At 43.0% G+C, this 61,853-nt stretch overlaps 1 protein-coding gene across 3 annotated transcripts; it reads right to left on the bottom strand.

Moving 5' to 3' along the window:
* Positions 1-5,392: 5,392 nt before the first annotated feature.
* Positions 5,393-38,997, bottom strand: fnip1 (folliculin interacting protein 1). Of its 3 annotated transcripts, XM_042339851.1 has the most exons (18): positions 38,953-38,996; positions 33,209-33,335; positions 30,598-30,714; positions 28,407-28,507; positions 27,502-27,576; positions 26,661-26,749; positions 24,201-24,290; positions 21,587-21,658; positions 20,235-20,370; positions 19,143-19,344; positions 18,608-18,693; positions 16,431-16,577; positions 15,336-15,505; positions 11,805-13,023; positions 10,186-10,354; positions 8,727-8,927; positions 8,123-8,238; positions 5,393-7,578 (listed from the first exon to the last, which is right to left on the bottom strand). In XM_042339851.1, the coding sequence occupies exons 1-18, from the start codon at positions 38,961-38,963 to the stop codon at positions 7,500-7,502; spliced, it is 3,207 nt and encodes a 1,068-aa protein (XP_042195785.1). In that variant the 5' UTR covers positions 38,964-38,996; the 3' UTR covers positions 5,393-7,499. The 3 variants fall into 3 exon arrangements, with proteins under 3 accessions (XP_042195785.1, XP_042195787.1, XP_042195786.1); XM_042339853.1 differs by lacking the exon at positions 30,598-30,714 and having other exon boundaries at positions 38,953-38,997; XM_042339852.1 differs by lacking the exon at positions 24,201-24,290 and having other exon boundaries at positions 38,953-38,995.
* Positions 38,998-61,853: the final 22,856 nt, after the last annotated feature.

The raw sequence follows: 61,853 nt of genomic DNA on the forward strand, positions 1-61,853 counted from the left end.
GAGAGATGGGAGTGGGGGAAAAAAACTTTCTTCTCTCAAATTTTTTTAAAAAAAAACAACAACAAAAAAAAACTTTTTCCCCCCTCACTTCTGCCGTCTGTCGGGGGCTGTGCTGGTGCGGTGCGGCCAACCATGGGGGGGGGGGAGGGGGGGTGTTGTTAACCCCTCCCTCCACCCCACCCACTGGCTCTGCTCTGCCTTTTAAAAAACTTTGCTTTGATTTGCTTTGCTCAGTACCTTCCTGTTGCCTCCCCCCCCCACTCCGGGAGGGGGGGGGGGGGGGGGGGAGTGTGTGTTGAGGGACTCACTCACTCATTCACTCACTCACTCAATGCTCGTCGGTCAGTCACTCATTCACTCACTCAAGTCAGTCCCACGCATCTCGCGAGAGGTGTACAGCTGAAGGGGGGGGGGGGGGTACAGCTGAAGGGGGGGGGGGGGTACAGCTGGAGGGGGTGGGGGAGGGTACAGCTGGAGGGGGTGGGGGGGTACAGCTGAAGGGGGTGGGGGGGGTACAGCTGGAGGGGGTGGGGGGTACAGCTGAAGGGGGTGGGGGGGTACAGCTGGAGGGGTGTACAGGCTGAAGGGGGTGGGGGGGTACAGCTGGAGGGGGTGGGGGGGTGTACAGCTGAAGGGGGTGTACAGCTGAAGGGGGTGGGGGGGGTACAGCTGGAGGGGTGGGGGGGTGTACAGGCTGAAGGGGGTGGGGGGGGGTACAGCTGAAGAGGGTGTACAGGCTGATGGGGGTGGGGGGGGTGTACAGCTGAAAACAGGGGGGAGGTGTACAACAACAACAAGATTACATTTGTATAGCGCCTTTCGCATCGGGAGTGGGTCCTCTGAAGGATAGAGAGCCAATGGAGTCGGGCGAGAATGGGGGAGATGGGGTCACGGAGTTTGGTGCGGGAGAGGACACGGGCGGCAGAGTTCTGGATTATCTGCAGTGTGTGGAGGGAGGAGTTGGGAAGGCCGACACGCAGGGCGTTTGCATAGTCGAGCCTGGAGGCGATGAAGGCACGAACAAGAGTTTCAGCGCCTGAGGGGTAATTAGTGGTGGAGTCGGGCCATGTTACGGAGGTGAGGGAAGGCAGAGCAGGTCATGGCTTGAACGTGGGGGAGAAAAGACAGTTGAAGGTTGAACAAGACACCTCGGTTCCTGACCGGTTTGGTGAGTTGTAGTGTGCAACCATGGAGGTTGATGCCAGAGCCTGAAAAGGGGGTCTGTACAGGCTGAAAAGTGGTGGGGGGGGGTGTACATGCTGAAGGGGAGCGGTGCTGTACAGGCTGAAAGGTGGGGGGGGGACAAATTTGAATTCAAGTTACATTCATTAAATTCCAGGTTAGGAAACAAGTTTTTCGTCCCTCCCGTTGGGACTCAAACTGTGATGCAATGGAGGGGAAATAATAATAATCCTTGCGTTTGATACCGCGCCTTATCGCATCGTCGAGATGTCTCAAAGCGCTTCGCAGGAGTTTTGAACCAGGTTTTAATTTTTGTTCAAAAAGAGAGATTTTAATTCCGTGAAAACTGCCTCAGAATGGATTCAGAGTGATGTGCAGAAACAAGATTATGATAGATTGCGATCTATTTAAATATGCTCTTCTGCTCACCAGGAAGCTCACCATTCCAACCAGTGAGGGCTCAAACCCACAGAAAATAATAATCCTTGGATTTGATATAGTACCTTTTCACGTCGTTGAGACAGCTCAAAGCGCTTCACAGAATATACTGTAAAATGGATTGACTATTTTGTGGATGAAACGCGGCGGCCAAATGGAGAGAGTGACCACTTTTTTTTAGGGATTATTACCCTCAGAAAGCGACCCACCAATCAACTAAACAACTGGGTTCCTACTTAATGTTAACTAAACAGGTGTGTGGAGTAAGGAAACTTAGATAAGGTTTCACCCTGTCTGGGAATCAAACCCCCGGTCCTCTTATTTGCGAGGTGACGCACTAACCATTACTTGTATCATAGTGGTTACCGCCAAATGACCAACTAGTGACTATCATCTTTGGGGGCAAGGTAAGCGGGGTCTCCATGGAGCTGAACTGGCTCCAAGGTGACTTGTTTGGCAAAGGAATGTCAGAATCGAGTCAATCTCTGTAGCGATCTCGGTAATCTGGGTCCTGAACCAGGCAGATCCGCAGTACTCCAGGGCACTGCTGATAGCAAACCGGCCAGCCTAGCTCATCGGCAGGACTTCGAAGGACAGACTAATTGCCGCCTTACAACATGATTTACTGTAAAGTGTGTCTGCATATTTTGTAGATGAATGAAGCATCCCATTTGTGGATAGTAGTGTCCTGTAAACAGCCACAAAGTGAATGACCGATTTTATCCAGGGGATTGTTGGCTAGAGTACTGGAAGAAACTCCCTTCTCATTTTGAGTAGTGCCATGGGATCGTTAACATTCCCCGAGTTTCACATCTCATTCAAAGGATTGCATCTCTAACAATGCGCCACCCCCAGTTACCGCTTACCAGACTGGCAGCCTACGTTCCGAAGTGGGGCTTGAATCCACAACCTTCTGATTTAGAGGCTACCAACTGAGCCAGGCTTGACACTCTTCCTGAACTCCCTCACTTAGTGGGTAGAAAATACCAAGAAACTACAACAACAAGATTACATTTGTACAGTACAAGCTTCCTGGTGAGTAACACAGTTCTACGTGAATTGGATTTCGCAGAATTTTACATAGTGAAGCAACATCACATCCTCTGCATGCCTCCACAAGCTCCCTCAGTCCTTATCACAGAGATCAAGTGGTCATGGACTTCCTCATATCAGAAATATAGACAACATCCATTTGGCTTCCTCATCTTCCTCTCGTCTGTCCTCCAACCCTTCCCCATGTATCTTACATTCCCTGCGCTTTCTGATACTGTCCCTTTCCTTGCACTGATTATGCATTACTTTGCCCCTATTTCTCCCTCGTCCCTCACAACCATCAATACATATATGGAACTTACAATCCGCTGCCTTGACCCTCTTCCCACCCAGTTGTATCGTCTGCCTCAGTGGGACCGCACTCTCCTAGTTTGAGTCCTACTTGACATAATACACTGTAAAGTGAATTGACTGTATATTTTGTGGGCGAAAAGCATCAGCCAATTGCACACAGCAGTGTCCCACAAACAGTCGTGGATTGCGTGACCAAATTTATTTATTTGTTCTGATTGATTTTGAAGGGATTACCCCCAGAAAAGTGATCCGCCAGTCGACCAACAACCAGATTCCAATCTACTTCTAGGCAAACAGAGGGTGTGGAGTAAGGAAACTTGCCCAACATTTCTCCCAGCCTGGGAATCAAACCCAGGCGAGCGCTCTAACCACTAAGGTACATGACTCCATGTAGTGATAATAATAATAATCCTGCTTATCAAAAGTGATAGGCTGGGGCCAATAGAAAATTACTCGCACGTCTGTGGTAGGTGTCAGGATGGCGGTAGCAGCGCGGGGTGGGAAATGAGCTTCGCTCCTCGTGGAGGGCACTGTGCCCCATGTGAGTTTGTCGGTGTGTCTCTCTCTACGTGCATGAGTGGTGACTTCCTGGAGTCCCGCAGTCAGGACACTGGTGAGCAACGTTCAGTGGAGTTCTGTAACATATTGGTTGGTGCGCTCACCTCACAAACAAGAGGACATGGGTTCGATTCCTGGGAAGGCAGAAACCTAAGGAAAGTTTCCTTACTCCTCACATCTCTGTTTGCCTAGCAATAAGTAGGAATCTGGATGTTAGTCGATTGGCGGATCGCTTTCCAGGGGTAATAATCTCTTTAAAAAAATTTGGTCACTCAATCCAGAACGGTTTGTGGGACACAGCTGTGTGCAATTGGCTGTCTTAACTGAAGCACAGTCTCATGGCTACAACAGCCGTGTTGTACTCAGTTGCTTGCTTTTCTTCCAACCGACAGCTGTGTAAAATAAGGCTACACATATCTTCCTTCAGAACTGAGACAATTAAGTGGACTCTTAACAGCCCCCTTTAACTCTTAAATAATTCACACATTTGTATCAGCTCCCACTTGCAAGAAAAATATTATGAAGTTAGGGAAGGCAACAGGAACATTCAAATAAAACATTTACAGATAATAAAACTGGTTGAAAAGTACATAAGAATAGTTGGTCTGGAAAATGATGGGTCTGAAAATTTCCATTTTGAAACCTTGCCTTAACGTCACCAGCTAATTCAGTAGTTGTGTATTTTTTATGTGTTAATCATATAAAATCTGAGCTTTACATAACTTTACATAAGTCATATATGAGACCGCTCATGCAAGTTTGACAGAACTCCAACCTTGCATAAACCATATTAAATTACAGTCCCAACTGATGATAATAATCCTTGCATTTGATATATACCTCACCATGTCCTTGAGACATCTCAAAGTACTTCACAGAATATACTGTGAAGTGAATTGACTGTAAAGTTTGTGGGTGATACAAGTTATGTGAGGTTTACTGCAGGATGTTGTCAAGAAGACTGAAAGCGCTTCACAAGATTTTACCATCACATGTCTGAGTTCAAATAAAATGTCACCCTTAATGGAAAACAATCCAATAAAGAAGATATTAAACTTTTTAAAGAAAGGGCAGATGTAGCTGCCTGAAAGAAACACATCTGAGCAGTGGTCAGGCTGTATTTGCTGCGCATTACTTAAGAACGGTTGTTCTGGAAAATGATGAGTCGGAAAATTTCCATTTTGAAACCTTGCCTTAATGTCACCAACAGTTGAGAACACAGACTCTATCAGAACAGCCGAGGGGAGAGAGAGAGAGAGAGAGCTGGGCACTGTTGACCATAATAATTTGGGAGCAGGCATGGGAACTGGCACATTCTACCTCTTCCTAAAGCAGAATGCAGAAAGGTCAGTTTAAGTTGCTACACAGGACATATCTGACCCTCCGTTCTCCTCTCTTTCCCCGTCCCCTCAATTAAGCTCCAAAGATATAGCCATTACCTGGAATTGAATGATGAATGTTGAAGATGATGTAAGTTGCATATTTCACTCCTACATTTTCTGGGAATGCCTCGAAATTCATACATTCATACACACTGCTCCATGCGATTCAAGCAATGACAGTGTTGGGAATCCCCAATAACCTTTCAGCGTTTGGAATTACTCCAGATTTCTTGAACAGCTGTGCCATCTGTAAACATGTCCAAATAGTTGATGTATTCCACAGGTGTGGAGACATATTTCCCTTTCCTATTGATTTACATATCTCCTTTTTGGTCCATCTTGTTTTTCAACTTTCCTATCTCTTCCTGATAATAACTGCAACCAAGTTTATACTTATCTCCCCTCCAAATCTAGTTTAAGTGAAATGTAAACCATCTATCCTATAAATGTTTTGTCTACTTTTTTAAAAAAAGGTACAGATTCAGTACTTTTTACACATTTATTGCACAAACAAATCCTCTAAAAGTAACAAATAGGAAACAATATATAGTGCATACTTAAAAGAAAACATTTACAGAATATTCTGCTTTTATAGTTTAGCTAACAACTTTCATTGAGTCAATAAATTAAATATTGTAAAAGACAATTACAATGATGGCAACAGCAAATATAATATTTTATGTGTACAATGTAATAGAAGCCTAGCATTTATCATGTGTTGCAGTTATTCAGGAGAAAAATGATTTTACAACATTTTGAAAATGTAAGACTTCAAAACTGCACGAAGGAAAGTTGCAGATTTAAGAATATGCAATTGTATAAAATTACCTTTGTGTATAAACAAGGACAAGATACATTAACTTCCTCACCCAAAATTCTAAATCTCATTGAAGTTAGGTCCATTACGCACCATGTACATAGACGGAATTGCAGATGTGATGTACTTAACCAATCTTCTCATTGGTTATTAATTCCATCAAAGAACACCTATTACTACTTGTTCATACATAGTACGTAAAATACCTGTTTACCCAAAAATGGCATCATACACTTCCGGGTCTCACACACCACTACCTCAGCTCCTTTTTCAAAATCCCTGGTGAACGCTAAACCATCTTATCTCAGAGAAGGTCCAAGGCCATCACTGCTCCATTTACCAGAACGCTACTTCACGAGTAAGACGGGATGCATGCTTGCAATAGGGAATGTTATCCACACACCCATTTTCTTCCCTCCAAGTCACAATTTTTTTTCTCTAACGGGGGTAATTTCAATCCCCCACCTGAATACACAACCCAGTGAGCAATGTATCAGGATTTCCAACTGCAAACCGCTCCCAAAACAAAATCCTTCTAGAGATTAGAAACATTGGGAAAGATAAATAAGAATTTTTTTGTTGATTAATGAGTCAAATGTAGAAAAAAATACCAGTTAATTTACTGCAACGGTATGATTTTCAGTGATATTCTATAGGACATACAGTAATTCAAACAAAAATGGGCATTCTTTCAATATCTAACCTGCCCTCTTTCTCTGCAGGGCATCACTTCTTACACATTCATGGTTCAAATCAGGGATTCAGTACAATTGTGTGTGGGGACGGGGGTTAAGGGAGAGTAAATGTGACATGTTCCATCCTTTACTTAATGGTACAGAGTGTTGGCTAATGATACACAGCATATTTTACCATTCATCACGCTAAGCTGCATAATAAGTGTAAAATGACAGGATAAAAATAGGTAAAACCAAATCAATCTACAAATTACAAAACTTAGACATAGAGACAAGTAAAATACTGTACAGTATAGCCCTTGATGCAGTGTTGTTAACTGAGGTAGTGGAATATCCCAATTATATTTTTACCAATTTAAGATTAGAGATTGGAGTCAGATCAGCTAGAGAGAGACTCAAACAGATGACTGCATGTTTTCTGCAACTGTTGCCTTCCTGTACAATTTTATCTGCCAATGTTTGCTACACTTTTATTGCTTATATTACATAGTCTAAAGCAACAGCAGCCATACAATGATCCCACTTAAACAGGTCAACAATTAGCATTGTTCAATTTTTGTCAGTTACATCAATGTAATTCCTAAAACATTAAATACAATTAGTTTTTACAGTCGATTTATAATTGTAAAAGTACATGTACAAAACGATTATCTCTTTACACAAACTCCATTTGTAGAATACAAAATAATAAAAACATGTGGTAAATATATGTGCAGGTTCAGTAAGAACAAGGGAGGTTAGTCCGACTTCCCTGAAGTCAAAATTTCTACAAGTGTGATGCTCTGATTCCACATTGATCAGAAGGCAATTTTTGTAATTTCTTCCCATCATTTGAAATTGTTTGTTTAAAGACACTGTTCGTTTTCAAAAGGAACCTTCCAAATTCAACTCTCACATTGGATAAATAAATCGGTTTGATGTGACCAATTTCACAGATGCAGTAGTGAGAAAAGGCTATTTTCCCGGTCAAGCTAATCCTTTTTTTCTCCAGAATGGGTTTCCTTCTTGGTGCCATCTTCTAATATGTGCAAAAATTCTGTTGCAACTGTTTTTAATGCTGCCCTTTGGCAATGCAACGATTCAAAGCAATATTTGGGCTACATATGGAGAATGGGTGCTTGCTACAGCTGCCAGCAAAGGCAGGTCGCTGGATTCAATCCTGGAGGAAGGATAAAAATGTTAGTAGAATTCAGTAGAACAGGGTAGTTAAGTCTACTGTCGACAATTTAAAACTTACTGTAATAGAATTAGGAGGGAGAAAAAGTGAATGTGTTTATAATCAAATTCGAAGAATTCCAACAATTGTTTAATATTTCTGATTAAAGCTACTCAAAAATGAAGGGATGATGTTTTGAACTGCTTGTATTTGATAAAACGTGCAAATATTTTGAAGTTTTTTTTAAACTCACTGAAAAAATCTCAATTTTTTTACTCAGCTCTCAAGATTCAATAAACTAACTGTAAAATGAGGTTTATCAACACATTCTGTACTCTTGACAATTTTCCTCTGTTGAGAGGTAAAACTCAATGACAATGAGTGTACAAATCCTCCTCTTGATTACTTAGAAAGTCGGTATTTGGGGAGAACAAATGTGAATTCACAGATTACTGCTCTCTTCAGCAATATGCTGGCTCTCTGATACAGAGTTCCATCACAATGACATTCATTAGGTGGCTTCAATGCAAAAATCAGGAATGCTTACCCTAATACCATGCCCAGTTCCTTTACGTGCACTCTCATTTGGCCCTTCAGGTATTCTGACAACATCTTACTTTTGAAATACAGTTCCTGTAGCCGATCTTCAAGGTGCATTATACACTACAAAGAAAACATTTTTTAATCAAAGCTAATCCAGGGTCTTGTGGGTAAGAAAACATACAAAGCATTTTTCCCCATGTTCGAACGCAGCCGCCTGGTAAATCCACACGCATCGACGGATCAGGACAACATTTCCGCGATTCAATGCAGTTGGTAAGTGAGGGAGTGATGGAGGATAGGGGACCGGCATTGCTAGTCAGGAGATGATTAATGCACAGAAATTTCAATGGTTTTGATCGGAAACTGAAAGGATTCATTGAATATACGACTTGGGCGATTATACGATTTATAAACAAGACTTGTGCGAGTTTCACCCTAATTGCATTTTGTCCCCAGTGGGTAAGATTTCCTGCCCGCTTACTGAGATAGGATAGCAGATAAACATTCTACACTGCAATAGCTTACGTTTCAATTGGTGCAATTTACACAAGGAAGCTCAGGCACCAGAATCTATGTACAGGGGACCACTCCATCAGTGCTGTACTTACAAAGTTTGGGGAGAGATCGAGTTTGTAGAGCTGTAGAGTGGAATGAAGTAAGTTGGAAACTAAGCTGGATACCAGTACTTCTTTCCCCAGTCTGTTGCTTTCTGTGATGCGCCTTTGGCTGCTTGCAACTTGTACACTCCACTTATCCACATCTGCTATAATGCAGACAGCCTCTGCGATTGGCTCATCCAACACTGGATGCTGAAGAGAAAGAATAGTTAGAAAGATTGAATTTGGTATCTTTATAAATAATTTTAGTGAAGGCTATACATTTAGCGTTTAATGCATTTAGCACTTCTTTGGTTAGGAGCTCCACTTAAATAGTGTGTCACTCATAGGTCATGGAATGTAGGCTATTTTTATAATGACTTAAGATCCATTTGAAATGGTTTCCATCGAAGGATTTTCTGCATCGTTCTGAAAATATTGCTGGTTAATCAAGTCTCCTGCAGAGAATTGGGAGTTTGTTATTTTGGGGAGATGTAGTTTAGGGGAAGATGCTACGTGAATCTTAGCATAATAACTATTATATACAGTATTTTATACTGTATTGCTATTATATCATGAGAGACTGTGACTCTGTATGTGAGGGTGTTAAGCCCAATCGCTGTGCTATGAGGCAGAGACTGATATTAATATTGTACACACCTGCACCAACAGCAGGCCTGGGTCCTATATTCACCCACAGTGACCTCACATCAGACCAGTCTCAGGCCTCTAACACCAACATAGGTTTTATCAGAAACCTGTGCTCTTTAGCTGTCCTCACTTCTAATCAATCAATCAAAATTCAATCATTCAAGTGGGCTGCTGAGTGGTAGAGTTACTGTCTTAGCTATTATGCTGAGCAGAGATGAGACACTTTTCTGAATAGAGAGGGGATTGGAGCAGGTGACAACATGGGGCAGGAAGGAGTCAATAACATGTTACTCATGCATTCCTCTGCTTCGTACAGCTTGTAAAAATGGTGAGCAGAATGCTGTCCGTGATGTGGCACATGTTGCTCCAGGCACTCAGAGGAAACATTTTAATGACACTGTGGTTGTTAAAAATATCCCTCAGCATGCTGAATGCTGGATACTGAAGCACCACCATGCTGTGCCACAGAGAAGCAAGACAGGGTCATGATTGTTCATCATCCGTCAGATCCCAATCTCAGTTAACATTTCTGTGGATAGGAATGAAGGAAGGCCTGGCTGGCATTAACCCACAGCAACGGTTTAACCAACATGTAGGCCAAATAATTACATGATCAAGAATGATGATGTTGCAAAATCTATTTCCTTTGGATCCTTGTCTTGGGAAGTAAAGAGAATGGGATCACTGTATATAAATACAGTATATAATAGTTATTATGCTAACATTCACATAGCACCCTCCCCTCATCTACAATCTCACTTATTCCCACTCATTCGAGCATGTCAGAAAAATAATTTTAAAGTATAAAAATGGTGGTCACCTGTACAGCATGTGCTAAATCTGATACCAAACACTGCCTCAGCTTCTCATCATTGCAAGTTCCGTGCAGAACAAAGTCAGGCACATAGTACGGGCAGTAACCACCAAATAATGATCTCCCATAGTTAGAAATGCATGGTTTCTCGCAAGTTACTTCAACGATTTTTGACCTATGAAAAAAGCAGATACTGCATTTGAATTCAGTTAAAATGTTTGCATCTCCCTGAAATATGAGGATTTAAGTATATCTAAAACCAAGCATCAAAACATTCACGAGCGTGTTAGATCAATGATTTGTGAAATGGTGCCATACATGAAAATAGTTGCCTTAAGACACGGGTGGAATAATGGCTCATCAACAACAACAACAACAACAAGATTCCATTTATAAAGCGCCTTTCACGTCAGGAGGACGTCCCAAGGCGCTGCACAGTTGGGTCATGACCCGAGCAGGGGGGAAATGGTCAGGGTGAGGGGAGGGAAGGGAGGGAGCGAGGAGGGGGAAGAGAGTCGAGAGGGGAGCTGAAGGCATCTCTCAAACCTCAGTAACCAGCGTTAAGGATCCTAGTGACTGGAGTCATGTGAAAACAATGTTGTAACCAGAGTACAACTTACCAAGATTCACAAAAACTTGTGTTCCTAATTGGAGGTCAACCACAATGGTAATTTGTTTTTCTTTCCATAAGAGTACTTGATTGTTTTCTCCCTTCCGCCTGGTTCAATCGATTAAGTAATTCCAGGTTATGCAAAACTCTACTGCCCACATCCTCACTTGGAAACTCTTTAAGCCCATCACCTCACCTTTGCCTAAGGGCTCCACTGGCTTCCTGTCTCCCCGCAGACCAATGTCAAGGTCCTCCTTTTTAATCCCTTTAAGTCCTGCCACCTCTCCATTTCTCTGAGCTGCTCCTACCCCACTCCATTGCTTTCCGCACCTACCTCACCATTGCCCGCTTGCTGTGTGCCTGTGCCCTCTCTGTGCTACCATCCTTGGTCTAACTTTTAGCTGCTAGACCTGTAACCACTCTCTCTACCCCTTTCGACCCAGTCTCACTCCCTCTATCCAAGTCTCGCCTTAAAACTGACCTCTTCAACTGTGTCTAGGATCACCTATCCCTTCCCTCTTTTCCCCTGCTCAGGATCCAATCTAGTCATTGTAAAGTGTACCAAAATGTTATTCTACGTTAAGGGCGAGAGCTCTAGTTAGATCTACGTTGTTACTGTATCCTGGTTAAATGGATAAAACTCAGGGTTATGCGATTTCATGAATATCCCAATTCTAACCTAACTTCATCGCAATTCAAATAATGATCTGATCACAGAAATTTGCTCAAACATGGGCAAAAGAAAAAAGTAAACCTTTCCATAGTAGAGTAAAACATGTCTTCATGGACTCCATATATCACACAGGTTAAAGCTTATTTCAAGAGTTAAACACAACAAAAGTTTGATTGTCTGTGGGACATTGCTCTGCGTTACATTTGTCTACAAAATACGCAATCACTACACTTTATAATACAGTATATCTTGTGAAGCACTCAGACATCCTCCCAAAGTGAAAGATACATCAAATATAAGGATTATTTTATTGATTATAAACAAAAGTGAATTTATGCTTACCCAGGAAAAGGTAGCTCTTCCTGCTCCAGCCAGTCATCCTGCTCTGCACCATAGTAGCTGCTGTTATGTCGTGACAACTCATGACTTGCATCCTCAGTCTCACTGTCACCCAGGGCACTGTCCGAGCTCTCATTTCTTGGGATGTCCCACTCAACCCCAGATGGTACTTGTTGTTTATTGTCCGGAGTACACAACATTATTTCTGAAATATCTCGTTGCTCATTCTCTTTCTGATCTTTCCTAGGAAGGTAATCACTGGTCCTTGCTTCCATTAAGCAATCCTCTGTAAAACATTCATCAAGTAAGCTTGTACTTCCTTCACGTGAAGGATCCAATTTATAGAATTTATTGGACAGGTCAGGTAACAGATCCTTTTCGCTATTAGTTGTCTTTTGGTCCCGAGTCGCCACAGATACCTCGCCTTTCTGTATTCTATTTTTAAGCTCCCTAATACCTTTTTTAAATAATCCATCCACTTCATTTTTCTTGGCTTCTGTATCTGAATCAGGAGAAAGCGAATCACCTATCTGAAAAGTCACCTTTTGGAGTGAATTGGGACTTTGCTTCGGATGGCTCGCCCTACAGGGCAAGGAAGAGGGCAGCGGCTTATCTGGAGGCTGCTTCTCAGTTACAGGTTCTACCACCAAGCTTCGGTCTGCAGCAGCAGATCTAATGGGGACCACAGTTTCAATCTTGGTTTCTTGAAAGCAGCTGGTAATTTCTTTGCATTGCTTCATAGTGTCTTCTTCCATGCGGATTGTCCCCAAATTTGTCTTGCAGCCAATTTCGGTGTTCCTGTGAAGTTGGAGCAATCCACCACCGGAAATATTTACCTCTTCCTGTTTGACAACATGTTCCTTGACTCTGTGAAGTGGACATTTATTATCATGACAGACAGGGCCAATACTGTCTTGTGAACCAGAGGTTTGGTTTTGCAGAAAGGGAGAGATAAGGCTATTTTTATTCCTGTGGAGCGTAACCACCACATATTCAGACTCCTCCACCTCTCCTTTCTCCAGGGATGTAGTCATGACAGACTCGTTCATTTCAGTCTCATCTTCCCCATCACCTTCCACGACTAACTGAGTCTCTTGCAGCTCGGAACACCGGATGAAGTACGTGAGGAAATAAAGTAATCGCTGAACCAATTCCTGACGCTTGCCGATCACCACAGTCCGTGCTAACCTCACAGGAGAGCCGATCGCACCATGCAGGTCAACTGTCAAAAACAAAATTACAAAAGCATTTTAAACAATGAAAGTGTTTAGCGTAAGGGGATGGAAGGAAGTCTGTACTTGAACCTATTTCCATTTTTGGCACCTGGTGTCAACATCAAGAGCTCAGTGAGATGCTTGTCATGAATCACTTTTGTGTTGTGTGTGGAAAGAGATTGTTCTTACCTGGTTGTGAACTTTCTAGAATGTATGGATAGAACTATACAAGTTTGCATTTATACAGCGCCATCAAAACTCTTGATAGTTGTGGCTTGTCCCCAAGATAGGTGTGTGGGTGGGGGGGGGGGTGGGGGGGGGGGAAGTGACGAAAGACACAGTCAAAGAGGAAGGTCGTGAGACGGAGATTGAAAGAGGTGAGGAAACGAGTGAATCAGAAGGACTTCAAGATGGGAGAGCGGGGGCAGAGAGGCTGAAGGCCTGACCGTCGATGGAAGGGCATGGGATTGTACTAGCCTGGTTCGAGTCCTACTTAACAAAATGCCTTCACTTTGTCTCTTCAAACAGTTTCTCCTTCCATCCCACCAACCCGGTCACCTGTGGTGAACCCCAGGGCTCTAACCTTGGCCCCCTCCTCTACCAACTCTGTCTGCTCCCTCTTGTCAATGTAATCCGCAGACACGGGGTAACCTTCCACATGTATCTGGATGATTACTTCTCCACCTACAGCTGCGACTCCAGGTCCACTAATGTTCTGTCGGCTTGTCTGGCAGACATCACAGCCTGGATGAGCGCAAACTTCTTGCGACTAAATGTCGACAAGACGGAAGCCATACTCCTTGGCTCCCATCAATGTCTTCTGTCCTGCGGCTCTGACCTCAACCTCCCCGGCCTATCCCTCAGAATCAATGGGCTGGGGCCAAGTTGCTGAAAACCCACCTGCTGTTGTTGCATTGGAAAGAGTCGGGGAAGTGGAATAAGCCACTGCCAGCAGAGCGAAGGGAACAGCCGGGTTTGTGAAGGAGGTTGCAACATGTCAATAAGTACACTTTGGGTTTAATGAAAGTAAATCCTTAATATAACGCTTGTATTTAAAATTCACAATATTCCATTTCTTGAAACTTATTGTTATAAGACTCATTGTGGTGAACTGTTCTGTATTGTGTGGAGAACACAATGAACATTTGATGAATAGAACATAAGATTCAGAGACTCAATATCTTATTTAAACAAATAGGTAAAAACTGATCTCATGGTCAAAACACAGCAAATAGGTAGCCCACACAGAATACGAAATAAAGCAAATCTAACTGGAGCTTTAATTTCTCAAACAATTCAGGAAGTGACGAAACCACTCGAAAGGAGTTTCTGTTACCAGCTAGTCATCTAGTAAGACCTCGAACTCGTGCTCGTCAGCTGTCTCGATGACTAATTTATGACTGGGCAGGGATAAAGGAAGTAAACGGTCTCTCTCATGAGTTCACTCAAGGACTGGATCAAGTGAGATTGCTGAGTCTGCCACAAAGCGAATGCCAATGCCTGCTGCATCTACAATATTTTAAGACAAATGTTCAACAACAATGCCTTTGTGGATAGCCAGAGAATCATTCCATTTTGTTCCCAAATATCCTGCAAGGTGGGCTGGATAGAATCAGTGCCTTGCACTGGTTTGATTCCAGCAGACCTCCCAATGTGAATTTTGTGCGCTAATGCCTTGGGTTTTGCAAACCTGCAACTCTTCTCCAAATTGGGGCAGTTCAGGGGTCTGCTTGTGTGAGTTTCCAGTCACTGGAACTGGAGACTAAAGAAGACATAAGGGTTTGCTATTCATGTCAGATTAACCCTCAAAAAGTTCAAGCATTGCATGAATAGAGAGAAGTTCTGCTCCCTTATAACTTTTAAAGCATGAGACAGCCTGTCATCACCTTGCTACAGTGTGGGTTATGATTGTTTTATAAATCTGAAACACGTTTTAACAGGGATCATCTGTATTTCACCACAGCAACACAAAGGTTTCCAAGCCAACTATGAAAAACACTTTTGTGGAAATACCAGTTTTGTTGAAAGATATGAACTAATTGTTTATATAGCTCAAACACTGCTGAATTGTGCAATGTGATTAATTTTATATTCGACGTAATTTAACTGAATGCCAAGAATACTGTATCAAGAAACAAAAATCACTAGAGGGCAGCATTGCACAGCATGAACACTGCAAACTCACGACACCCTGATTAATGTCAACTATTTCACCGCGACATCTTGATCACTTACACTACTTCGAATAACTGCTCGAGTAATTTAACGTACGAACTCCTTCTTGCTTCATGTAGCTTCCTTTGCAATCATCTAGACTTACCCAGTTGTGCCCATAACGGGTTGTAAGGATTTGACTTTGACAGCATGTCCACACTTTGAGAGGAATGTTTTTCCAGGAAAATTTTGATCGGTGGCTGATCATTTGGCATAACCGTTGGGACCCAGGCCAGGTGATTTGTGAGCACAGCAGTAACGAGGGCTGGTAGGAATCTGGTGGAAATCGATAAAAACATTTCTGACCATTCAATTCGATCACGTTTGGCAATTCTACTTTTAACTTTGCAAGACAAGCTGAAAACATTTTCGAATTCATGCACTGCAATGAATAATTTAAAAAGTTGTCCAATTTCAGCTTAATGATAATAGTAGGAATCCTTGCATTTGATATAGCCCCTTATATCTTTGAGACGTCTCAAAGCGCTTCACAGAATATACTGTAAAGGGAATTGACTGTATATTTTGTGGGCGAAACGCGGCAGCCAGTTGCGCACAGCAGCGTCCCCACAAACAGTCGTTAAATATTAAACGCAGTCAATGCAGAACTGGAGCAATGGAATGCAGTTTTGATCCCCTTACCTAACTATTGATTTGGTGGTGGCAATCCATACAGAGGCGAGACAATTTATATCATGCTTTTTTATGTTGGGAGGGAGGCTCAAAGGGCTCACCCTGCTGGCAGATGGGAGAGGATGAGGCCAGGCAGGGGAAAGATGACTGAAAGCATGATTCAAAGAGCCATGTGTTGAAGCGGAAATGAGTGGAGTCTGGACACTCATTTCGTGGCAGTAAAGAACACTCAGTGGCTTTTGTGCACACTTGATAGCTCAGAACAGATCATTTGTTCATCTCTGCCTTTCTTACCCAAGAATCCAGAGAGGGGAAAATGGAATTCTTTTAAGTTACAAGTTCAGGTAAACTTGTGTAAATAAAAGTGTACAAAGGGAATTGAAGGTGCTTTAACTGTGTAATTAACCAATGAAAAACATCAGCTACTCCAGGATTCCCTTTTTCCTTCTGATCTACGTTCAATTAAAATGTTAAAATGAACTGCTTCTGGAAGAAATGGCATAAAAAACATGTTGTTTCTTCCCCCGATACACACATTTTCTTTCCCCCAATTGATTCAATACTCAACTGGTTCTTTGAAGCTTGCTCCATCAGAAAAGCAAACTCCTTCATGAAGCGTTGGCAAAGCAGTTTTTTTTCAGGGATTCCAGACATCATAGTCAGCCACACAGGTTCTGCTATCCTTGGCATTGTATAAAGATCACAGATCGATGTCCTAGTTTGGTTAAAAAATATTTTAAAAAAAGCACATTAATACAACTCATTATTCATAAATACAGATATACAAACTGCAGATCTGCTTTGCAGTCTTCACCTCCGCTATAACCTCTCTGAGATGCAACTCCATGTGAAGAACACAATATAAATGCAAACAGTTGCCGATAGTACCCTCCATAATATAGAAATTTCTCAAGAGTATACCTTTGTCATCAGCTAAGGTGAGCTGTTCTGGTTCTGGACAGTATCTAATATTGCTCAAGTGCACTGCATGTCAAAAGTATTGGTTTTCCTGAGAAGGCTATTATATTTCATAGCCAAGCAACAAACAACTTACTATTCTTGCAGCCTTGGCTTAAAGTGTAACTGATAGGGGTTTGCTTGACAGCCATCAGATTCCACTGGGCGTAAGCCAGTAGACATGCGACTGGGAGAGGAATGCTGAACTGGAAACCCGTAAGTTGCAAACCAAAACTTAAAAACTTGCATGACGTGATTCTCCGCAACCATGTGAAATTAAAAGCACGCAGAATAACACTGTAATAAGACAGCATGGTTTTGGGAAGTAAGAGTTTCTAAGGGATTTTTTGACTAGGATTATTTCTCTGCAATGACATCCATATTCCACAGGTCAGCAAAGGAGCCCACCACACTTTTTTTAAAAAAAACAGTGACGTACATACAAGTGTACCTCATGCAGACTTTGCAGAAATGTTTCCAGTTATAAAACTACAATGGCAATGCTATTAATAGATGGACGTGTTTGCAGAAGGGCTGGGAGTACTGTAAATTGTAACACACAAAATTTAAGACTGATGGGTGTGACCTCAGATTAGAAATCTCAAGACTGAAAGGCTTGCCCTCATTTGAAAGCACTATTTCCTTCAAGATAAATAAAAATAATTTGGTCACTGAATCCACGACTGTTTGTGGGACGCTGCTGTGCACAATCGGCTGCTGCGTTTCGCCCACAAAATGTACAGTCAATTCGCTTTACAGTATATTCTATGAAGCGCTTTGAGACGTCTCGAAGACTTGATAAGGCGCTATATTAAATGCAAGGATTATTATTATATACAAGTGCCCATTATTGCTATTCACTTGCATCTATGGTTTCTATGTTTCGGAGTGAAAATTCTCCACTGTCCAGCACCTCAGTACGTCCTGATGTGAAAGGCGATATATAAATGCTGCTGCTGTTGGGTCAGTTCTAGCTATGAACATTAAAAACAAAACATGGACATCCCTCACTGTCGTTGACATTGTTATGACAGCACAGCACCCCCATGGAATCTTCAATTGAGCTCAACTGTCCATCATTAGAAACTGACTAGAGAGCAACGGCATTTCAGTGAGCAGACGAGCTGCGCAGTAACATAGGATCAGCGTATGGCATAAGTGAGAGTGGAACTCTCTCAATGATCAAATTTTCTCAATGGGTAAAATGCTGCAATTTAGAGGCCTATAAATAATCAAATAATCTCAAGTATGAAGGGCAGCAGAAGCAACACGAGGTGAGGACAACTCAAATAAACAGGATACGAGGGGAAATCGAGGTCATTTTCGGTCAAGGGACTGAACAGGTGCCAGAGTGAAATCCACACCGAGAGCAGTATATACTGGCACATTAGCAGTTGAATTCTGGGCTGATTTTAGAAACATCCTGATTTTTGTGGTCCATTTTAAAAAAAATGTACTTTGCAACCACAATATATCTACAGCATTTCAGTTTCAGAAACTATTATCCAGTCATAAGTAATACCAGGACTGGACTATAGAGAACTGGTCAAGATGAGAGTTTGATGGATTTATGAAGCAAAGACACAACTACTTTTGACATAACAAAAAGTCTTGAATGAAATATTTGACATTACAAACATACCTTGAAATTTAGCATTGCAACCAACACCCAATGGTTAATTGCAGAATAATCCGAGCACAAGTGGAAATCACATGAGGCTTTCTTAGCATTCAAAAACGGAAGGCTTAAAACACCACATAAAAACATAGCAAACACGGAATATTTACCTGAATTCATTTAAAGCATCTACAATTCTATTGTAACCCAGAACACGTTGGCTGGTCTCAGAAATTCTGTTCCTCATTTTCATAGCCTATCAGAAAAACACATATTCATTACTAATTGGTTTCAGTAGAATTACCTCTTTGCACATTACATTCAAGAATGGATGTATCAAAGTGATGCATTAATCTGGAGCTCTGAGCTCCCGTTTACCACAAATCCATCATTTTAACACTGCTTGATCCTAGATTTCACAAATGAGTCAGATCTGTTGAATTCTGAGTAGCTCAGAACAATAGAGGAGATCTGTTTGGACACGCACACTACAATTTATCTTGAGACCTTGCGGGACAAGACAAAGAAGGGTATTTTGGTCGTCGCCGCCTCTTCGAAGACAGTAAGAGTAAATTATATTGTAAGTAAGGATATAAAGGAGGTTACACAACCACTGAAAAATGGCATTTAGTCAAAGAAGGATGATTCAAAAACAAGTAGCACCACTTCCTTCCCAAATAACTAAAAAGGAGGAAGTTTCAGTACCTGCTCAATAGCAAACTTCAGTCTGTTCACATGACTCTCAAAGAGGGGAAAGTGGGCAAAAAAGAACTCGTGAAACTTATTGCTCTCTTCCTCATTCTGCGAAAGTGAGAATATAATACCGATAGCAATCTTCTTTTTTCGAACGATGGATGGATTTGAACTGCAGCTTTCAGTTGACATGTTAAAACTCTCCTCAACAGACCTAAAAGTGCACAAACATTTTTTTTTGAAAGCAATACATTTGACATGGTTTAATAAAAATATATATTTGATCAAATTACTCCAAGTTTAACGGGCAAGGTAAAGTCCGATTATTACTATATTGTTATAAAAATCTGCATTTTAGGTAGCCTTATCACAAAATATCTTCAAGCTCTTCAACAGGCTGCTGTAGAGTGTCGAGACTGGCTTTCAGGCAAATGTGGCAGCCAATTGAAGCGCAGCAATGTCCCGCAAACAGCCATGAAGTTTTTGACCAATTTTCAAATCCCTTCTCGAATCATAGTACCATTTAATCTCATCCAAAGAATGGCACCTCCAACAATATAGCTCACGCCCAACGCTGCACTGGAGTGTCAGTCTCGACTATTTGCAGGTGGCACAATAAATTGCATCGACGGGAGCAGGAAGTTACACAGGGATTTAGAACGGATTAAGTGAGTGAGCTTACGGAATGGAATTTAATGTAAACACTCCAGGGCTTGGGGTAGGTACGGGTGGTGGGAGGGGGGGGTGGTAAAGATGGCCAAAAACACTGTCAAAGAGGAAGGTCTTGAAGGGGACTAGGGGAGTAGAGAGCTGAAGGGGTTCTGGAATGAAATTCCAGAGCATGAGGGCAGTTTCAGTTCTCATTCAAAGGAAAGGGCCACCAACATTGCAGCGCACCATTGAAGTCTTAGCCGAGATGATACAATTCCAAGTCCTGATGTGAGGCTTGAACCCAGGGCCAAGACTGCTACAAACTAATCACAAGCCAATCCATACCTCTCAGTGTTCCTTCTCAGCAATGATATTGCTTATCCGCCTGTACAGTTACACATCAACCTCTTATTAAAAAAGGTCCTTTTTTTGTTAATATTAGAAAAGACTCACCATCGTGGGAAGACTCCATTTTCCAGGCTGGTGTTCTGACTGCGCCTCCATCTCCGGTGGTAACTGCTCGCACAGCTACTGGGAAGGGAAGAGCTTGGCGAAGGGAAAGGTGTAACAAGCAGGCTGCTCAGGGAGGCTGGAGACATGATTCAAAGAGATCGGTGACTTGTCTGACATGCTCTTGCTTAGGAACAGGACTACAAAGACCCCCACTGAGGGCTGATTTAATTCCAATATCAGTTTGGATCCAGCTCAGTCTCAAGGAGAACCAACCCCCACCCTCCCCACCACCCCACGGAAGAATGATCACTAATTGGTTATTTGACATAAATAATAATCATCCTCGCATTTGATACAACATCTTCGAGACGTCTCAAAGCACTTCACAGAATATACTGTAAAGTGCATTGACTGTATATTTTGTGGGTGAAACGCGGCAGCCAATTGTGCACAGCAGCGTCCCCACAAACAGTCGTGGATTGAGTGACCAAATTATTACTATTTTTTTTTATTTCTTTTTTCTGACAAATCCAGACTTGAACCCACACTGGGTGGATGTCAGGTACCAAGAGATTCCTGGTGAGCAGCATAGCTCAAAATGAAACGAGTGAGAGCTTTGGCACCATTCTTCTGCCCACAAATCAGACACACGTTCTGACTTATCGAGCGATGGTTCCACCAGGTGCAGAGCTTCAGGGGGAGCAGCTTCTCGTCTCTCTGCGTACCAATCGAGGTGAATATCAAGTCCTGCGCCTACGAGCGTGTCTTTGCAACACTCCAGCAGTCATCCCATGCCTCAGAGTTTCCTCATTAGCTATTTGATGAACATCTGCTTTCAGTGTCGTGGAAGGACCTACACAGGGGCAGTTTGTGACATGCTCGCCGCCTTGATTGCTCTAAACCAGGGTGGTCCAACCTTTTGGATGCCGAGGGCCGGATGCCCTATTTGAGGACCATCTGTGAGCTGCATAAAGCAATATTTTTTTGTGTTTCCCTTACAGAAGCATAACAGCAGTTACACAGCGCTTTTTTCAAGTCGGAAGGGCGTCTCAAAGGGACAGATGGGGTGGGAGACATGAAGCAAGCTGGTATTTGCTGGGCAAAGTAAATGGCCGGGTTCGGAGATAGCAGAGGTAGGATGGGGAGTGGGGAGGGGAAAGAACAACAAATTACATTTGTATATAGTGCCTTTCACGTCAGGAGGACGTCCCAAGTTGCTGGAAGGATGTAGAGGAGTTTCTCAATGGGGAAAGAGGGAGCATTCTGTGAGGAAACTGCATGGCACAAATTACCCGGCGCCCGATGTTAACCGGTGTCTGGCTTAAGCGGCTTCCACTGTAATAGTAAATCACCTGAACGGGTTATTCCACTGTCTCGGTCTTCATCAGGTCCTCTGCTGGGCATGTCCATTGGGGTGCTGTGAACTGAACGTGTTAAGTATCAGTATCTCTTCTCGAATGCCTGCAACATGGTAACTAGTGGCAGAACAACATATCCATGCATTGAACAGACCTGATAAACTTTACAGCTACCCTGTAACCAAACTTCCAGGATTATCACCTCAGCCAAATGCCCTGCCAACAAAAATTCAACCATGATTTGACATCCATCAGAATCAGAATTCCTTTTGATTTGAGACAAACAATGAGGCGTCAAGGTATTTCCAATTTTTAAACTGGCAATTTGATGTGTAGGAACTTTTCTGTGGAAGCAGTTTATAGAGGATGATTTGAGTGGACATTTTGTCAGTGTTGGCAGTTGAAAAGCTTTTCAATTTAGATACCCCACTTTTAAATTTGCAAGTAAGGTTTCAGCGTAGAACACTTGAGAGATATCACCACCAGTGTTCCAAAACCAAGCCGTTACAACAACAACAACTTGCGTTTATATAATGTCCTTCACGCTGGATGGCGTCTCGGAGCGCTTAAAACTGAACTAACTCTCTTTTTAAAATGTATGGAATTCCTCTATACTCTCTCCTCACAGGCCATGACCAACTCAAAATGTCCTACAGTCGAGTGAAGGCAGATGTATAATTGGCTTCTGTTTTTCCACCAATTTCAAATAACCCCCTGGACATACTAAAACAAACAGCCAACAACAAGGTTGAAGTCACCAGGTTGCAAAGTTTATTAAATGGCATCACTGTTCTCAAAAGGCAACCTGTCTGGCAGAAGTTACTGACCCAACACTTGGTATGAAGGATTTGATTAATTACAATCAGTAGTGACATTCAAGATGCTTCAGCAATAATAATAATCCTAATAACCCTTGCATTGGATATAGCGCCTTATGACATCTTCTCGCTGTCTCAAAAGCCTTTCACAGAATATACTGTAAAGTGAATTGACTGTACATTTTGTGGGTTAAATCTTCCCATTTTCACTTCATAAATCTGATGTTTGCAATTACTGGTTCCAATCAGTATTCAACCTCCAAATATCTGCAATCCCACACATTTAAAATCAGGAAACACCAAGAAAAAGATACTTCTGATTTAAGCACAATTCATTGTAACAGTTGAATTATTTTAGGAGTAAACTGGTGGTGAGCCTAATTACGATACAGTGTAACATGAATAATTGTATTTGATATTGTGCTTTTCACGACTGGATGTCTCAAAGCATTTCACACCGTTTTACCGCAAAGCTAGTGACTGTATTTTATAGAACTGAGTATAATGCAGATCACATATCTACACAATAATAGTATTCTTTGGATAGCGACTCGGGACAGGAACCGACAGATTTGTTGCAACTTCCGATGGCGATATTGTTCATTTAACTTTTCGTTTTCCCCAATCTATAAACATTCAGCCCAATCTGTGGAGCTGAAAATATAATTTTTAAATGTTGATTCGAGATTAAAGTGATTTTCATTCAATTTCAGATGGATCAAAAAAAGTCAAAATATATCTATCAAAATGTGAAATAATTTTCTATCAATTTCATCATGCTAAATATATAGTAATCTATTACATACATGTGGAAATGAGGTTTACAATAAGCACCAGAAGACTCAGCCAAGCATAAACTGGTGAGGAATAATTTCTGTAGTTTAATGGTAAACCAACAGCTCTAACGGCCCAGTATTATACTGTTCGTCACAAGGGCATCCATTAGAAGTTTGAATTTATTGGAGCCTCAGCAGATCTTACCTCGTTTGTAAAAAAAACACGGTGTAGGGAGTATTTATTGTACATACATTAGCGCTTAGCACTCAGCATTATCGTTTAGCACTTGCAGCTGAAGCAACAAAGAATGCGGAGGAAACAGTAAGGATTTGGGAGAAGCATTTAGAATAGAATTCTAAAACTTCAGGATATCGCTTGGATTTTTTTTTTTTGCTTGGTTTGACTTTTCAACGTTGAAAATAATTATCGTGATAAAGCCCCCCAAAACAGTCGGAAGTGTACGATAGCAATTCTTCCCAAACCTCAGAATGCATGCACTGGACTGCAAGCAAGACTGAGGGACAGACGCAGAAGAGAAAATGGAAACGGGAAGAGACAACAAGTGCCTGGTGAAGAACAGGTTCATTTCAGGTAGTTAACTCTGATCCCCATGACATAATCACTTTTTTTTTTTTAAATTGGTCGTTGGGGAGGGAAATTCATTCGCAAATTAATGTTTTTATTTTGTCGCAAGGGTTTTGAATTCTAGAGCAAGTCTCTCGCTCGAGAATTCAATGACCTCTCACATTACACCTCATTAGAGAAAACATTCACAAAGTGCGTTTAATCCAATAAAGGCGGACAAGTTGGTAACCTATCATTCACTAGCATCATTCTGGAGGCATGAGCATTACCATAACTAAATAATCTTTTGTTCTTTTGAACCCTTTGGAGGTTTGGTTTCGTTGTTCCAAGAAGAAAAATTGTAAGAACCTCATTTCCACTGTTGTTATGTGCTGATCTACTGCATGCTCAATAACTAGAGTCCATAACCCAAAGAACACTGTGCAAACCTGCAAAGAAAGAAGCGCTCCTGATCAGGCGGAGCGGAGCAGGCTCACAGACACCAGGTACCCGTTTGGGGCTGCAAAGCTGTGAAAAACCTACAGAGCAAAATTATATAAAAAAAATAAAAAGAACACAAGACAGAAGATTGGGATTAGTAAAGCTGTTAGGTACAAGTTAGAAAACATGGAGTCCAATATGAAACCCGACTGAGACATTATTCTTTTAAGTTAAGAGTACTTAATTAAGCCTCATACCTAAACAACAACATGTATTTATATAGTGCCCCTCACGCAGGGTAGTGTCCCAGGGGACTCCCTGTACACAGCATTCACAGGGATATACGGTAAACTCCTGATAACTCAACCCTGTCTGAACCATCACTACCATTTAACTCGCACTGTTAATAATCCGGACGCATAGGCCTAACTCACCACTCTGGATGACTCGTCACTCAGCCCTTTTCCCCTGGAGTTATCAGATTGTGTGAAACTTTCGGGGGGGACAAATTTGCAGAGCTACGGGGAGAGAGCGGGGGAGTGGAATTAACCGAGACAGCTCTATCACAGACACGGTGGGCCGAATGGCCTCCTTCTGTGCTATATAACTCTACAGTTCTATGATTCCCTGCATCCCACCTTTTTGCCCAGTTACTTGCAAACTGCCACTCAACTTTTTCATTGTTGCAGACACGTATTAAACTAGGAAAAGGGTGGGTTTAATACCTACATCCAACTAGCTTCACCTCCACTTACCAAAAAAAAGTGCATCAACATTAAGCAGTTTGTATTTGGTGAAATCCAGGTCTAAGCCATAGATGTTTTGAGGGGTTAAGAGGGAAGAAACATTTCTAAAGATATATTTCTTTTCAAAAAAAAACTTATTTTTGCCTAAAATTGATCCACATAAAAAAGTAGATGAAAACCCACATCGTCGTAAAGTATTGGGGAAGGGGGAGGCGAGGGAAAGGTAAAGGATAAATCAAGGTTAGCAAAGCAGCTTTGAAAACAAAAGAAAACTGGAGGCATTGGTAAATGCAGATGTGTTAGATGCAATTGCCCAAACAGAAACTTGGCTACAGTCGGGGCGAGACAGAGCTTAATACTGTTTTCCTGGATTTAGAATCTTTAAGAGAAAGCGGGGGCTGGTGGGGGGGGGTTGCTTCAGTGGTTCTGTCTATGAAACTAATACAGTGTTCATAGTGAAAGAATGAAAATACCAAAACGGTCTCTTTGGATAGAATTAAAAAAACAGACACATACAGACACGCACACAGACGCACACAATCATAACACATCATCTGAATTCAGCAGTTGAGGGAATATCTAAATTGATATTGATCAGTTAGTGGCGTGTGCAGATTGGTGGAAAATAAGAGTTCAATACAGAGAAACGTGTAGTGAATTTTCAGAGAAAGAACAGGAAGCAGAATTACACCTTGTGTGGTACAATTCCAAATGGAATAGAGGAACCTCAAAGGAATACATAATTTATTAAAGGTGGGATGGCACTCACCAACTGTACAGCACTGAAACAGGCCAACATGTCCATACAGTGTTTACTACACATGAGCCTCAACCTCTCCTTATGGCCTCTCCCCCTCCAACACCCTCCTATTTTTCTCTATTCTCTCCTTTATGTATGCAACGTTGTGAAAGGAATACAGGATGCAATGTGTAGGTGTCTTATATTTCTGGAACTCATTCCAGTTTGGATAATCTTAAGCATGGTGATGTGTCAGACACCTGGTGACCAAAAAAAACGATCTGAATGCTCACACTAACAGCTGAAATTATAAACATTATGCATAGCAGTCATTTTTTTTTATGTTTGTATTCCACAAACAAAAAAAAATAAAAAAATAAACTCCATCTGGTATGATATGATTATGGTCTTTAAGATTCTGAAGGGAATCAATAATGTCGACCATGATAAGCTGTTTTATCTTGTAGTGAACAGTAGAACCAGGGGACACGGCCTGCGATTGAAGGGGGATAAATTCACGACAATTCTGCGGAAATATTACTTCAGTGAGCGAGTAGTAAAGTTATGGAACAGCTCCCTAGGGAGACAGACGGTGGAAGCAGAAAAAGTTGTTTGTTTCAAGAACAAATGAGATAGATTTCTGCTGGAAAATAATATCTTAGGATACAGTGTATAGTTTGGGACACGGCATGTCAAGGTTGGTGGAAGGCGAACTAGATGGAGCTTGCTTTTCTTTTGCCTAGTTTTTCTTGTTTTTTTGGGGGGTTTTCTTGTGTTCTTATGGTACTGATATAAAGGACTGATGCTTCCTTCCCAGCTATCACTTTATTGCCAGTAATGGAATGTTTCTTTTCTTATCCTTTGTTATTTTCTCAAAATAATCCCAAAGCAGCAGATTAAGCAAATTTACCAGTAAAACACATCTAAACAGTCATGCTGTAACTTTATCATATACTTCAGAATTGGACTCGGAATTTATTTACCTATAAGATTGTTCAGCAGAGGATTTTGGTCTGGATATGGTTTCGATGCAGTGGGATCTTGATTAATAAATTCAAGGCTGTCTTGCAATCTTGAAATACAATTTAAAAACACAAAAAATTAATTTGCTGTTAAACATCAAACAAACCCATGTACAAAACTCCTGGGGCAAAGAGCAAATCTTTTATCACAACATCATGCAGTAGAGAACATTCAGGGGAAATCTTATTGAATTATAATTTAACTATAAAAGTTATGTTAGGGAACAACTTTCTACCCAATGGCATCTTAATTGTCCTTCCAAAATGATTTTTAATAGCTGTTTCAAGGCATCTTTAAAGCATCTTGTAGAGATGAGTAATCTTGAGTAAAATTGATTGAGAATACGATTGAGGAACGTTACTTCTGGAGGACGTCCCGAGGTGCTGGACAATCAGGGATTCGACCCAAGCTGGGGGGGGGGTTTGCAAAAGAGTTGGGATAAGGGAGGGTGGAGGGCAGGGTGCGTGGCCCAAGGCACGGTTGAAGAGAAGGGTCTTGAGCCATGCCTTGAAGTGCCATACATGTCTGGAACTCTGTCTGGTTGGGATACTCTTAAGCACGGTGATGAATTTCTGCTCATGTCAGTCAACTGGCTGTCCAAAAACAATGTGGCGTCACTCCTAAGTCCACCAAAACGTTCTCAACTGACACCAACACACAGGTGCCGTCAGGGATCATGGAAGAATAATCAAGATGGAATCCTCACCAGTTCTCTCCCCTTGCACCCCACAAACACGCAACACCTAAATCATCACCGAGCTCAAAAAATGTATTGCATTTTACTTAATAAAAAGTACCTACGTGTTCAAACTTCCAGTGACACTGCCTCCAGTACGAGCTGTGAAAACTTTGCTAAGCATCAGTTGTGGTGGAGAACTGCAAGAGAATCGGAGTATGGTTCATGGGACGAGGCAGACAAATATCCTCGTTAAACTAAGGACAACAACAAATTAAATTTGTATCGTACCTTTCGCATTGAGAGGACATCCCAAGGTGCTGGAGGTCAGGGATTTGGACCCGAGCTGGAGTATGGGATCAGGAGCGGTGGATAGGGGTAGGTGAGTGACCGAAGGTGCGGTTGAAGAGGAGGGTCTTGAAATGGGCCTTAAGGGAGGGGGGGGGCGAAGGGACTGTGGAATGAAGTTCCAAAGTTTGGAGGCAGTGAGGCTGATGATCCAATTGCTGATGGTGGGGCAGGCCGGGCCAGGTACATGGAGCAGGCTGGAACCCTCTGAGCAGAGAGAGCGGACAGGTCGATGTGTAATTATCAGACACAAAGGCTGTGGAGAACTTTGAGGGGAAGGATTTTGAACTCTATCCTTTGGGGGACAGGGAGCCGGGGCGAGGGTGGGGGTGATAGGGTCATGGAACCTGGTGCGGGAGAGGACACGAGCTGCAGAGTTCTGGATAATCTGCAGTTTGTAGAGGGAAGAGTCGGGAAGGCCAACAAGCAGTGAGTTAGGATAGTCAAGCCTGGATATGATGAATGTGTGGATGAGGGTCTCAGTGGCCTGAAAGGAGAGGCAGTGGGGGAGTCGGCCAATGTTGCTGACGTGGGGAAAGCAGAATGAGTCATGGCACAGATGTGGTGTAGGTGCAAATCAGAAAGGTTCGATTTTTAAATAAAAACCTGACTCTGGAAACTTCCAATAATTTAGCGATGTGGAGTATTCACAGCCCTTTAAAATAAAATAAAGTCCTCTTACCGTATCTGGTGGATTTTTAATGTGGAACCTTTGTAACTCATTGCCACAGAGCCAAACATCATCTCACCCAGCATGTTGGCATCTGAGGATGGCCGAGAATTCTGAAAAATAAAATTAATTCAAATCAAATAAAAATAACTTCAATCCACTGTTTGTGGGACTCTGCGGTGCACAATTGGCTGCCGTGTTACGCCCACAAATATACAGTCATTTCACTTTACAGTGTATTCTGTGAAGCGCTTTTGAGACGTCTAGAAGGCGTGAAAAAGCTCTATATCAAATGCAAGGATTGTTATTATTATAAAAGAAAAATGCTCTAATTTATCAAAAGGTATTCACTGGGCAAGATTGGTATATACGTCAGACATTGTTGGTTTCGAACCATTGATGGGTTTGAACCTTAAATTTGTATTTTATTGCACCTGCCCATAATTTTTTTTTAAAAACCAGGGAGAAAAAAAAGATTTGGTTTGGAATGTTCTCATTCGGTTTAGCCACTGCCATCTTTCTACATCAAATAATTTCACCTATTACAAGAAGCTGTAGCTTATCCGTTCCAGTCGTGTTGGTGGTGACCAAAATTGACACACATCTTTACGCCGTTTACTCCCCAGTACCCGGTTGACTTTTAATGCAGTAAGAGGGGCACTTAAAACAAGGCGGTCTCGTTAGCATTATAAATATGGTCCGAATTATAGTCCCGCAGAATTTCCTGGAAACGGGCCTTCCATTCCTCGAAGCGAGACATAATAATAACAACAATACTTGCGTTTGATATAGGGGCTTATCACATCTTCGAGACGCCTCAAAGCGCTTCAGAATATACTGTAAAGTGAATTGGAACAATTCAGTGAACACGTCACGATCAATTACGATGGTGGGATTTCTGGCGAGTTTTTCGTGAAACCACGCAGCCACCAAACACATCCTCCACATCCTCATATCTTGCAGTTTTCCTTTCCTTTATCGGCAGTGTCGAGGTCCCTGCGTCGTCATCGGCCTGTGTAGATTCCAACCAGCCACGTAATAATAATAATAATAATCCTTGCATTTGATATAGCGCTTTTCACGTCGGGAGGACACCCCAAAGCGCTTCACAGAACACACTGTAAAGTGAATTGACTGTATATTTGTGGGCAAACGCGGCAGCCAATTGCGCACAGCAATGTCACACAAACAGTCGTGGATTGAAAATGACCAATTTATTATTGTTTTTGGGTTTTGGAGGGATTATTATTAGGCTCTGTGTGGAGTAAGGAAACTTGCCCAAGGTTTCGCCCTCTGCCTGGAATTGAACCCAGGTGTCTCGCTTGCAAAGCGAGTGCTCTAACCACTGAACTACAGGACTCCGTAGAGCGTTGTGCTTCACAGAGAAGGTTCCGCAGACTTCTTTTCTGGAATTTCCACTCTCAATCGCTCAGACTGTGCGATGTTTATCTTCCAGCATTTTCAAGTCCAGTTTCTATTTCATTCCAGTTGTGGTATCACATCATGGTACAGCTGGAGACTTATGATCAGCACTCCCAACAACAACACTTGTATCTATATAGCGCCTTTCACATCAGGAGGACGTCCCAAGGCGTTGATAACAAGGCTAATTTATACGCCTGAGAGGGAAAGGAGAAGGAGCAAGCGAGGAGAGGGGGTGGGGGGGGGGGTGGGGAAGAGAGAGGGGGGAAGGAAGGAGTACAGTAGCTTAGTGGCTAGAGCGCTTGCAAGGCACCTGGATTCAATTCCAGGCAGGGCGAAACCTTGGGCAAGTTTCTTACTCCTCCCGCCTAATAATAATCTAAAACACAACAATAATAAATTGGTCATTTTCAATCCATGACCGTTTGTGGGACGCTACTGTGTGCAATTGGCTGCCACATTTTGCCCACAAATATACGGTCAATACACTTTACAGCATATTCTGTGAAGCGCTTTGAGACGTCGAAAAGATGTGAAAAGCGCGATATCAAATGCAAGGATTATTACATAAAATTGTACTGCATATCACTCCATTCGTTGATCCATTTTGAGCAACTCCCAAACGAATACTCTGGATACAGACCAGAATATCCTGTATACAGACCAGAATATACTGAAAATCAATTGAAATATTTGGGAGGAAAAGAGAGCTAATTTAGAAGTTCTATATACATTTTATTGCAATGCATATACACAGTACACACATCTCAGAGTGCCTTACCTGGCATTTGTTGGGGTGTTCTTGAGGGCTGGAAGCGGGTGAAGGGTTGGCACATCCACCACATCTCGCTTGACAGTATTTCTCTAAAATCTTTGCTTGTATATCATTGCAAACTTTCTGTTAACAGGGGAAGTGTTTGAAAACTGTATTAAGTTGTGCTAAATCAGCTTTTAAAAAAAAACAGTCCAAAAAAAAGCAAACGTTGGAAATAAAATTAAAAGCAGAAAATATTGAGAAAAGAAAAGCAGGCAACATGCTGTGTTTATCATGATAACCAACCCCTTGTGCATTTTATTTGAATTGTATTTGATCAAGAGCAGAACAGGAAGGGGCAACAACACCACCAACAACATCGGAAAGACATCCCAGGGCACTGGAAACAGATGGTGACAAACTGAGCTGCTTTATTGGTTACCTTTCAAAATAAATTCCTCTTTGCAATGATCCCCAAGATAAACAGTGTTAAGCAACTCGTATCTTCACAATTACACAAAAATCCTCCCAGAAACCTGGTTGGGCATCACGTTGTCCCAAACCAGCTCATCTTCTGTCGTCTTTCCCTCTTAAACAATCACGGATCCGGTCTGCAACTCAATTCTGTATCTAATTATCTTAACATGCACAACGGTTGATTTCTACACTATTCAGAAGCTGCTCTGTAATGAGAATAGATTTCCACTTCAATTAAGAGGTTTTTTCCCAAAAAAAAAACTGAATTGCATGATCTTGCTCCCAAGCAGTGTTTGTTGTTTGCTAAAGTTCCAGCTGAAGCAGGGCTGTTCACAAACAGTACTGCAGCGCCATGATAGTCATATGACTTTCTTGAGAACTCATGAGCTGGAAAGGAAGTGCTCTGACCACAAAACACCGTTCTTTGGCACCGCACTGCACTCATGTGACAACCACTAACTGAAAAAAAAAGGGGAAAAAGCTATAGGCCTCTACCCTGGGTAACGAATCCAGACCCGCTCACACAGACGTACAAACACACCACACAACTCACTAACTTGTCCAATTTACTGATCATATTAACACTTGGAGAAATTATTAGTGAAGCACGTCTCAGACACTCAGTTCAACTTAACTGACATCTACTTGGACTCTATTCACCCTCTTTTTGTATGCGTGTTTGTACAGGTCACAGCTGAGCTGCCACACACGCACAATACCAGTCGAGAGGTAAAGAGGAGCGGGACAAGTAAATCCATCTGATATTCAGTCTCCCTAACCTTGGGATGCCTGAGACAAGTATTCCCTTCCTTTACAATTCCCCTTGAGACCAGCAAACACCAGGATTCAAAGTAGCAAACTCCCAGTCTAGAAGATAATAATCTTTGCATTTGATATAGCGCCTTATCACATTTCCAGCCGTCTCAAAGTGCTTCGCAGAATATATTGTAAAGTGAATTGACTGAATATTTTGTGTGCGATGCAGGTCTCAGTGCTTTGGGACTTCCTCCCGACCTGAAAGGCGCTTTACAAATGTAATTTTGTTGTGGTTGTAGTCTCTTCGTCAGGAATTTAATGTGTTTTTTTTAAATTATGAAGGTCTGCAGTTTGTCATTGAGGTTAGAGTGCACACCTTAATAGTTCAGTGGCTTCCAACTTTAAAATGCATATCACAAGATAAGCTTAAAAAGCACAAATATTCTTTTTAAGTCACCATTTGTAATTTTTTCAAAAAAAAAATGTGTTTGTACAAATACTTCCCTTTTTAAGGTTACCAGCCGTGAAAGCCGAAGACAAGTAAATGCTAAATATACACAAACTTTATTCCAAAAGAATAGAATGAATCAGATAAAAAATTACCGAATGTTGATTTAAAATTAGCAAGTGTGAAACCTGTAATAATGATGATGATAATAATCCTTGCATTTGATATAGGGCTTTTCATGTCTTCGAGACGTCTCAAAGCGCTTCACAGAATACACTGTAAAATGAAATGACTGTACATTTGTGGGTGAAACATGGCAGCCAATTCTGCACAGTAGCGTCCCACAAACAGTCGTTGATTGAGTGACCAAATTATTATTTTTTTTTAAGGATTATTATCCCCGGAAAAGCGATCCGCCAATCGACTAACAACCGGGTTCCTACTTACTGCTAGGTAAACAGAGTCTAATATCAGAATTGTACTTTATATAATAACTGCTGTACTGTGTTATGCATTATTAAATAATGTTATTGAAGCTTTGCGAGCAGGGAGAGAAGAGAGCAAGCAGTGCATCGCAGAGTTGTGCAAAACGTCAAGGTCTGCAGTTTGCCCAAATTCTGAAATTTTGCGGAATTACATTTTGCTTCACAATTTTCTCAAAATATATCCTGAAGATTAAAAACTTTTTCTTAAAAAAAATGTTTGTGAATTTAAAAAAAAGTGACTTTGATGGGTTTTGACAATAATCAAATCATTTCTCGAACCAAAATCAGGTTTCTTACCTACACAATGAGAAAAACAATATTTCTAGAAGCATGCACTGCACTATATAATGGGCAAATCCCTCCACGACAACCCTAAAAAGGTCTAACAGCAACTGAACACCATCAATTCATACACAAACCTGGCCGCTGTTACCCTGGGATATGCATCAGAGAGCAAACAAACAAGACTTACTGAAGCTGAGCCTTCTTCAGTTTTCTTTGCTGCTTTAGAATCAAACAAAACATTTCTTCCTCGCCGTTCACAATCCTGGTAGACGATAAGTCTAATTTGGCTGGGATCAAACTCTGGAGATGGCCAGCTAGAAGGATGGAAGGGAAAGAAAATAATGAAATCTACTTCCAGGATTTACAACAAAATCTGCTTATTATTAATAGATCTCAAGCACAGAGTACTTTGTATTCCAATATAACTTGCTAGGATGCTACAGCAACACCTACCATTAGCTCAGCAGAGTAAGGAGACCGCACCAAACCATGCAGACCGCAAGCCTGTAATCTCTTGCTTCGATTGTACCAAATGTTGTGCTGTGCAAATGTAGAATCTCGAAAGTTTGCCCTCCATTTAAGGGAATAAGTTCATTTCCGTTTTCAAGGTTGTGAATGTAGGTGGCGGCAGGCTTTGCTGGCATGGTGTGTAGGGCTCTTAAAAAGTGAAAAATCTGATTATCTTCATCTCAAAAATGTCTAGTAAATAATAATAAATCCAAGACTGTTTGTGGGACACTGCTGTGTGCAATCAGCTGCTGGGTTTTGTCCAAATATGCAGTCAATTCACTTTACAATACATTCTGTGAAGTGCTTTGAGCCGTCTCAATGACATAAGGCGCTATATCAAACACAAGGATTATTTTTATTATTATTATTAATTCATTGCAGCTTCATCTTTTGTAATGTGCTCAGACTGTGGACAAATCTTAAAAGTACAGCAAAACTACTCCAAGATTTACGCGGTATCATTATCCTCAATATTGGTGCAATATTTGTCAGACTTATGATCTTTGGTAGATAAACAACATGTAAAGATTTATGGACATTTTGCATGGGAACACCTGATATAATGCCACACCGATGGTGTTTTCCTTCACAGTGTAGAATGTCAGCCATGCATTGCGAGGTTTGCTTTAGGAGTAGATTTGAAAGAATCAAGACTTATAAAGGGAAGAATTAAAAAAAAACTATTTATGGTGCTTATTAAAAAAGTCTGAACCTAGATTATCTCCACATTGTTAATAATAATCCTTGCATTTCATATAGCGCCATAACAGGTCGTTGTGACGTGTCAAAGCACTTCACAGGATATACTGCAAAGTGGAGTGACTTTGTAGGCAAAATGCGGCAGCCAGTTGCTCACAGTCATGATCTACAAACACCCGGGGAGCGAGTGACCAATTTTATCTGGGGGGAATTATTGGCCAGGACACCGAGGAAGAGAAAATCCGTTCTCTTTAAAATCTTTAACATCCACCTGAACAGGCAGATGGGACCTCGGTTTAACCTCTCATCCGAAGGACGGCACCTTCGACAATGCAACGGACTGCACTGGAGCATCTGCTTAGACCACGTCATTCCAATTCCCAACATGGGGCTTAAACCCACAACCTTGTGATTCAGAGACGAGAGCACTACCACTGAGCCAGCTTGACACACATCGATATATGAACGGTGCAGGTCAGTCAGTGAACTTGTGTGTTTAAAAAAAAATCAAGTGTGAATGTGAAGCTGGAGTTAAAATGTTCAAATGCAATGCAAAAGGAGACAACGCAGTTCTACAATTTCTTACTGTGTATTCTCTTTTATTGAAACGTAACATAGATCATTGACAGCCACCAGTGCTTAAGAGTATCCAAACCAAGCTGAGATTTCCATGCATCCTACCTACTAATGAAAATTCCAGAGATAGATTGTTGGAATGAAATGTGCACTCTCTCCCTGGAGGGACGCATCCTGTTTACTCAATTTCGGAAAGTATTAGGCGCAGTTTGGCCAGAACCACAGCTTGGGGGAACCCCAGAGTGTGCATTGGGGGTAACTGCTGGAGTCTAACCAGTTAAAACCGCATAGCATCACTGTCCGGCAAGTTTTCCCACTGCTTGTCCAGCAAGGATCAACCTACCCGTTAGGGCTTTGTCTTCCAGGGTTCGTAGGAGCTGAGAGGGATGATTCCCTGCCCCCAGTGACTGGTCTGCACTTCCGGTTCAGCTCCAAGGAGACACTGCTAACTCACCCACCCCAAGGAGGATAGTCACTAGTTGGTCATTCGACAACCGAGAAGAGTGGGTTTGAGGCCTCACCAGGTTGACTCAGCACCAGCTGCTTAAGCATTTGATGTAACAACTTTCAAATCACAAGGATGTCTCAAAGCGCTTCACATTATTTTGCTGTAAAATGTAATGACTATTTTACAGGCAAATGCAGTAACCAACTTAATGCACAGCAACAACCCACAGACGGCCCTGAAGTGAATGGCCAATTTTATCTGGAGGATTGTTGGCACCAGGCAAAACTCTGGGGGTATGTGCACGATGCAATACCCATGCAACAACAACAACAACTTGCACTTATATAGCTCCCTTCGTGCGGGGTAGCGTCCCAGAGCGCTAAAATGCGGGCGAGTGGGTTCCAGGAATCATCAGAAAGGAAGTGGAAGATTACCTGCATAAAAGCATCTAATATATGACAACCAACAAGGATCTTATCTGACCACTCGCAGACTTTCCTGAGGAAGTGACAGTTTAAATTGACCATAGGAACCCATAATGATGTAGGATAAAGATTTCACACAAAATGTCAAATATTTCTGTTACATTCCCACCCCCCCCTCCCCCGATGTTCTCCCATTTGATAGAAAAAGAGACAAAAAAAGACTAGTTATTGTTTTGTGGACAAAAACTGACTGATGATCCTTAGATTCGATGCAGGATTTAACGTATTTCTGTATTTTTAGCACATCAGAACAAACAGCTCCTTTAAGTGTTTTGCATTTCTCAGCCATAGCAGTGAAAGAAATGCGGAGAACAGACTCAGCACAATACAGCAAATTGTTGGGGGATAAACAAAGCACAGTGTGTCAAGTGATAGCAATGGCACCCACCAGTTAGCACAAAGCTACAATATGCATTTTCATGATTAGATTTTATTTATATAATTTTGGTACCCACTCGTCTGCATTCCAAATACAACATTGCATACAGTCTACATACAGCACCACAAGTAAAATCTCTATTGTCAAGAAAATTAAAACCAGAGGACTTGTGTGCAGTGGGGTTGGCACGTGATCTTTTCCTTTCCTGCATCTGACCTCGCGTCCATTCTATACTCATGAAAGTCTTTCAACTAAGCGCAAAGGTCCAGCGTAAACTTACAAGGTGGCCATGAAACAACCGAAATAGGCTCGTCGTTCTCACTTTCATCGGCCACTTTAACACAAACCGACAAACATGCCCACATATGTGTGTGCACGCACACACATGCACGCAAGCCCGCGCAGGCACACAGACACACACGCACCACACAGACACACAAGAGTTATTCTGGACATCAGCCATAAACTCCACCTTGAACGAACAAAAGTTCACTTATCATCTCGTGTCACAAAATGAGATACTCCTCTGCAAGATTACATAGCAGCAAGACAAGTTTTGCAATGGGGTAACCAGACGAACTGCCTGACTGACTTGAACTGGTTGAAGTGAAACAAACAGTCACGAAACACGCGAATGACCAATTTTTTATTTGGGGGATTGCTGGCCGGGACCCCGGAGAAAATCCCTTCGCTTTTCAAATAGTGCCAAGGGATTTTTAATGTCCACCTGAACAAGAAGAGAGGAACTTGGTTTAATGTCTCATCTGAAGGACGTCACCTCCAACTATCGACAGATTGGGGGTGCATTGGAGTGTCAGCTCACCTTAGACCAGGGTGGTCCAACCCTTTGGCTGCCCTGGGTCAGATTCCCTAGAAAGCTCTGTGAGCCGCATAAAAGAATATTTTATGTTTCCCTTCCAGAACCAGAACATCTAAAAAGCATCTTTTTCATGTGTGGGTGGCCATCTCAAAGATGAACGAAAACCCGGTCAAAGAGTTAGGTCTTGACGTGTCTGGAAAGAAGGGAGAGAGGGAGTCGGAGGGATTCCAGGAATGGGACTTCAGAGAGCGGGGACAAAATAGCAATGGTGGGGCAGAAGGTGGAGTGGAGGGACATGAAGCAAGTCAGTGTTTGCTGGGCAAAGGGAACGGCTGGCTTGGGAGATTGCAGAAGTAGGGTGGGGGAGTAATGAAGGATGTACAGAAGGTTTTCACTGGGGAAATGAGAGAGCTTTCTATCAGGAAACTGCACAGCATATTAATCGTTGGAGGGAGTGGAAGTTGGAATGTTGGAAATGATCTCGGGCCGGACCCAGCCCATGACGTGGGACTCGAACCAACAACCTTCTGACTCAGAGGCGAGAGCGCTACCACTGCGCCAAGCTGGCAGTGCCAGGTTCCAGCTGGATAAGGGTTATCACCAGGTAAAGCAAATTAATAAACGACTTGCTCCAGATAAGAAAACCTAGACAGATTTGCAACACTGCAAATCACCAACAGGAAGCACTGAGAGATGTTTATCAGCATGATCTGAAAGCAAGTTCTCCTCTCCCCACCCCCACAAAAAAAACTGCTCTCAAGATTTTACAAAAGATTTTTTTCTTTTAAACGTGCCTAAATGATTATTTCATAAGGCTATTTTGCTATCACCAGTTGGCACAGGGAGGTTGCCATGAAGCTGACGAATGTGGCAGTGCATCTGGGCACGGAGAATCAACAGAACTTCGACTGACAACAATAATAATAATCCTTGCGTTTGATACAGCGCCTCATCACATCTTCGAGACGTCTCAAAGCGCCTCACAGAATATACTGCAAAGTGAATTGACTGAATGATTTCTGGGTGAAACGCGGCAGCCAATTGTGCACATCGGTGTCCCGCAAACAGTCATTGAGTAAGTGATCAAGTTATTATTGTTGGATTGTAAAAGGTTTGCGTACACCAGTGGCCGACCTGTAGCCCCCAGGGACCTCCCCCCCCCACTCCAAACATTCGCACGATTCTAGGCAAGTCCATATCCGATCAGTAGTCTGTCTGTGTGTGTGTGTGTGTATATATATAAAAATAAATAAGCCACATTTCACCCACAAAATACACAGTCGCTACACTTTACAATATATTCTGTGAAGCGCTTTGAGACGTCTAAACAACGTGATAAGACGCTATATCCCTTTTCCAATATTAGTGCCCCTCAATATTGCACTGAGGTTTAGCCTAAATGACAACTTCAAATCCCAATGTGCAGCTTCAACCCGCAAATTCTTACCCAGAGAAGAAAATACCACCCCAATTGAGCCAAGCTGACAAATACCAAGGAATATGCTTTCTGAAATATTCAATTAAAACATAATCCAATGCGTAATTATACGGGTTCTGTAGCCATCATCCAGGGGCGTCCCAATTACATGCAGTTTGCTATGACAGAATACTTTGGACTCTTCCTGTTAACATCAATCCAAAAAGTTTGGCTTTTAGTACGTTTTTGCAGCCAACACGTTTTTTTTAAAAACACATGCGATTCCATAAACACACTAATAAATCTCTCTCAACTATCAGAGGCATTTTGCAATCAGACATAAAGCAGTCTGACATTTCAAAGCATGTTTTTCAAAAAAATTAATATGTTGATAGTTGAATCTTGGGTTGAAAATAATCCCTCCCCGCAATTGCAAACAAAATCAAATTGACGTTCGCATTTCATATTCCTAGGAACATTTTACAGCTGCTGTGGCAACGTGCAATACGGTCAAAAGATTCTCGAATAATGGTTTTGCAACGAGAATTTCAAACAATTCTAGAAAAGCTGTCGATTGAGTATTAAAGTAATGTTTACCTCGGCATCATTGTCCCGTGGCAAAGCAGACAGTGTAATCCAGAGGAAGCTCGATTTGCTTGCCAACTCTTCCTAATAATAGCTCTGTATTAGATTCATCCTGAAGCACAAGGCTGTCAGGTGACATACACAGAAATATGAACAGCACGCTATCAAAGGCATTTCCATCCTCTGCTGTGCAGCACAGAAATAACAGACGCCCGCTCACGACCATACAGATCCTCAGAGACACGGTCACAACTGAGATCTCGTTCGGTTTAATTCTTACTGAACTCGTTACTTGCCTCCGCACTACAGATCCTAGCGATTCGCTGCTCTGCGTGCTGCACTGTTTCCAGTTCTAAGTTGTTAGGCATCTAGATAATCGTTAATAAGGGGAACCAAATCAAAATTACCTTTCCCTAACTCTCCGCCCCCACCCCCGCCCACCCCTATAATCACATTTCTTGATGCACGGCAGCACTGATATTGAGCCTCTGCTGACTGCAAAGCAAGCCATCATGTGATCCAAGGCTCTCTGTGTGTTATCACCTGGTCTACAGAGAAATCTGCCTTCCAATCATCGCATGCCAAAGCCCCCTAGTGTCAATACTCCTGCAATGGAACCCTTTAATTTCCATTATTTCTCTCAGTAACAAACGCAGAGCACATTCTCACAGCAAAACACAACAACACTTGTTCGGTGCCTGTTGTGTAACACAATGCAACAAATAAGATGCAGTTTAGGATTGTACACAACACTGGCTGACACCAAGAAACAAAGATATTTCTTCTTTCGACACAGAATAAGCGTGGAAATAAAACCAGACTTCAACTTTTGACCAAACCATTATGTTTGCTTTGTTCCCAAATAAAAATCTGCGAAGATTACACTGCAAAGTGAATTGACTGTATATTTTGTGGGCAAAACGCGGCAGCCAATTGTGCACAGCAGCGTCCCACAAACAGTCGTGGATTGAGTGACCAAATTTATGTATTTATTTTTTGAAAGGATTATTACCTCTGGAAAACAATCCACGAATCAACTAATAACTGGGTTCCTACTTACTGTTAGGTAAACAGAGCCCTGTGGAGTTAAGTTTCAACAAATTTATGAATGACATTACGGTAAGAGGTGTTGAAAATGTGAAGAGGACAGATGAAAAATGTAAAGATTAAGCAAGAGGCAGAACTGTGGCAAATGGAGTTTAACATTGCAAAGTGTGAAGTGGTACACTTGAGATGGAAGAATAGTGGTTGGGTGTGTGTTCTAAATGAGGAACTACTAGGAGGTGAAGATGAACATAGAGATTTAAGGGTTCAAATTCATAGATTAAACTCTTAATTCACAGGTACAGAAAGCTGTCAATAAGGCAAATGAAGATAATGCCATTTATTGCAAGAGGTCCAGGATATAAAAGTAAGGATGTGCCCCTCCAGTTATATAGTGCATTGGTCAGACCTAATTTGGAGCCCTGTACCGTGTTTAATTTTGGGCACTCAATCTTTGGAAGGATATACAAATCTTGACTAATAACCAGGTTGAAGTGTTGAATGCATCAATGCAATTCACAGGATCTACTGTAGAGTGTAGTGTCTGGCTATTTTTGTAATGAGCAACTCTACAACATTTTTGTAAGCAAAAAGGGTTTAAGATTCCCCCCCTATGAAAGGACATCTCTTCTTCCTTCATTCCAGCCCCACCATCATTCCCACTCTCTCTGCTCACACACAGTCACTCTCCTCTGTAGACACACACTCTCTCCTCTCCTCAATCCCTCGCTCCCTCTTTCTCTCAATCAGTATCTCACTACCTGCAGCGGCAGGAGCCAACGGTTGGTAAGGACCCGGTGGATAAAGCGACAGCCTGGCCTTCCTGACAGACTGTAGCAACGGTCAGCGTAATTTCCACTCTCCCCGCTGAGTCCTCCCAACTGCCGGCTCCTGCTGCTGTCATGAGGAACGGTGGCCGGGGAGGGAGGGAGGGAGGGAGTGAGGGAAAGTTGGAAATAGTCTCAGGCCGGAAAAAAAATTCACCCACTCAGGCTTCCTGTTAAGAACACACTGACCTACGGCATACATTACACGTTACATTATTTGCACTTTTGAGATGAATTCCTGTCGTGAAAGGAACTATAGCAAATGTAAGGGTTACTTTAAAAATCGATTTGACCTGAGGTTATAGCCACCCTGCAAGCAGGCTGCTGAAGTTGAACAGCTTGCTTGCTCAATGACATTTTACTTGCTACCTGAAGACCAACACCCACTTGGGATAAAATGGACGTGCTGCATTATATGATGCCCCAGTAAAAGGTGATGCTGTAATTTATTCTCAGCCATGGTGGGTGGAGATCAAGACAGTGTTATACTCAAGTTCTGATCTCTTGCTACGTTCTTATACACCGAGCAACTCTTTTTTTTAAAAAAAAAACAATGCTCTACTTTATGAGATTGATAAAGAAGTTCTGAAAGTTTGGGATGAATTCATTGGAAATGCTTTTTAAAAAGTGCACTGAAAAATCCACTGGCTGATGTGCTATGCAAGGGTTAATTCACATGCATTTATTGCCAGTTTATCTCATTTCTGTAATCATTCAACAGGAGACACTCGCCAGTACAAAAGCTTTTTGGAAGGCATTCATTCCAAACAGCACTGTAATTAAGGTGTGCCATGTTGGTCTCATGTGACTCCCAACTCATGTGATGACTCAATGTCATAAGACAGAGATCAGCTGTGGGAAAAAACACAAGGATACAATGATATCCTGATTGCTTGCAGATTATTCTTCCTTTATCAGTAGGACTGCCTTTAATTTTAATGCCATCAAGCAGCCTGAGACCTGCAGTGCGCTATATGATTGCAAGTTGTTGTTGTTGTTGATTTAAAAATCGGGGCCAGCTGTAAATTTTAACACAAATCTTTACAAATGTTTAACTTAACCTTGTTTTAAGAGTATTATATGGTTATTACTTGATATAGAGCCACAGAAATTCACGGAACAGAAAAAGGTCAGTCGGCCCATCGTATCTGTGCCAGCTCCCTCAAGAGAAATCCTTTCAGTCCCACTCACCTGCCATTTCCCAAACCTTTGTGGCTGACTCTTTTTAAGCTATTCACCAATATGGATTTTGCCGCAACCAGCACTTAGTTATGTGGAATAAGTAGGGAAAAGTCAGAACTTTTATTTAATCCATTGGGATATTTTCCTCTCCATTGCTTGGGTCTTTCAGTTCATGCACTAACCGGGTCTCCAGCAATCTGCTACCAGCGCGAGACCACCATCCCTGAAAAAACAGGGACGAGGTAGTGCAAGGGAACAGCCTGGAATTTTATTTCCCTCCATTTGGATAAGTCCCTGATACTTCTCTGCAGCAGCACCATAATTCTCTGCGATTCGCAGGACAATTTTTCTGAAGCTTGGGACGAGTTAAATGTTGAGCCTCTGACGTTTTGAATCTAAAATACAGGACAGCCAGAAATTTCTGCAATGAATCCATCAACATACTGCTGATTCTAGAGTGTGTTAATCCAAGTCTGATCAGCCAATATTCCTGCTGATGTCAGTGGAACCGCACCTCAGAATTAAGAAGGCGGGGAACAAGAATCGGAAAATAAATGACACACAGAAAACACGGAGAAAAGTATGTGCGACAATAAACACATTGATTTGAGGAAACTTACTTCTCTCTCTGCTGTGTCGACTCAACCCACTTATGTCCTTACCCACTCCATTGGTGGGTGAACTTTAGGTGTCTCAAACTCTTCCCAAATCCCTCATCTTTGCTCCCTTTCTTTTTTCTTTCAAAACCATCACCTCCCTCTACCTTCTTCCAGCTCAAGCTCCAAATTTCAACCTTGGCTGGCTCTCTGAAAAAGCAATCGATTCAGTCTCATTTACCTGCCCATTCCCTGTATGTCTGGAAATATTAAGATATCTAGCTAGTTCCCTCTTGAAAACTAGTATGGGATCCACAGGGCATTTCACATAATCTATATTATATATGTGTATATAAACATACACACACACATATATATATACAAATAAAATATATATTATAGTATATTAAAAAACCTTTGTAATAATCAAATTGTTGCCCTCCAATCACTAACGCAGTGAAAGTAATTTCTCTCAATTATCATCCACCCCTGCCTCATATGCAACTATTTATATGAAATGTTTGGCCCCCAAACAAAGTCGTGCAAACTGCACATCTCCATTTTTATTCACTCAGCTTTCCCCACACCTTGCAATATTCCAGCACCTTTCCCCACACCTTGCAACTATCCAGCACCTTGGGACGTCCTCCCAACTTGAAAGGCTTTATCCAAATGCAATTTTGTATTGTGTTCCACACCTCAGCTATCGCCTTTCCCCCAGGACATCAGGATGCTGATCCCCACCTTTCAGACCCAGGCTCGATTATGTCAACTATCGGCTTGCCAGATTCACCAGCTCTTCCCTGCACAGGCTGCAGATGATCCATAACTCTGCAGCCCATGTCCTCCCCCATACCTGGCTTTGCAAGCCTCTCACCCAATCCTTGCTTGGCTCCACTGACATGGCCAGCCAGTGGATAGAGTTCAAGATTCTCATCTTCACCATTAAATCCCTTCATGTGCTCGCCGTACTCGGCCTCTGCCGCCTCCTTCACCCTTAGAAACCTGGCCATTCCCTTCACTTGGCTGACACTGGCCTTACTCCATGTCCTTTACTTTGTCCGCCACCATCGGCAGGTGGACCTTCCGCCACTAGGCGCCTCTGACTTGCTTCCATTCTTTCTGATGATTGAGTGCATAACTTTTCCTACTATTCAGTTCGAGCTAATGAGTCCATAGTTGCCAGGTTCAGTTTTGCCACTATTCTGTGAAGCGCTTTGAGATAGTTTTCTTTTAGGAGATAACATTATGAGATGTCGTACATAGGTAGTTTGGGACATACACGTGCATGGGGCTGCCAGGAAGGTGGAAGGCGAACTATATGGACGGTGGTCTTTTTGTCGTCAAGCATTTGTTTTGTTCTTATGTAAGTGCAAGGATTATTATTTTCTTGAATATTGGAATAACATCTGCTCGCTTCCATTAAGGTGGAACCTCCCCAGTTCTGACCAACTCCCTCATACTGTCTCATAATGTCTGTCAGTTCTACACAATCCTCTCTACTTGTTTCCCCTAAGTATCCTGGGCACAGTTCATCCTTCCCAGGGGATTTGTTAGTTTTAAGCCCCTTGAGGTTGCCCAGAATCTCAGCCTCACTTATGTTAAACGTCCTGGAGCTCAAATAACGCCGTGGGCGTGTGGGGGGAGAGGTCGTTTTCGTGTCTTCGCTTGTGCGACTCAGAAGCACAAGATACAGTAACTCAGCACTGCAACTGTTGCAACAAGTATTTGGTAATTAACACAGGCAACAACTCATGTGATAAATTCAGGAAGACGTGAGCTGTTTCACCAGTCCTTCAGTTCCTTATGTAATGCCATTGTACCAACACAGGTCGGTTGTTCACACATCTGGTTATCGGCAATGGGGTTTGATGCTGAAAATGGACCCAGACCTCCAACCTGCCGAAAAAATAACCCGTTCCACACAAGTATGACGCTACGCAAAAGCTTGCTAGGTATAACTACATTTCGATACGAGCAGTCCTTCACAACAGATACCAGACCGTAGTTACGATGCACCAGTATTTACAACAACAAGTTACACTTGCATTGCGCCCTTCATGCCAGAAAGACGTCCCAAGGCTCTGGACAGTCAGGGTTTTTTTTGGACCAGAGCTGGGAGCTGGGAGTTGGGGTCAGGAGGGGTGGAAGGCAGTGGGGGGAGTGGTGGTGGGAGGGTGGTCGAAAGCACAGTCGAAGAGGAAGGCTTTGAAGGTACAATAATACTCAACTAAAACTAATATTAACTACGTGGTTTTAGCTGATTAAACTCCAGCCATACCCCAACGTACACTCTGGGGTCCCCAAGTCTCGTCTCTCAGCAACCTAATACTTTCGTGACTATTCCTAGCAATGTTTCGCAAACTCAGACATCCATGAGGCAGCGTAACCAAAAACCACAAAGAAAACTCTGCTTTGTTTAAAATATCACTATGAATGACATGTTGATTATGTACAGTAAAAAAAAGTCACCTTTGTCCACTCATCTGTTTATCCCAATTGGACAAAATCGTAACGCTTTTCCTTTAAATTTTTTTAAGTTGACCGGTGCACGCGAACAATTTGACTAACACCAGAACTTAAGTGACACCAGGAGGAGAGCATTGAAATATCAACAGCACGTGTGTGGAGTCCTGCAGCGTAGCGATTAGAGCATTCACCTCGCAAGCGAGAGGACCCGGGTTCGATTCCCGGGTGGGCGAAACGTTAGGCGAGTTCCCAAACTCCACACGCCTCTGTATACCGAGCAATAATTAGGAACCTGGTGGTTAGTCGATTGGTCACTCATAGGAACAGCCCCTCGAGCCTATTCTATAAGATCATGGCTAACCTTACCTCAACTCCAATTTTGTGCCGTTGTTCCACATCTGCCGTTATTTATGGGATGCGAAGGGCAACCCTTAAGCAGTTCCACAAAATTTCAGTCTCCAGGTTGATTACAGGACAGCATTAACTTTATAACACTGTAAGCATTTACAGTTTTGTTCTCATTTTAGTGTCAGGGGAACAAATATTAGAATATTAATCTTCCACACCATAAAAGTTACATTTTCCCACTCAATTTTGCTTTCAGCCAACTGAAACTCATCTTCCCCATTCTAACCGCTCTACAACCTTGCACATTTCCCCAACTTTTGAAAATTAACCCTTTACCTACCGGGTCTTGTAAATATGAACACTTCATTATAAAGTATTATGAAACGCCTAATTAGTGAAACTGCTGTACGTATCTCAAATCATAGGTAAATCATTTGTAAATTTAACTCACTTTACAGGATGTAGTTTCTCTCCCGCTTTCCCCCAACTGCTCCAAGACATTGTTCTTCAGATCGGTTTGGATAGTTTCGAAGCGCGTCCACCTCAATTTACATTTTTTTAAAAATTCAAACCTGCTTAACTATAAATAAAAAGGGGTTTCCTCTGTGGTGTTTTAACTGCACGAACATCGCTTTGCTCCTTTGAGCTCATGCAGTCCTAAACAATGAGCTAGTCATTGCAAAACAAAATCATCTTGTTCTCCAGAGTTGAGCACGTTGTGCATTTAGGCTCTTGTGGCAGCAGTCATTAAACACTGCTGTATAAAGAAGCAAGTTAGGAGGCAGTAAGACTGAAAGTCCATGGTTAATGGTCACAGGAGCAAGTCAGCTCCATATACAGATTCATCATTATTCATTCCTTCTCCCTTTGTCTGTCACAAATCCTGACCACAGACCACAATTGAAATCAAGTGAAACTTAATTTAACCAAAGCAAGTTCCAGGAATGGCGGCAAGCAGCCGATTTCCTCAGCTTATCCGAGCTGCGGCAATATGAGCTCATGCACAGAAGCCCATTCTGCACTTAATTCTAAGTGCACTGTACACTTGATTCTAAAAGCCATCCTATCTATGGGCCTGGTCTGCATTTTATTAAAGTGAGCCACGTTACACTCTACGTTACCCAAGACAAATGAGTGTAGCCCAATGTATTATATACGATTTGTTCTAAATCAAAAGCGACTCGCTAGGAAGTTTTCTATTCTTCCTGTAAAAAGCTACCTTTTAGTATTAACCTATACTCCCAAATAAATGACAGAACCCAGAAAACGTGTTGTGGAAAAGAGAAATAATTTTGGTGCAACTAAACAATCCGAGCCTCGGCTGACACTTACACTCTGAACCAGTGAAACAGGAGACGAAAAAAAAAAATCACATATAATGGCATTTTTCGTTTGTTGACAAGTTTGTGTAGCATATTATGAGATCATCACACAGGTTTGGGTTCCTATTGGAATCAACATAACTCTTTAATTTCTCCCCCAGGGTACAAATAACATCATGAGCAAAGCCTGAGTGGTTTGTGGTGATCCGATTCCATGAGAAGGATTTCCAGAACGATTCCGGTCAGAAGTCACACGACCATTGAAACCCTGACAATGAATACTGATGGTATAGTCGATCATTTGGAGCAGCTTGATCGCTCTCTATTATGTTGGGGACTCAGTAGGCAGACATGGGGAGAACGTAAGTCCAACACCCCAAGTCTATTCATTGCACAAGAGTCTGTTGTTCTCTTTCCACTGCCTGAAAACTGACCAAGAATATGAGCGACTCTCAAAACTGTGGTCTGAAACATTTGCACAGTGCCTTTCACATCAGGAGGACACCCCACTCACTTTACTCTCATTTAGATCCACCTTTCACAAATTTCCAAAATTCTACAATCTGTTATGATCTATTATCCAGCGCATTATACGCACACAATTATTGGTATTTAAATGTGCAACTTTTCACGGCTTTGTTGACTTGGCCTTAACCTTTTTTTCTATAAAGAGGAGATTCCTCTCCACTAGTAATGTTCTTTCTACCTTGAAATATTCAACGAGCCTTTCACTTTCAGAAATTGTTTCCCATATGCATATGCTTCAGCTTTGCAGTAGTTTATTTCATATCTCAGTCAGTAACACCCAAGAAAAATGCTTACAGAAAGGGAACCGGCTCACTGTATTGCTTACAGGACCTTGTGGAGTCCTGTAGCTCAGTGGTTAGAGCACTCGCTTTGCAAGCGAGAGACCTGAGTTCAATTCCAGGCAGAGGGCGAAACCTTGGGCAAGTTTCCTTACTCCACACGTCTAATAATAATCCCTCCAAAACCAAAAACAATAATAAATTGGTCATTTTCAATCTACGACTGTTTGTGGGACATTGCTGTGCGCAATTGGCTGCCGCGTTCGCCCACAAATATACAGTCAATTCACTTTACAGTGTGTTCTGTGAAGCGCTTTGGGACGTCCTCCTGACGTGAAAAGCGCTATATCAAATGCAAGGATTATTATTATTATTATTATTATTACTTTTGGAAGTAACAGAGCTTCAAAAGCAATCTCCACAGTGAGTTGTTTGGATCTGGAATGCATTGCCTGAAAGAGTGGTGGATGCCAATTCGATAACAACTTTTAAAAGAGAAGTAGATAATTATTTGGGGAGGACAGGCTTGCAGGGCTGTGGGGAGAGAGTGGGGGAATCGGATTGAATTGGACAGCTCTCTTCAAAGAGCCGGCACAGACAATAGGCTGAATGGCCTTCTTCTGTGCTGTATAATTCTATGATTAATTCCAAACAACGTAGTTGTTGATGCTTCCAAATACCCTCCATAACGTCAAATCTCACAAGGAGCAAGTCACAGTAGAACTTCCTCGTTTTCATTCAATAAAAGCCCACAGTCATTTGAGCCCACAATTTTTTTTATATATACATATATAAAAAAATATAGGCACATCCACAGGACAAACCATGTCAAAATGCAACAGAATATTTGCGACTCAAAGGGGGTAAATTCAGAACGAATCTACACAAACACTATTTCAGTGAGCGAACAGCGAACCAGTGGAACAGGCTCCCTAGGGAGACCGTTGAAGCAGGAAGTGTTGATTCTTTCACACAGATTAGAAAGTTTCCTTTTAGCCAATAATATTATGTATATAGTACAGATAGTTTGGGATATATGTGTATGTGACCGCCAGGAAGGCGAACTAGATGAACCTTGGTCTTTTTTTTGTCTGGCATTTTTTATGTTCAGAAATAGTGAGTTTACTGTTAACTTTAGTGCAAGAGAATTGGCCAAAATGAACTAATGAAGTGGATTTTCTTCAAATAATAAATAATAATAATCCTTGCATTTGATATAGCGCTTTTCACGTCAGGAGGACGTCCCAAAGCGCTTCACAGAAAACACTGTAAAGTGAATTGACTGTATATTTGTGGGCGAACGCGGCAGCCAATTGCGCACAGCAATGTCCCACAAACAGTCGTAGATTGAAAATGACCAATTTATTATTGTTTTTGGTTTTAGAAGGATTATTATTAGGGCTGTGTGTGGAGTAAGGAAACTTGCCCAAGGTTTCGTCCTCTGCCTGGAATTGAACTCAGGTCTCTCACTTGCAAAGCGAGTGCTCTAACCACTGAGCTACAGGACTCCAAAATGATAATAGAACTTCTGTTGTGCAGCATTTCATCTGTCCATAAGACGGAAGTCAGATAGCTCCCAGTAGAGAAACCGGTCGAAACCACATAGCTTGCCATCGATAGCACTGTTTGGCAGGCTTTCCTGATGCTTGTCCGGCTAGGACCACCCTACCCGTTAGGGTTTTGGCCTACAGGGATAACATGGGCTTTGTAGAATTTCCCTGGCCCCAGGGACCGGTCTGCTTTCCAGGTTCTGTCGATGGGCAGGATGGCTGGGCTGTCATCAGCAGTGTCCTGGAATACTGCGGACTTGCCTGGCTCAGGAACCAGACTACCGAGACCGCCACAAAAGCCCGGCTCAATTCCAACATTCAGTTGCAGGCATGTCACCTTGGAGCCAGTTCAGCTCCAAGGAGACCCCGCTTACTGAAATAGATACATTGCTTTTTTTTCCAAAAAAGGCACAAACTCAACATTTCAAATTGAGTAATTGGGAGGCATAGAAATGATAAAATGACATCCTGAGCTTCGAAGTAATAAATTGCAATTTCGATTCGAGAATACATCAACATCAACCACAACAACAACTTGCATTTGTAGAGCGCCTTTCACGTCAAGAAGACGACCCAAGGCACTGGACAGTCAGAGATCCGCACCCGAGCTGGTGATAGGGATTAGGAGGGGTGGAGGGCGGGAAGGGTAACGGTAGGAGGGTGATCGAAGGCACGGTCGAAGAGGACGGTTTTGAGACGGGTCTTGAAGGAGGCAAGGGAGGGGGGCAAGGGCAGAAGGACTGTAGAATAGAGTTCCAGTGGAAATGTGATTGGGCAGCAATCAATCAATCAATCAATCTCATCTTCAAATGATAGGAGCAGCTGCAAAGCCCAAGGACCATTAAAGTCAGTTTTCAATCCGCAAGTAAAAACCCAGTGTTGTTTTTTTCTTGGGGGTGGAATGTTCCAGGGTCTAATTTTTTTGTCAATGTCCAGGAGAATTGGTGTTAAAAAAAATGCCCAAAACACAATTTGGTGGAAAACTGAATTTACTTTGAAACTTAAAAAAACTAAAGAAACACAGCCAGCTCCATTGCAACGTGCTTTATTTAATGCTGGTATATTTATAACACGTTTAAACAGGGAGAACAAGATCAACCGAGTAATTATAGACCAGTCAGTTTAACATCCATAGTGGATAAACTTTTAGAGGCTATAATACAGATAATGCTTATATAAGCACATGGTTGATTAAAGAGTCAGATTGGATTTGTTGGAGGCAAGTCTTGCTTCACAAGTATAACCGAGCTCTTTGACAAAACAACCAAGAGCAGAAATATAATGCTGCGGATATTATGGATTTTCCAGAAAACTTGATAAGATGCCACATCGGAGGCTTGTTTAAAAAAAATTAGGTGCATAGTATTAATGGAATGGTAGCAGCATGGACAGAAAATTAGTTAAAGGATAGGAAACAGAGGGTGGGAGTGTAAGGTTATTCAAGGGGCAATATATAAATAGTGGTGACCCACAAGGGTCTATGTTAGAACTGCTGATTACGTAAATGAAATGGATTCCCATATAACAACTTACATTTGTATAGCGCATTGCATGTCAGGAGGACGTCCCAAGCTGCTGGGCAATTAGGGATTTGGACTTGAGTTGGGATCAGGAGGGGTGAAGAGCAGGGAGGGTCGGAGTAGGAGGGTGACCGAAGCCACAGTCGAAGAGGAGGGTCTTGAGAGCGGCCTCTAACTCTAACTCACCGACCAGTGGAAATACAGTAAAACTCATGCAAGTCGTATTAGTTGGGAACATAACACTTAATAATATTAAGGCTGAACAAGGCCGTAGGGGGCACAATTTCTAAGTTTGCAAATATAGGGAGAGTAACTAACAATGAAGATTGTGAACACCTTCATTGGGACCTAGACCGATTAGTTGAAATATGGCAAACGAAATTTAATGCGGACAGTTGAAAGGTAAAACAATATGGGAGGAAGAATAAGGAGAACTATACGTCAGCGGTAATTTTTTTTATAAATAGTTAGACCACAGAATGTTGTGTCCAGTATTGATTACCTCACTTTAGAAAGGACACAACGACAATACAACAAGAACAATACATGGGTGTAGAGGAGATTTACTGGGACGATACCAGGGAAGAAATAGTTTGGCCTGTAGCAGAGACTGGAGGAACTGGACCTTTTTCCATTGGAACAAAGAAGGTTGAGGGGTGACCTGATAAAAGTCTTTAAAATTACAAGGCATTTTAAAATGCACAGATGTTTTATCTTTATAAATCGTATAATCGCCAGATCGTTCATCCACCTGAGGCCCATTCAATTTCCTATCAAAACACTTAGATCTCTTTGCGCTATTAATCACCTCCTAACTCGTAACACCTACCCTCCATTACTCCCATACTTATCGACTATTTCAGGAAATGTAGTCTTGATCCATCGACTCATGCTCAGAAGAACTTCACTTCTCACAATTCAATGAGATTCCAACGCTTGCTGGTAAGTGTGCACGTGGCGATGGCTCAAGAGGCATTGAATCACGGGAAATGTAGCCCTTACCGCATGAGCATTTACCATCTGCATTGAATTATGCATGCGCAGTGTAGATTATTGGTTAAATTGGATTTTATACGATTCATACAGTTTGCCTACAACTCAGACTTCTCGGAAGTCATATTAAATGTTATGTTCCCGAATAATACGACTTACGGGAGTTTTACTGTATCTCCACTGGTCAGTGAGTTACAGGGCATCAATTTAAGATACAGTAGTTAGTAAACGAGCAAATGGGGAGGTTCTTAAAAATGGCCAAGACAGACACGATAACCCCGAATCTTCATGCCTGTTGGTACAAAAACAGAGAGAGCTGGGGACACACAGCAGGTCAGGCAGCATCTATGGAGAAAGGAAAGCGAGTCAAAGTTTCGGGTCCACGACCCTTGGTAACTGGCCAACAGGCACGAAGATGCAACACCCTACAATGTCAGCCTTGCTCAGTGACATTCTCATCTGAGTTTTTTTTTAGAAGGTCACAGAGGAAGAGTGAGACAAAACCATGGAGGGATTTAAAAGTGAAGACGAGGACCTTGAACTTGATCCTCTAAGGCTGGGGAGCCAGTGAAGCCTTTCAAGGATGGGGGTGATCGGGTCACAGAGCTTGGAGCAAGAAGGACACGAGCTACAGAGTTCTGGATAATCCGCAGTTTATGGAGGGAAGAGTTGGGAAGAACGGCAAACAAGGAGTCAAGAGTAGTGAAGCCTGGACATAGTAAAAGCATGCATAAGGGTCTCAGTGGTCCAAGGTAGAAGGTAGTCACAGAGATAGGCAATGTTGGAGAGGTGGACAAAAACTGAACAGGTCATGTCACAGACGTGGGGTTTAAAGTTCTGTTGAGTCATAATAATAATAAATAATAATAATCCTTCCATTTGATACAGCGCCGAATCACGCTCTTCGAGACATCTCAAAGCGCTTCACTTTGAATTCAAAGTGAATTGACTGTATATTTTGTGGGCGAAACGCGGCGGCCAATCGCGCACAGCAGCGTCCCGCAGGCAGCCTTGGATTGAGTGACCAGCTTATTATATTTTTTTGAAGGAATTATTACCCCAATAATAACAGCAATAATAAAAAGAACAAGGCACTGAGGTTCAGTACCGCTTCGGTGAAGTGGAGTGTGCATCCATCCATGCAGAGTGATGCTATCAGCACCTGAGGTGAAAAGGTGCTGACGGAAGTCAAGCAGCTGAGCCTCCGTCTCGACAACATTCAGCCGGAGAAAGTAAACTCTCAACCAGCACAGGGCTCTGACCTCGGCCCCAGTGCATGGTCAGCCCACTGGCCTTGGGCATTAAAAGACCTTACTGCACGCCTCAAAAAGAAAACATAATTTGTCCTGGCCAGCAATCCCCTTAGTTAGAATTGGCCATAAGCTGTTTGTGGGACACTGCGATGCGCAAATCGTCTGCCACATTTACCTACAAATACTACACTTCACAGTAAATCCTGTGACGCACTTCGTGACATTTTATTATCATAATAAGGCACGATATCAAACGCAAGGATCATAATCAAGTTGAATACCCAGTTATGATTATCTGGGAGTAAATCATGCGTGAAGAGTGGCCATTTGGGTGGGGGTGCTGAAGGATAGTTCGCATCTTTAGGAAAGGGGAACAAGCAGATCACATACCAAAAGCAGCTAATATATTTAACCCACACAATGAACAACCATTCCACGAGAAAATTGATTCCATTTTGGAAAATATTCTCGAGTTCATTTACTCTTCTATAATTCATGATAAAAGGTCACCATTATGGATTTTTTTTTAAAGAAAAACTAACAGGACAAAACCTTTATAATGGCTTTTACGTAGATCACCAATCTAAATCTGCAAACGAATGTTATAAGGTGGCAGTTTTAAAAACAGTTAAAATCAGTTAAAATCCTCTGCAATTTGATCCCTACTTTCAGTACAATGCAAGCATAAAGACTTCACAAAATAGCTTTACAACAGGTTTCATCTTTCAGTTTTCTCGTGAGAATGTTTGTGCTAATATAGCTTGGCTCAGTTGGGTGCACTCTTGCCTCTGAGTCAGTAAGTTGTGGGTTCAAGCACCACGTCAGGCCCTAGAATTATATAGTCTAAGCTGACACTCTAATGCTGTGCTGGGAGTGCGTTTCATGGTCAGATGAGACATTAAACCAAGGTCTGTCTGCCTGTTCAGATGGACGTTAAAGATCCCATGGCACTATTCGAAAGAGAAGGGAGTTTCTCCAGGTGTCCAGGCCAACAATTCCCCAAATAAGATTGGTCATTTCATAGCAGTTTGTGGGACATTGCTGTGCACAGTTGGGCTGCTGTATTGCTCCACAAATACAGTCACTCTGCTTCAAAGTAAATCCAGTGAAGTGCTTTGGGACGTCCCCCCAACATGAGAGGCATTGTACCAAATACAAGGATCATTACTGTACAGCTCTGGGATGTCAATGTTTATTCTGTTTCAGTCCTGCCCACATTAGCGGGAAAACAAGGATTTCAGAAATTAAAAGCACTTCACTCCTTTCAACTTTCCGGCAACTGGAAAGAAAACAAGGCATGCAAGTCCGTACATTTATGGGGGAATTTAATTCTCTCTTCAGGAAAAAAAAATACCAGCTCACTCCAATTCCGTCTCGGTACGCTTTACAGAACTGCCGGCAAGTCCACAGAACAGCAATCAGTATTGTAAATATTTTAGCACAAAGATGGTACTCTCAGAGAGAGAGAGAGAGAGGGAACACTTTCCATTCCAGCAATCTGTCTCTGGGATTTCCACGTGTAGGTGGGATGCAGGGAATTCTCAGTTTGGTTTGGAGACGGGTTAAGTACGGTGATGGGTTTCCGCATGTGTCAGCCTTCCCGGCTGACCAAAAATATAACAAAATGGTACAACAAATAATAATGAACCAAGCGTGTTTGGCTGGCAATTTTTTATTATTATTTTGCTCCCCTGAATTCAATCATTCAATCATTCTCTCAATGTTTTTTTGGTGGTGGAGGTGGGGGGGGGTGCGTGGAAGTGCTTCCAGCCCAGTTTTATTTATTTTAACCCCAGTAACTGTCATATTGAGAAAACGCACGCTTGGTTTCCCCAAGGCCCCCCCACAAGAAAAAAAAGCGTCCAAAAAAAAGAAAAAAAAACTCTGAAAGCCCCCCCCACACCCACCAAAAAAAAGCACAAATAAATGCCATTTGGAATCTACAAAGCGAAGTCACCAAATGGAAAAAAAGGGTGTTGAGGAGGGAGGGAGTGAGGGAGGGGTGAGGAGATTGAGGGAGTGGCGGGAGGGGGTAAGGGAGGAGGTGGGGGTGAGGTGAGGTGGGGGGTGAGGAGGGGTTCTGAGGGGGTGAGGGAGGGGGGTAAGGGAGGGGGTGTGAGGGGGTGAGGGAGTGAGGGGTGGAGGAGTGAGGGGGTGAGAGGGGAAGGGAGGGGGTGAGGGAGGGGTTCTGAGGGGGTGAGGGAGGGGGGGTAAGGGAGGGGGGCTGAGGGGGTGAGGGAGTGAGGGGGTGGAGGAGTGAGGGGGTGAGGGAGGAGGGGTAAGGGGGGGGTGAGGGGGTGAGGGAGGAGGGGTAAGGGGGGGTGAGGGGGTGAGGGAGGGGGGAGGGGGGGTGAGGGGGGGGGGGGGGGGGGGGGGGGGGGGGGGGGGGGGGTGAGGGAGGAGGGGGGAGGGGGTGAGGGAGGGGGTGAGGGACAGAGTGAGGGGGGGTGAGGGAGGGGGTGAGGGGAGGGGGTGAGGGGGGGGGGGGTGAGGGAGGGGGGGGTGAGGGGAGGGGGTGAGGGTGAGGGGAGGGGGGGGGGGTGAGGTGAGGGAGGGGTGAGGTGAGGGAGGGGGTGAGGGTGAGGGTGAAGTGGGGAGGGAGGGGGTGAGGGAGGGGGGTGAGGGTGAGGGAGGTGGGGTGAGGGAGGGGTGAGGGTGAGGGAGGGGTGAGGGGGTGAGGGAGGGGGTGAGGGTGAGGGAGGGGTGAGGGTGAGGGAGGTGAGGGTGAGGGGAGGGGGTGAGGGTGAGGGTGAGGGGGTGAGGGTGAGGGAGGGGGTGAGGGTGAGGGTGGGGTGGAGGGTGAGGGAGGGGGGGGTGAGGGTGAGGGGGGAGGGCACACACAGACACTCACACACACAGACACTCACACACAGAGCCACACAGTCACAGACACTCACACAGACACTCACAGACACAGACACTCACACACACACACAGAGCCACACACACACAGTCACAGACACTCTCACACACAGTCACAGACACTCTCACACACAGTCACAGACACTCTCACAGACACTCACACACACAGTCACAGACACTCTCACACACAGTCACAGACACTCTCACAGACACTCACACACACAGTCACAGACACTCTCACACACAGTCACAGACACTCTCACAGACACTCACACACACAGTCACAGACACTCTCACAGACACTCACACACACAGTCACTCACACACACACAGACACACACACACACACAGACACTCACACACACACAGACACTCACACACACAGACACTCACACAGAGCCACACACACACACAGAGCCACACACACACAGTCACAGACACTCACACACAGACACTCACACAGTCACAGACACACACACACACACACACACAGAGCCACACACACACAGTCACAGACACTCACACAGACACACACACAGTCACAGACACTCACACAGACACACACACACACAGAGCCACACTCACACAGACACACACACAGTCACAGACACTCACACAGACACACACACACAGTCACAGACACTCACACAGACACACACACAGTCACAGACACTCACACACACACAGACACTCACACAGTCACAGACACTCACACAGTCACACACACAGAGCCACACACACAGAGCCACACACACACAGTCACACACAGAGCCACACACACACACACAGAGCCACACACAGACACTCACACAGTCACACACAGAGCCACACACACACACAGAGCCACACACACACAGCCACACACACACAGAGCCACACACAGGGCTGTCAGTCACACACACAGTCCTGTCAGTCAGTCTGTCTGTTGGTCAGTCAGTCACACAGACAGACAGACACACACACACACACACACACACACACACACACAGACAGTGAGGGGTGGGTGGGGATGGATGGTGTGTGCCTTCACTCCCCCAGGATATGCTGTTAATCAGCCCTCTGACACCACTCCCTCTCCCTCCCTCTGTCTCTCCCTCTGTCTCTCTGCTTTGCTCTGAACTGCAATCAAACTGGTGTTTATGCTTTTCCAATGCAGTCCATAAAGTCAAAATTTCAGCACTGGATCCACCACTGGTTGTGCGCCGTTGGCTGTCGGGTTTGGCCCACACTATGTGCAGTCAACTCACTTTGCGGTGTACGTAGCCCGTGGACAGCTGTTGAGACGCCTGGAAGACGCGATAAGGCGCTATATGGAATGCAAGGGTTGTTATCATTTATTATAAACCGTCCCTCGTCACCCGCTGAGCGGAGGGAGCGAGCGGGATGGCAGGGGGTTAGGAGGTCGCGGGGAGCACGACCATGGAGGGCTCTGAAAGTGAGGACCAGGATCTTGAACTGTATCCTCTGTGTGATGGGAAGCCAATGGAGTCGAGCAATGATGGGGGTGATAGGGTCGTGGGAGATGGTGCGGGTTGCAGAGTTCTGGACGATGTGCAGCCTGTGGAGGGAGGAATCGGGGAGGCCGACAAGCAAGGAGTTTGCATAGTCGAGCCTCAATGTTATGAAGGCGTGTGTGAGGGTCTCGGGGGGCCTGCGGAGTGAGACGGTTGCGGAGGCGGGCGATATTGCAGAGGTGGAGGAAGGCAGAGCGGGTCATGGCACAAATGTGGGGTAGAAAGGATAGTTGAGGGTCAACTGAAGAAAATTTGCTCTCATCCAGGACTTGATGGCTGGCAGACATTCTGTCAGGACAGCAGTGGTCCTGGAGTCAAGGGTGGAAGTTGACCCCATGTCTGCAGATGATGCCACCAAGGGGGAGCATATAGATATTGAAGAGGAGGGGATCCAGGTCATTGATATGTGTCAGCCTGGCTCAATTGGTAGGACTCTTGTCAAAAGTCAAAAGGTTGTGGGTTCAAGCCGCACATTGGGACTTTACTGTATATCCTGTAAAGCACTATGAGGCATCTCAATGACGTGATAAGGCGCTATATCAAATGCAAGGATAATAATAAGGATTTATAAATGTGTTTTTGACTTCTACCCTTGATTACAGGTCGATTCATGTTCTGTCCTGATGTCCATCAGACACTAATGTCTGGATGAGCCTCAATTTCTTGTAGTTCTTCCTGGGGAGATTAACAGGAGATTATAGGTTTACCTCCCCCCTCACATCGTGCAGAGGGGCCTCCAATATTCTTGGTGCCAAGAGCCCCACGAGTTCTGAATCATTGGATAAATTACTTGTTTTTCTTTTTGTTTGAAAACGTTGAGGAGTTGTATCACATTCAGACTAGCCAAGTCGAGGCTTGCAATTCCCTAAGGGCCGGGAAAATCAACATGGCATTTACAGAAAAGCAATAGCACAGAGAAATGCTGTAGCTATGGTCCAAGACAAGCAGATGTGAACTCACGGACATGGTTCAAGAAGGACAGGCTTATTAGGACGGGTTGAGGGGGACCCCGACAGCAGCTTGCCACACTCCGCAAACTACACTGTGGAGTCCTGTAGCTCAGTGGTTAGAGCACTCGCCTCACAAACGAGAGGACTTGGATTCGATTCCCAGCAGGGCGAAACGTTGGGCATGTTTCCTTCTCCACCCACCTCTGTTTACCCAGCAGTAACTAGGAACACGTAGTAATAATAATAATTTGGTCACTCAATCCACGACTATTCCTGAGGTGCAGCTTCTCGGAGAGCTGGGACATTGCTGTGCGCAATTGCCTGCCACGTTTCGCCCACAAAATATAGTCAATTCACTTTGCAGTGTATTACGTGAAGCGCTTTGAGACGCCACAAAGATGTGATGAGGCGCTGTAACAAATGCAAGGATTAGTATTATTATTACACAGTACTGGAGGGGTGCAGGAACCTGGGTTGGTGGTCTGTGCCTGGCAGCACCTCTTACAAGTCTCTCGCCATTGCCTGCTGAGCAGAGGGAGCGGACAGGTTGATATGGCGTTAGCAGATCAGAGGTAGGAAGGAGCAAGGCCGTGGAGGGCTTCTAGCGACTGGGCCCCACAGACATGTGTGAAGGTACTTTAAGACTATGTTCTGAATCCACGAGGATCTGCCGGTAAGGATCTGGTACCCAGAGCAAAACAAAGGTGAAAATGCTGAAGGGTATAAAGAGATCATGGTGCCATTAGCCTATTGAAGCCATTTAAAATGTTAGGCATATGATATCCCTATTGCAGGCCCTGGGGCATCAAACGCTGAACCTCTCCTGCCTTTCCTTAAGATTTACTGAACCTTTACCTAACCCCGGCATCAAGTTTGACCCCCACGTTTGGTCTTTAATCAAGACCGCTTTCCTTCACCTCCGACCGCACCTCACTCCCAACGCAGCCAAAACCCTTGTCCACACCTTTGTTACTTCCCGGCTCGACTGCTCCAATGCCCTCCTCACCGGTCTCCCCAGTTCCACTACCAACAAACTACAACTGATTCAGAATTCCGCCGCACATCTTCCCACCCACACTAAACTCCATACCCCCATCACGCCAGTCCTCACCAGGCTCCACTGGCTCCCTATCATAGAACAAATTGATTTCAATATCCCTCATTCATCTACAAATCCCTTCACACCCCTACTGCCTACTTTTCTGACCTCCTTTCTCTCACTCCATTACCCATTGCATTTCTGGCTTCCACCCTTTAGAATTCCATCCCGCAGGCCCTCCGTCTTACTTCCTCACTTGCTTCCTTCAAGGTACTTCTCAGGACCTTCCTACCCCTCCTGATCCCAACCCCCTGCTCGGGTCCAAATCCCTGACTGTCCAGCACTTTGGGACGTCCTCCCGACGACGAAAGGCGCTGTACAAATGTAATTTGTTGTTGTTGTTCTCCGTTTCTCCCACACCCTGGCTGGAGACTCGTCCATTTCCTAAACCTCATGTAATGTCTGACTAATGACCTGATCCAGTACCTCAACTCCCAGTGCTAACCAGCGCCACAAATGCAACCAGCTGTTCTCTGCAACCCCTGGACTGCCAATGCCAATAGCTCCCTCTGCAGCTGAGTTCCTATAGCACAGCAGTGTTTGAAGGACCAGACCGGGGCTGAGCCGCAAGGGATGTTCCCCTGTCAATAAAGATAAATTATTTCCACTGCTCAATGAATCAGTGACTGGAGGTCAACAATTTAAGATGATTAGAAAGACAACAACAAATTTATCTCGCTACAGTATCTTTCACATTGGGAGGACATCTCAAGTTTATCATCCAGAGCCCAAGAGGAAGCTAACAGGAGCAATAGAAGGTTTAGAATTGTCACGGATAATATTAACCAAAATATTATCCACCATAAAATATTGTCATGGCTAATATTTTGGTTTAAGGGGCTTCAGGCAAGGAGCATGATGAGAGACTACAGAAGTTATGGAAGGTGTTAGAAAGGTACAGAAAGTTCTGATCAAATTTAAAGAAAGAGAAATGGAAGTTCGATACTTGGAAAGAGGGGGTGGAACCAGACCCTGGGAAGGTTAGGAAAATAGAACTGATGCCACCCCTCCTGATGCCAACCCCATGACTGTCCAGCGCCTTGGCATATCCTCCTGTCATTTTTGTATAAGCTGCTCCTCGTGGGTGGTGGAATTCGGGAAAAGAATTTGAGAGAGAGAGAGAGGCCATGGCATTTCAGGAGGTCAGAATCAGAAGTGAGGAGATGTTGGCCTAGGCAATCTCCATCTTGTTCACGTTGAAGCAATTCTGTCAGAACTACCAGGAACAGACACTCCGAGGTTTTCTCAATGCTATTCAATAGGTCGTTGCTGAATACATTGAAGTGGGCCAGGTTTGGTGCGACTCCTATTGATCCACTTATCCTGGATAAAATCACAGACTTGACCATTTACTGGCGTGTCTTCCAGTTTCTCCAAGCACCTGGTCAAGTCACAAGGCCTTAGCGAAAGCAATGTCAGGACATTGCTTTCCTTGCAGAATTTACTATAAAGTGGAAGTGACTGAATTTTGTAGGCGAACATACAAGTTGTTTGTTGTTTGAAGCAAAAGTACGAATTGAAAATTCTACAATGCTCCAACAAGAAAGAAAATAATAGACGAGAGGAACAGAATCAAATTAAATTCCAAAACCAAAATAAAGTTCTCTTGGACATTATTCTTTTTACTGGAAGTGGACAAAAATAATTAAAACTTGTACTTTATTTTAAACCGGCCAAGAAAAAGCATACTATTAGTTCCAGGTTGAGTTCCAGTTCCATATGGTTGTATTCAGTTTTAAATAAAACTTAATTACATTTTGTTTCCATTTTAATCCATTCAAGTGATTTGCAAAATTATATAATCACTCCCTTATGTTACATTCTTATCAGGTTAATGCCATTTACAGATCGTTTTTACAGAAATGATCAGCTTGTTTACCTCATAGATAAGTCAGTAAAATGAGAAACAATATCTGAAGATTTTTAGAAAAGTAATTAACTGTACATATTTTTCTTCAACTATAATTGACAATTCTTGAATTCTGTGGGGGTATAATAGACAACATTACATCAATTTACATAATATGAATTGGTTAATCGATTTGATCATGCAAAAATGCTGCTTTCATTCTTGGCAATTTATAGTAGCATTGCAATACCTTGTACATAAGTGCATATTACTTTGTGCTTTGCCTTTTTTTTAAAGCTGCAATATATCTGAGAAAAAAATGCTTTTATTTTAATTAGTATAAAATATTGTCTTTTCAAGTGTAACCTTTATTTCTCATCCCCCTTAATTTTAACGATTTTGCTACCTTTATCACCAAGGTAAGAACAACAGTTAAGCGTCATTTTCTTTGTGATAATGTCGTACATAAACAAAGAAATCATGTTTGCAATACATTTGATGCAAACGGTGACAACACATTGACATATTTATGGAACAAAAAGGCAGATGAAGTTTCAGCAACAAGTTGGGTTTCAAAATACAATAAAACTGCAATGGAAACCATCTTAAAGGTTAGGGTGGGAAGCTTCATTTTGCCCCTTGGCAAGTTCTAATGCATCCATGGAGTACATGTTTTTTTCCTATTCTTACTTCCTATATATAGTATCTTGCATTTATCGCTTTGAAAAT

This window comes from Callorhinchus milii, unplaced genomic scaffold (assembly GCF_018977255.1).
Source record: "Callorhinchus milii isolate IMCB2004 unplaced genomic scaffold, IMCB_Cmil_1.0 Scaffold13, whole genome shotgun sequence".
NCBI lineage: Eukaryota > Metazoa > Chordata > Chondrichthyes > Chimaeriformes > Callorhinchidae > Callorhinchus > Callorhinchus milii.

Bases quoted from the DNA above. Each gene is read 5' to 3' on its own strand.
- fnip1 (XM_042339851.1), bottom strand. The intron at 26,750-27,501 runs GTAGGTACTTTT...TTGTATTTCAAG, and splicing joins GTCACTGGAAGTTTGAACAC to ATTGCAAGACAGCCTTGAAT. The intron at 13,024-15,335 runs GTAAGTCTAGAT...TGTTTTTGACAG, and splicing joins CCCGTTATGGGCACAACTGG to TTGACCTGCATGGTGCGATC.